General features: G+C 43.2%; 1 protein-coding gene across 2 annotated transcripts; it reads right to left on the reverse strand.

Annotated features, from left to right (window-relative positions):
- Nucleotides 1-21,388: 21,388 nt before the first annotated feature.
- On the reverse strand, nt 21,389-28,442 carry ip6k2 (inositol hexaphosphate kinase 2). Of its 2 annotated transcripts, NM_001140432.1 has the most exon segments (5): nt 21,389-23,454; nt 23,565-23,796; nt 27,637-27,645; nt 27,647-27,668; nt 27,670-28,201. In NM_001140432.1, coding segments are annotated over 5 exon segments (1,386 nt in total). In that variant the 5' UTR covers nt 27,856-28,201; the 3' UTR covers nt 21,389-22,517.
- Nucleotides 28,443-72,089: the final 43,647 nt, after the last annotated feature.

Consider the following 72,089-nt stretch of genomic DNA (forward strand, 5'->3'; position numbering starts at 1 on the left):
AAAGTCACAGTTAGTGACTTTAAATAACATATTTGTAATATATTTGTAACATATTTGTAATATTATACTCATCTGATGATTTTGAGCCCTGTCCTATCATTCCCTTTGTATTAAGACTTTTTTGGCATTGAATATTTTTATTAAAGCCCCAATCAGCATATCTGCCCTTAATTGCCACTTACCCAATTAGATATGGAGGTTAAACGTAGGAGTGTAGGGCTGTGGCGGTCATGAAATTTTGTCAGCCGGTGATTGTCAAGCAAATAACTGCCGGTCTCAAGGTAATTGACCGTTAATTAGCATAAACACATTTAGCATCTCCTGGCTTCCACGCATTGCCTACAAGCCACTGATGCAGACCTTTGGAACATCTACATTTTAATATAACCTACACCATCACAATAAACCATTCTTTATTTTAGACAGGTCTAAAGAAACATGATATAAAGAAAATGTCGTCTATTTCAGAACAACAGAATACTCTGCAATATGGCTGTGGGCTACACTTGTTCATTTAGCAGTCAAGATTTGCTTAGAATTCCATGGTATTCTTTTGTTTTATTTCATAGTATGAAGAATACAATTGAACATAGCTGAATAAAATAGAAAGGATATTTTCTCCAAACGATTTGAGGGAGTCCACCCATGCAGCTATTCTGTGTTGAGCGGTTAACAAAGAAACAGGTACTCCTATATGCTAAATGTAGAGTTATTTATGTAACTTTAGTTGTGATACAAATGCTGGCCTATATGTTTTGATTTTTAATACATTCTAAGGCTGCATGATGTGACTCTAATGATGATTTGAAAAAAGTTGCATGAAAGGCATGAGCTCTGCTTTGTTTTTTGAGCAGGCTGTACACACTTCATCAGTCTCTCATTCACAATTTGACAAGCACTTGATAATGCCTTGAAGTTTCCGGCTGCATTCCATTTGTGTGGCCATAATGCCCCCTAAAGAAATCCATGCCTTTTGCGGCCAGTGGCCGTTGTGCCTTTGAATATAATAATTATAATTCCCTTCTCTTGGCTGCATGTGGAAGCACCTCTCACTCACATGGCTCTCAGTCACGTGATCGGGTCTTTCTCACGGGCTACAAGTGAAGACAGACACATTGGGGATGCAACAGCGTGCGTCCTTTTCCAATTCCGAGGCACATATTGAAGATATTGGAAGAACTGTTCACATTTACTTTTCATTAGCCAACAAGATGAGGAGGCCTAACGAACAGCAAAAGCACTAGCCTATGTCAATCTACTATCCCCCATAGTACAAAGTTGATCTACTCCTATTCTGTGCGAGAAATAAATATTCCAAACATAGTCTGGGACAGTTGTGGGATGTGATGGATCCCAAATGAATACAACCACTAGCATCAAAAAAACTGTTTTAAGCAATGAGTCTGACGCAACAAATGAGAACGTTTAGCTTAAAATGTTGATAAACTACTAGGCTATTTCTTCATATTATAAGCGCAGCAATGCACACACGGCAGTAGGCTATAAGCATGTATGTTCCATTAGCAGGAAAACACCATTCTCGAAAGTGACCACAAATGCGATTATGCATGTAATGCTTTTATTATAAAGGTGCATTTTTATGGTGAAAATGATCTTCTGCAAGCTTGAAACTCCTGCGCTGCTTATGTATGCCAGTTAGGCTCTACACCCCTTGTAAAGAGGATTAATGTGCTTAATTTTAAGAAGTTATTTGGCCACTTTAGTTGTGATACAAACCTTATCAAAACATATAGGCCTATGGGCTAGGGTACATGAGGTGTGTGACTTTGATTTGAAAGAGTCGCAAAAAAAAGCATGCGCTGTTTGCATTAAACTGGGCATCATTCACAAGCTAATATTGTCGCCCATCACACTATTCTTGATTTAATCTTGTCTTTACATATACTAAATACTATTTGTGTGAAATTTGTTTTGATTTAGAATGGACCATTATCATGCACCTATCAATACATGTCATCGATGCACTTAAATAGTGAATGGAGGATGCTTTTCCATGGTTAATTTTCATGCCAGCCAGGTAGGCTATAGTTTTAAAGTGAAGCAATGTGCCTAATATTAGGAAAGTTGAGAAATAAATATAGTAGGCCTAGTCTATAGAAAGCTGATGGGATCCTCGTCTTTTTAATAGAGGCCATCACTCTGTTTCCTCATGCAATTGCAGAGCCTAAAGAAATGTTGCGCAACATCAGATCATGGGCTGTCATGAAGTGTTTGATTAGATTTCCGATTACATTTGCATTGATGTCAGAGTGATTAGAGCGACAATAGAGTGCAGGGTACCAGGCAGTTAGCAAGTTTGGTAGGCTACTAATGACTATCCGCAGCATCAGAGCTTGGAGAATCCTAATTACCGTGACTAAACGGTCATGTCGAATTTGACTGCCATCATGACTCGTCACCTCAATACGGTCCCCATAACAGCCCGAGTTACACATTCAGTGAATGAATAAGAAGGGCTTCCTGTGTTTTGTGAATAGAGGTGAGATTACATTGGCCAGAGCCTGAGCTGTACAGTAATGACAAAGCTCTTGTTTGGCGTGTTTGTCAAATCAGTCTGTGGTTATGTAAGGCCAGTGCTGTACATGTAGTGTTTACAAACTTTAGAAAGATTGATGTAAAAATGTGTGTATATGAGAAAGAGAGGAAGAAACAGAGAAACAAAAAAGGACAATAATATAAAGTGTGATGGTGTGTTTATAGTGGATCCAGTGTGTTATATTTGCTATAGAGGTATTGTTCAAGGTCATTATAGTTTTGTGTCTTAATATTCATTTAAAGATTTTTATTAGAAATTCTGTTTAGTTTCAATTCGTTTTCATTTTCACTTTACTAGTTTTTATTTAATTTAAGTTTAGTACTATTTTGCAGGCCAAATCGTTTGGGCGCTACATAGGTGTCCGTGAGAAGACGGATTTTCAGGATGTCTCATGGTCTGACAAGCATCCTGTAGCTCTGCCACCTTTCACCAGAAGGGCTACATCAGCAGATGAGGTGGATTGAGATGCATCCAATAATAATAAAAAACAGATGGATTTTGATGGGGATTTTTGTATTATGCTATTAGAATTCCTGGTAGGAGGTTAAAGGTAGACTCAGGGAGATGACTTAGATGCACGAAGTAAACAGTAGTAGTGAGTAAATGTCTGCAACAACCAGGAGCATTGAAGGGCAAAGCTACATTTCTCCACTGTTTTGGTCCCCTAGCTACCATGTTGTACCAGCGTGAAGCACAACCGTGCACTCTGTCTGAGAGCAAGCTCGTCTGAATAGACGTGTTCGAGCAGATCCCTTTTGTCAAGTCTCAAAGTGTGTTGCACTCTGGGAATACATGACTGCATGAACTTTACAAAATGATGTGATCAAAGGTCATCAAGTTTTGACTGCAGTGGACTGCAAGTTTCCACAGTTGCTCCTTTTATTTAATTTGTATTTTACCAGGTAAGTTGACTGAGAACACATTCTCATTTCAAATCAAAGTTGATTTGTCACGTGTGCCGAATACAACAGCTGTAGACCTTACAGGTAAATGCTTACTTACAAGCCCTAACCAACAGCGCAATTTTTAAGTAAAAAATAGGTATTAGGTAAACAATAGATAAGTAAAGAAATAAAAAAACTGTAAAATGACAGTGAAAATAGTAGCGAGGCTATATACAGGTGGTACCGGTACAGAGTCAATATGCGGGTGCATCGGTTAGTCGGGCTAATTGAGGTAATATGTACATGTAGGTATAGTTAATGTGACTATGCATAGATAATAAACAGAGTAACAGCAGCGTAAATCAACCGACCTGGGTAATAGTTACAGGCGAGAGGAAGGGGGATGAATGAGCCAAATTGGAAGCTGGGGATGATTAGGTGGCCATGATGGTATGAGGGCCAGATGGGGAATTTAGCCAGGACACCGGGGTTAATACTCCTACTCTTACGATAAGTGCCATGGGATCTTTAGTGACCACAGAGAGTCAGGACACCCGTTTAACGACCCGTCCCATACTGACTTCATTCTGCAGCCATTGCCTGCATTGTGGGCGGCTCTATTGTCAACCACTGATTGATTGTACAATGTGTACATACATAATATTATATTATGATTTCCATTTGTGAGTGCGTGATATGGGGGTTAGATACATGTTTATTTCGAGTCTACCTTTAAATTGAAAGTCAATCTCAATGTGACCCGCTAGACTCAGAAGCTTGAAAACACCATCAGAAAATAAAGCTTGTAAACCCCATTCTATTTTTTTTCTTAATGCTACAGCGTACATTCTAGACGATTCTGTGCTTCCAACAATTCTGAGCTTCCAACTGGCAACAGTTTGGGGAAGGCCCTTTCCTGTTTCAGCATGACAATGCCTCCGTGCACAAAGCAAGGTCCATACAGAAATGGTTTGTTTAGATCTGTGTGGGAGATTTTGACCGGCCTGCACAGAGCCCTGACCTCAACCCCATCGAACACCTTTGGGATGAACTGAAACGCCGACTGCGAGCCAGGCCTAATCGCCCAACATCAGTGCCCGACCTCACTAATGCTCTTGTGACTGAATGGAAGCAAGTCCCCGCAGAAATTATCCAGCATCTAGTGGAACACCTTCCCAAAAGAGTGGAGGCTGTTATAGCAGCGAAGGGGGGACCAACTCAATATTAATACCCATGATTTTGGAATGAGATGTTCGACGAGCAGGTGTCCACATACTTTTGGTCATGTAGTGTACCAATTCAGCCCTGATCTCTGGTATTGTCTGTCAATGATTGGAGTGTCCTCCTACTAACCTTACTACTTGTTATACTGGTGTTGTATCATGGGTTTTAATGGTCAGGTGTGATGAATCTCAAAACACAGTGTATAAAATAAAAATATGTACAAGGTTTTGAATTTTCAATATATAACACCTGTCATATCAGCTATTCCATTCTAAATCTATGACTGCAGCAGAGGGGCAAAGTCATAAGACCTAATATTGTTGTGGGCCATGGGCAATAGGGGCAGAGGGCAGTGTGTACAGCTCCAGAACAGGTGTCATGTAGCCCACATTCACACAGAGTGACCAATAGACGGCCAGATCTCAGCTGATCTCCAGGGCCCATTGGACCGGAGGTTGTGTAGCGGTATTATTAAAGCCTTGATCGAAGTGGTTTGTTTAACAGGCTGTGATATAATTCTAAGGTAAAATAAGCACCTGTTCAGATACAGCACAGTGCTCACGTCTTACTCTCCAACACAACACTTTTGGTTGTCTCTCAGCTATAGGTACCTCTATGGGTCACACTGATTACATCAACAACCCTGATGTAGGCAGACCTGTGCTGTATATGGTGCTTTCAATGTGATGTGATTTGTTTCACGTGTGCATGGCCTTTGTACTCTGTGAGTCACATCTTGCCAGTGTTTAAGGTCACTCTGCTGAATGTCCTGTTCCAACAGCTCGTCTCAAAACGTTCACAGTTTACGACAAGCACAGCACGGCCTTGGTTTATTAAAGCGGGCGCTCCTCTTTCTCACACATTCATACTTGTGTGAACACAAGCACACAAACAAAGTACAATGCTGATGGTACAAGTCTAGACGATAAAGGGCGGCCTGAGGTGAATGACATCAGCCCAGACAACAATCTCCAGAACCTTGGATGCCTTCACCTACAATAAACCCAAGTCTCCGGCACTCAACAGATCATGTCCCATTGTGTATTTCATTAACTACTTATCAACCAATACTAAATGACTGAGGCCTTCCTAGTCTGTTGAAAGATAAAGGTTAGTTGTGGTTAATCATTTAAAGCAAGGAGCAAGAGGTTAAATCATGTACCATGTTAAATACTGAGACTTACACTAGCAGCTTTAGCCAAATCCCCCATATCACTTGGTGCCAGGTCTTAATAAGCATCATTATTAATGTTATCAGTAGCCAACATCATGAAAGGCCTAATACAATTATCATTCTCAGTAGAGCCTCATAAAGCTCTTAAAACCTGGTGGACTGCAGGTGAGATTGTGACAAGTCGACGTTTCTAGCCAAACTGGAGACTATTATACAGTAGTTAGACCAAGAGGCAGCTTACCGGGGACAGACCAACTGTCAGACCTAGTGTTGCTCTTGTAGTATGATCAAGGGCAAGACTATCATCTGTCTAGAAAAGCTATGAGAAAATAAATGTCACGGGATGACGCTGGAGAGGCGAAGCAGGTACAGGGAGTCAAACATTTTAATAGGGAACGGACATAGAACCAGACAGGAACAGCGTCAGCACACGGGTAACACAGACAAATTACAATTAATGCAGTAGCGGGGAACAGAGCTGGGGAACTGACAAATACATGGGAGGTAATAAACGTGATTGAGCGAGTCCAGGTGAGTCCAATATCGCTGATGCAAGTGACGAGGGAAGGCAGGTGTGCGTAATTGATGATGACAGGAGTGCGTGATGCAGGGCAGCCTGGCGCCCTCGAGCGCCAGGGGCAAAGAGCAGGAGCAGGCGTGACTATAATACGCAAGAGAAGAAGGATGGCATGAGATCAAGATCAGATTTGTGGGCAGTGGATTTTAAGTTCCGCTGCGTCTGAAGTGAAATCACATCTCTTTCCTGAAAATGCTAAAATATTTGGTTCTCTGGAACACACCAACCCCTCTCTGCCTTAGGGCCGCAACACTGTTACAAATACTGGTGCTGTTGTTACAAAACTCATTCAGTTACCATGGCAACCTGATAATTCCCAAAATGTGGGAAGGTGAGGCACACACCGACAGACAGACAGACAGACAGACAGACAGACAGACAGACAGACAGACAGACAGACAGACAGACAGACAGACAGACAGACAGACAGACAGACAGACAGACAGACAGACAGACAGACAGACAGACAGACAGAGACAGATTAAAATGTTACAGGATTAAAAATCTCCAATACACATCATGTCAGTCAGTCATCAAAGCCAGAGCTCATGTGACGAGCAGGGATTGCAGATGTATGAAATATATTTTTTAGATATGCAAGAAACAGATTATCGTCTCTAGTGCTGATTTACTGAACAAAAATATAAGTGCAACATGCAACAATTTTAATGGTTTTACTGCGTTACATTTCATAAGGAAATCAGTCAATTTAAATAAATTCGCTAGGCCCTAATCTATGGACTTCACATGACTGGGCAGCAGAGCTGGTCCTGACCTCCCTGGGGCCCTAAGCAAAAATCTGCTAAGGGGCACTCCTACTTGACCTGTGAGCCATGTAAACCATTTGCTATTGCCACACAGTCACACCTGACACCCCAGTGCTCCCACTACAATCCTCCCTCCTTTAAAACAGTTTGCTCCATCTGTTGGTCTAAGAATAAGTGGACCTATATAGAACAGAATGAGGTATAAACAAACAATATTTATTGAATATAATATTTTCTATAGAATCTTAAGATAAGTTAATATAACATTAACATAAATAAGAAATTGTAGAAAATAATAAAATATAACACTGAGCTTTGTCTATACAATGTAAACATAAGCCTATAGGCTGTGGCTGTGGCTGCAGCTATATGTCTTAAATAGTAAAATAAAACCTATACAGCTGTGTGATTAGCTTTGTCTATACAATGTAAACACAAGCCTATAGGCTATGACCGCAACTGTACAATTGAAGTCAGAAGTTTACATACAATTAGGTAGGAGTCATTAAAACTCGTTTTTCAACCACTCCACACATTTCTTGTTAACTAACTATAGTTTTGGCAAGTCGGTTAGGACATCTACTTTGTGCATGACACAAATAATTTTTCCAACAATTGTTTACAGACAGATTATGTCACTGTATCACAATTCCAGTGGATCAGAAGTTTACAAACACTAAGTTTGACTGTGCCTTTAAACAGCTTGGAAAATGCCAGATAATGATGCCATGGCTTTAGAAGCTTCTGATAGGCTAGTTGACATCATTTGAGTCAATTGGAGGTGTACCTGTGGATATATTTCAAGGCCTACCTTCAAACTCAGTGCCTCTTTGCTTGACATCATGGGAAAATCAAAAGAAATCAGCCAAGACCTCAGAAAAAAAATTGTAGACATCCACAAGTCTGGTTCATTCTTGGGAGCAATTTCCAAATGCTTGAAGGTACCACGTTCATCTGTACAAACAATAGTATGCAAGTATAAACACCATGGGACCACGCAGCCATCATACCGCTCAGGAAGGAGACGCGTTCTGTCTCCTAGAGATGAACCTACTTTGGTGTGAAAAGTGCAAATCAATCCCAGAACAACAGCAAAGGACCTTGTGAAGATGCTGGAGGAAACAGATACAAAAATATCTATACCCACAGTAAAACGAGTCATATATCGACATAACCTGAAAGGCCGCTCAGCAAGGAAGAAGCCACTGTTCCAAAACTGCCATAAAAAAGCCAGACTACGGTTTGAAACTGCACATGGGGACAAAGATTGTACTTTTTGGAGAAATGTCCTCTGGTCTGATGAAACAAAAATTGTTTGGCCATAATGACCATCGTTATGTTTGGAGGAAAAAGGGGGAGGCTTGCAAGCCGAAGAACACCATCCCAACCGTGAAGCAAGGGGGTGGCAGCATCATGTTCTGGGGGTGCTTTGCTGCAGGAGGGACTGGTGCACTTCACAAAATAGATGGCATCATGAGGGAGGACAATTATGTGGATATATTGAAGCAACATCTCAAGCTGTCAGGAAGTTAAAGCTTGGTCGCAAATGGGTCTTCCAAATGGACAATGACCCCAAGCATACTTCCAAAGTTGTGGCAAAATGGCTTAAGGACAACAAAGTCAAGGTATTGGAGTGGCCATCACAAAGCCCTGACCTCAAACCAATAGAAAATGTGTGGGCAGAACTGAAAAAGGGTGTGCGAGCAAGGAGGCCTACAAACCTGACTCAGTTACACCAGCTCTGTCAGGAAGAATGGGCCAAAATTCACCCAATCTATTGTGGGAAGCTTGTGGAAGGCTACCCGAAACGGGTCAAATTACATAATTTAAAGGCAATGCTACCAAATACTAATAATTGAGTGTATGTAAACTTCTGACCCACTGGGAATGTGATGAAAGAAATAAATGCTGAATTAAATCACTCCCTCTACTATTATTCTGACATTTCACATTCTTAAAATAAAGTGGTGATCCTAACTGGCCTAAAACAGGGAATTTTTACATGGATTAAATGTCAGGAATTGTGAAAACTGAGTTTAAATGTAGTTGGCTAAGGTGTACTTAAACTTCCGACTTCAACTGTATGTCTCAAAATAGTAAAATAAAACTTATACATCTGTGTGATTAACTTTGGTTCCCTCTACAGCCTGGGCATTTTCAGCATCAGCATTTTTTTATTTTTTTTATTTCACCTTTATTTAACCAGGTAGGCTAGTTGAGAACAAGTTCTCATTTGCAACTGCGACCTGGCCAAGATAAAGCATAGCAGTTAGAAACATACAACACAGAGTTATACAACACAGAGTTACACATGGAATGAACAAAACATACAGTCAATAATTCAGTAGAAAAAAAGAAAACAAAAAGTCTATATACAGTGAGTGCAAATTAGGTAAAATAAGGGAATTAAGGCAATAAATAGGCCATGGTGGCAAAGTAATTACAATATGGCAATTAAACAGTGGAATGGTAGATGTGCAGAAGATGGATGTGCAAGTAGAGTAGCATGGCCACCAGTCTATCTGGACTGTCTGAAGAAATGGAGAAAGTATGTCACATAGTTAATTAAACAGTCATTTACACAAATGCACTTCTGCAATACAATCTTACATGTTACTAAGTGTGTGAATATTTTAATGTTTGAATTAAAATCTTACCATCAAAATATTCCTCTTCTGCACTTTCTTGAGGCAAAATCATCAATGATGTCATCATAGGACATGTGCTTCCCCACATCATGATTTATGGTCATGATGGCCAGACCACTCAAACGTTCCTGTGACATGGAAGACCTGAGGTAGCTTTTGATGAGCTTTAATTTTGAAAAGCTCCTCTCTGCCGATGCTACTGTTACTGGTAGTGTGACTGCAATTCTTAGGGCTATCCAAAGGTTAAGATAGAGTTCCTCCAGGTTTTTCTCACAGAGAAAGGAAAGCAGCTCAAAGGCAGTCATCTTTTCTGTTGGCAGATTAGGTAAATTCTGAATCTCGTGTGCCAGATCGATTCCACTGATGTCACAGTCATCTCTGAAGGTTAGAGTGTTTCCAACTTCCATACAGTGAGCCTTTAACAATTCACTGGACATCTGAGAGGCAGTGCTGAAGTTCAACAGCACTCTGTATTTGGTTTTCACCTGGTTGAGTGTTTCAAATCTCTCCTCCATGGATGTCACAGCAGAGTCGACCACAATGTTGAAGTAGTTGACTTCAAGATTTTTCAGTGCATCAGTCACTGGTTCATCAGGAGCCTCGTAGCTGAAATGCTTCTTGCTGTTTCTCAGGTACTTCTCTCTCAGAACAGTCTCCACATTCATTTCTTCACAAATGCTTTTGGCTGTTGTCTGGGCCTCAGAGAATCCAGTTTCCCGGTATATAATGAGGGAGACCTTTGCATTTTAGATTAAATTCACTGCGATATCCAACTGCATTGAGGCGGATTGGAGGAGCTTGTTCACCTTGTTTGTCATTGTCAGTATCTCACACCATACGATACAGCAAATCAAGAAGCGGTAGGACCCAACTTCCTCTGCATGTGCTTGTGCCTCCACTTTGGCCACAGGATCGTTGATCGTTTGTCTGACTTCCAGTAATGCCTCCTGATCCTCAGAAGCCTGATACCTGATTGCATGAACACTTTGGAGCCTACTCTCTCATCTTGTGTCACTCCATGACTTCACGGTTATGTTCACGTGTTTCTTCAAAACACTCCATCTTTGTGTGCCAGCTGAAAATAAGGTGAAGAGCTTTTGCACATGCCCAAAAAACCCAACTGCATCTTTTGAAGATTTGGCAGCATCTGCAATGACAAGGTTTAGAGTATGTGCTCCACATGGGACGAACACAGCTCTGGGATTTTTTTGGAGCAGTCTGGCTTGTACTCCTTGGTGCTTGCCCTTCATGTTTGCCCATTATCATAAGCTTGCCCTCTGCAATCGTCAAATGGAATCTTCAGCTCGTTCAGCATATCTAAGATGACAGTGGACCGATTCAATCCTGTTGTAACCTCAACATTCACAAAACCGAGGAAGTGCTCCTTGATCTCTGACTTTCCCTTAAAAGCCACGCTTCTCATAATAATGGACATTTGCTCCTGGTGACTAATGTCAGGTGTACAGTCTAAAATAATGGAGAAGTACTTTGAGTCTCTTACTTGAGTCACTATTCCTTCCAGAATCTTGTCACTCACAATCTGTATCAGCTTATTCTGTGTGCGCTTCCCAAGGTAATGAGGATGTGTATCTCCATCTTTAATTTAGCTGAGATGATGTTCCATAACGGGGTCAAATTTTGCCAGTAATTCAACCTCTTTTAGGAAGTTTCCATTATCTGGTTGGAAGAGTTTGTCTGATGAACCCCTGAATGCTAGGTTTCTTTCAGCCAGAGACTGGGTGATACTTATTAAACGTGTAAGGACATCCCACCATCTCTTTCTTTCAGCCTCCAAAATTGTCATTTGTATCTGGTCAAGAGTCTGTCCCCGACTTAGGCACAGATCAAGTTCTCTCCACTTAATCATATTGTTTGTGTGTTCAGGACTACCCTCATGGTGTTTCAGAATGGCGTTGATATTTGACCAGTCATTTACGCCTTCCTTTATTGTTTTGTAGTCTTTTGTAGAAAAGAGCTTACAGCAAAAACAATGCACAGCGTTGTTTTTGATTGAGTATGAAAGCCAGCTCCTGGTAATCTTTTCCCCAACTGACAGCTGTCTCTGTATCGAGCATGAATGGAAATGTCTTCTAGACTTGTCTTTAGGGTAAGAAAATCCAGTCCTGGTTTGAATGGACCTCTGCACTAACTCAGTCCTCATAAAGTCTGTTAAGACTGGGGGCCAATCTGCTGGGTAACTTGGTGGAGCAGCAACTGTTCTATTTGGGTCTGAGCTGCTTGTATCTGATGCTGGCTGTACACCTCTGGTTGTATTAGTACTGGCTGAGGCTGGATGTGGCTCAACTGAGTCTGTGCTTGTACTGGCTGATGATCCAGCATCTCCTCTATTCATTTTATCAGCTGCATCAGGCCCATTCAAACTGGCTGCCCCAGATTTCCTTTTATACATTTTCAAATATAAAATACTATTTATACTATGGCTTGGCTGAATACTTGATGGTTATTATTTACTGAAAGATCATCCATATTGATGATCCACATCCATATTGCCCAGTATGCCCAGCTAATCAACATTTTAAATTAAATACATAAATCAATAGTCAATGTCAATCCATTGCTTTCCATCTTGCATTAGTCCAGAGTTGTAACTAAACCTTAACCGAGAGACTAGATAATCATTGTCTTGTTTTAAAATTATGTGCGCCTATGAGGAGTGCCATCACGCCCATATATTGTCTGGACTGGTCCCCACAGAGGTTGCTGCTGGAAAGCGTGAGTTTCATTTCGTGCATGCGCATATGAACGCATGTTCACGCGCGACGCTGTTATCTTTTCCGAGCTGCAGTTTCTAAACAACATTGTATTTCACTCTCACTTTTGTCAGGCACAAAGTCACAGAACACAGCCCTGGAAGTGGCTGGCAGGCAAGCAAGCAAGATACAGACAGACCAAGAGATGCACTGCCCAGCTAGGTTAGCAAGACAGACAGACTAGAGAGACAGGCACTCCAAGCTAGCACATCAACTTAACGTTACTGTTATTTGCTGACGTCAAACTTAGAGGCGAGAGAACACAAGTTTGCCTGATTGCTGTTCGCACAATTCACTCTCATGGTGTTTTTATTTATTTTCGTGACCAGAAGGATAGTTCCGCTTCATCCTCTCATTGAAGTTGTAAACACTGACACCTGCTTTGACACGAGGGGGAGGCGGGGCCCTTGCGTAATTTGCGTAGTGAGCTTATAGGGCAGGGGTGCAGCCACAGGGAAGCCAGGCCCAGCCAATCAGAATGAGTTTTTCCCACACAAAAGGGCTTTATTACAGACAGAAATACTCCTCAGTTTCATCAGCTGTCTGGGTGGCTGGTCTCAGACGATCCCGCAGGTGAAGAAGCCGGATGTGGAGGTTCTGGGCTGGCGTGGTTACACGTGGTCTGTGGTTGTAAGGCCAGTTGGATGTACTGCCAAATTCTCTAAAACAACATTGAAGACGGCTTATGATAGAGAAATGAACATTAAGATTATCTTAGCAAAGGATAAATGCTCACTAACAGGGATGTAAAAGAAATTGTGTACAAGATTTGAGAGAAAAAAGCTTTTTGTGCGTATTTCAGCTCATGAATCATGGGACCAACACTTGCGTTTAAATTTTTGTTCAGTATATATTCATATTTATTATACTTTTAATCCCTCCCTGTCCATCGCTAATTACTCTCTCCATATGTTCTCTTGATAAAACACAGTGTCCTCAGATCACAGTTGCAGAGTGGGCTGAGTCAAATGCCCCACACAGTCACCCGCACTTATACACCCATATCCCTCCGCCCCCACACATAGCACAAAAGTACACACCAAAATCCCAGTCAGTATGAGAGAGAAAGCCAAAGAGAGTTTCTGGAGAGGTTTGTGAAAGGGCCTATACTTACAGAGCACCTTAATCAGTAGCTGGGATGAAGGCCAAAGGTCATTAGATTGACTAAATGACTGCTTGAGGTACAAAGAGGCAGAGCATTGCAGGGCTTTGAACTGCAAGCCTGGATGACTGATAAGTGATTAACGAGGGTCAAGTTCAGTTTGATGTGGACCTTGATAAAGATAATGAATTACACAATTTCCATAAAGAGGGAGGGTATGTGATCAATGCCTTTCTCATGATTTTATATCGGTTTATAACTGATGTTGGTTTTGGTCCAATATCCATCACAATGTATGCTCGGGTGATGAGTTGTTAGTTTGATGCTTGGTATTGAAGATGAATGTAAGGTGTTTACAGTAAGCAGATTTGTTTCTTGTTGAGGCATTGACTCGTCAGTTCTAGCTGATATCAGTTATCAGGCCTACAGCAAGATGGATTGTTATTGAAACTGTCCTTGAATGCAATGTGGTTTCATTACTCTAAGTTATGACAGGGCTGACAATTTGATTAACACCTTACACGGCGAGTGTCCTGCAGGAAATCTGCTGTACAATAATGGATGAGTTTCTGACTCATTCTGTAGCACCCCCCTTCCAATCCTTGACTTTGAGTCTTACTGTTAGCAGATACGAGTGCACGGCTTGGTACAATAAATCAATCAAATGTATTTATAACGCCCTTTTTACATCAGCAGATGCCACAAAGTGCTTATACAGAAACCCAGCCTAAAACCCCAAACAGCAAGCAATGCAGATGTAGAAGAAGAGTGGCTAGGAAACCCCCCCTAGAAAGGCAGGAACCTACAGTAGGAAGAAACCTAGAGAGGAACCAGACTCTGAGGCGTGGCCAGTCCTCTTCTGGCTGTGCCGGAGTATAAGAGTACATGGCCATTAAGGCCAGATTGTTCTTCAAGATGTTCAAACATTCATAGATGACCAGCAGGGTCAAATAATGCAGTACCATAAAGGACCTAGCATCAGTGGATCATGGGTGAATCAATGGATGGTGCACACACATTGTCTATGTATGTAGGTCATCTGACTGCAGGCCATGAGTGCGTAAGTTGCTCAGCTCAAACCGGTTGAGACCGGACTGTGGTGGAAGTAGGGGTGGGGGTGGGCAGGAGTCAGATGACTTTCCCCCAGGCGCCGTGTGCCCTCCATGGGGCATCATCGAGCCGCTCTCCACAGCCTAGGCCTCCATCAGCCCAGTAAACATCACACCCGCAAATCAGATTTCACAGACGTCATCGGCCCATCTAAACCTCAATATTCTCTCTCTGAGTCTCTAAGTGTGCACATTCACTAGATATTCAACATGGACCTCGATCTGCCCCTTGATGGTGGATGAAATCTACTCTCTCTCTCACCCTCTATCATTCAACTTTACTACCTCCACTATCTCTCCCTCTAAAGACCTCATATTGAGCCCATCATCAGCCTCTCAGTCAAGTACAAAGAATATCTGGTGTCTCTAAACCACTTTTGCAAGCTGTCACTGCTCAGTTTTCAGCTCCACTACTAATAAAGACCTCTAAGCCTATCTATATATACTGTTACTTCCCTCCTTTCAAATATCTCACACATTCAACTAACCTTATCCTATTTATCCATTGCTAATAATATGTATCTGTTGCCACCCACCTAGTCTTTGTATAAGCCCCCTGAGCACACCATGTCATTTCAACGTAGATAATTGTGTAATAATTGGGTAAGACGTTGATCAATGAGATTACAACCTATACAGTATTCACCACATCAAAAAGACAGCCAAAAATTGGTTGAATTTCCAATGTGTTATCACTATACTTTCAACCATCTAAAAGCACCACCAAATTCCAATGGAAAAACAATGTCTGATGTTTGGTTTAGTTGTCACCCAATCACTGTGCTTTCAACCATTTAAAATCACAGCAAAGTTCAAATGGGAATACAATGTCAGATATTTTGTTTATTTATACAACAGATTAATGTGTTATAACTGTGCTCCATCTAATGACCTGGATTGCAGCTGAGATTACATTAAAAGTACACGGTGTAAGTGATCAACGCCGTTTGAGATTCTGCACAGATTATTATCTCCACAGACCTGCGATGACCTTTGCATGCTATCTTGAACATGCATGTTTTATATGATTACATTTATAATTACAGTAACCTCAAAATGTGGCCATGGATGTGTTACTAATTTTAAGGTTGAATTTTACATTAGTTTGTAAGATATCCTTAACTTTAGGCTATTTACTGTATTACAAAAGTAATAATGAAATGTGTTAGTTTGACAATGAAACCATTTAAAGGAGATATATCTACTGCATGGATAGTTCCATCTGAGCCACTGGCTTATTTTTGGTTGAGTTGGTGACGTGAATCCAACATATCATTTGGATTAGGCTATTTATTGTATTTCAAAAGTGATATTGAATTGTGTTTGGTTGTCAATACAACCAAATATCAACGTTTGAAGGATGGAAGGTTCGATCTGTGCCACTGACTTAGTTTGGCTTTAATTCCAGTTTGTCTACAAATTAATCATTTATATGTTGTATTCACATCTCCATCTCAACCAAAAATCTAAGCCAAAGAATAGGACTAAATCAAATCAATCTTTAAATGCACTTTGAATAAAGTTTAACTTAGATTTTTGGTTGAGATGGAGAAGTGAATCCAACAGATACGTTATTTTAATGTAGCGTGAAACCCTAGGTCTATTATTATGTCCATTTTTTGTTGAATTCTGTGTTGAATTGAAAAAATAGCTGTTGATGAATTGCAAAATACTATATAGGCCTAAATAGATTGATGATATACTGTATGATTGATAAAGTATGGTCACATTTAATTTACTCTGCTAAACCTACCCTTTGGAATGACTTTGATGGCAACTGTGAATATATTTAGTTTTTAAGTAAAGAACACTTCACTCTCCATCATTCTCATGATAGCATTTGGTTAGCATGATGACATAATCCTGGGGTTGAATTGTCACCCTCAAAAAAAGTGCCTTTTTTCAAATCCAATATATTTTCCACATAGATTCCACCAGTGGCATTTCTCTGTGTTTCATGATTTTCCTACAATTTGCAAGAGGCTGAATGTATCTCACAGGAGAAAGCATCCGAGCGAGCAAAACAGCACCCCTCTGTCTCTCTACGTCTATCTGATGCTGACTGGTCCAAACGAGTATGATATTGTTGCCGCCCGTAGCATTGAATGCAAGGGAAGCCAGCGAGCATTATAAAACATTTTCAAATCAGCGTTGAGCTAAACTGAGCAAGCTTAACTGTGAATGGTCCTGGCACACCCAAAAAAAGTGTAAAGGGAAGCCAGCTTAGATTTTGTCGTCACTCCTATCAAATCCCATTGAGAGCACACGTCAAGAAAAACTTGTATTGTTACATCTCATTGTGTTGTTGTCCTCCAGTTGCTAGCTAGCTAAAATTGGCCCTTTTCTATTTAGCCATGGATGGAGATAGGGATTTGGACTTGAGGTTTTACTTAATTCTCCGTACTGGCCAATTATTATAACGCCGATTCTGATCCAATCATACATTCACACATTGTGCCCCTGGCCTGAGAGGATGGGACTTCAATATGTAGCTAGATGTAGAAAGTTAATGTTAACTAGCTAACGTTGCCCATAAATGAAAGTTATGCTAGCGAGCAAGCAAGCATTTTAGCCCAGTAGCCTATAGGACAACAAAAAATAAAAGCGTGTACTGTATGACAGACTGATAGACCGTTTCGTCAACATGAAAGAGAGGAGGATGACTGGCGTTTCTCTACAAGTAGGGTGAGTCTACATGTTTTTCTACTTGCACGAACATGCATGCATGCACACACACACACACACACACACACACACACACACACACACACACACACACACACACACACACACACACACACACACACACACACACACACACACACACACACACACACACACACACACACACACACACACACACACACACAGAGAAATCAGAACCATGGACAGCCACATCATATTTAGCTTACATTGATTGGACTAAATTGTTTTTGGTATATTTTAGTTGTCACTGTATTAGACTAAGCAGAGGTGATTTGATGATGTTGAAATGTTGAAGTGGTGCTGGAATAGTGGAGGCAGCTTCTGTTTTCTTTGCGACTTGTGGTAACACTCTCTGGTTCTAAATCAATAGTTGTTTAGTGGTCCTAAAATGTCGTAACAATTAACTTGCTTGACCATGCTGTAGGTGATGTAACTGTCTGTTGCTGTACATGCAATATGCTTTGTGGACTTCACTGGACAGAGGCTGCTATCTGGTTTTGTAATAAACAAAGGTGTAGTTGAATTTATTCTGCCTCTATGTCTTCTTATTGTCTCGGTCTCTAGGCCTATATATCACGGTCACAAGGCATATGAATTGACAGGTTATAGAGAAAACAACGCAATTATCACAACACATAGGTTGTAATATGGCTTTTTTTGGGGTGGAGGGCTTGGCTTCCCCCGTGATTTTACGCATGCCCCGCTACTGAATTCCACATCACAATACATTGACAAACTACGTTTATTCAACCAGTTTGTGCAGTGGGAATCTATCTTGTTTCACAGGCCTTTCAGTGGTGACCCCACCCATCCCTCTTGTTTATATGAGCAAGCAGCAGGCTGAGCCATGCCTGTAATGTGAAGCAGCATTCCTCACATACTTTCCACATCATCAAGCCTTCTGTGGTTTTACCCTACCCAGCTCAGTATTTCCAATCCCGGAAAGCGGATTTTGATATGGAATAAAGGTTCTGTGCCAGTCGGAAATAACGGCTCCCAATACAAGGGTCAGAGACAACATGTAAGCCCAAGACGTTTCTTAGGGAGATTCCCATGGCAACTACCTGCATCAGCCAACATCACACCACTCCCTGGTTGTACCAGCCAACTGCTTTACACAATGCCAAATGTTTTCCACTCTTGTTTTCCAGGATTGGTGAGAATAATCGAGCTTGGGTGGGCCCTAATGCGAAGATCATAAACGTGCTAGAACACTCGAGGGAGTCACAGACGTCTCAGCCGGGCAGAAAATGAACAAACCAAAACACATAAACTGCGTAATAGGATAAACTCTTAAAGAGTGTGATGCATGTAATGAAACGTGTCGTTCTTATTTTCCCTGTTGGCACTCTTAGACCCCAAGACTAGTGTATTGATAGGTAAAGGGACATTCACTATCAGATTACTATGAGGTGACTCCATCATCCACACCTGTATAGAAGTGACAGATTTTCCCACAGGTTGGCTTATTTAATCTGACTTACTGCAGATGTGGTGTGCCATGGTGACAACAGTATTTCAGTGGTCAATTTAACAGCCCTTTCACTTTAATTTACCGTCTTTCATCCCACCAACCAATGTTGCCTCTAAACTGTGCTGCTGCGCAGCGCCCCGATATTCTGCTAAGAGCAGAATATCAACCCATGGAGAGAAGCACCAGATTGAATTTCACTCAACTTTCTAGAGCTTTCCCTGTTACTCAGCCCGTACTCCCAAAATGTAACTGAAGGTTCTCCAAAGCTTTTTATTGTCATTCTTTATGTCATTTCTTCTTTTAGTTTAGTTACATGATTTCTCAATTTGCCGTACATTTGCCAATCGGTTGCGCAGCCAGACTTATTTGCCATTTATTTTGCCTCATCCCTCTCAACCATACAATTGTTCAATTCCTCATCAATCCACGAGGATTTAACTATTTTTACAGTCATGTTCTTAATGGGTGCATGCTTATTATTGACTGAGATAAAGCAATTTCATAAATGTGTCAAGTGCAACGTCTGTTTGCTCCTTCTTACACACCATGGACCAACAAATATTCTTTACATCAACAACATAGGAATCACTACAAAACGTCTTGTATGACCTCTTATAGACTATTTTAGGCCCAGCCTTTGGAACTTAGTTTTTTCCTAGATGTGACTACTATGTTGTGATCATTACAGCTGATGGATCTGGATAGTGCTTTCAAGAACATTTCTGCAGCATTAGTAAAGACGTGATCAATCCATGTTGATGATTTTATTCCTGTGCTGTTTTAACTTCCCTGGTAGGTTGACTGATAATCTGAACCAGGTTGTAGGCACTGGTCAATGTTTGAAGCTTTTTCATGAGTGGACAGCTTGATGAAAGCCAGTCAATTTTTAAATCCCCCAGAAAATATACCTCCCTGTTGATAGCACATACATTATCAAGCATTTCACACATTATCCAGATAGTGACTTTTAGCACTTGGTGGCCTATAGCAGCTTCCCACCAGAATGGGCTTTAGACGAGGCAGATGAACCTGTAGCTATATTACTTCAACAGTATTTAACATGAGATTCTCTCTAATCTTTACAGGAATGTGGTTCTGAATATAAACAGCAACAACTCCACCACTGGCATATCTGTATTTTCTGTAAATGTTATAACCTTTTATTGCTACCACAGTATCATCAAAGTTATTGTCTGAGTGATTTTCAGAGATAGTCAGAATATGAACATCATCTGTAACTAGCAAGTTATTAATTTCATGAACCTTGTTTCTTAAGCTACATATGTTAACATGGGCTATTTTGAGCACTTTTCTGGGATGCTTGCTTGTTTTCATTTCTTTACTGGGAAGCTTAGCAGAAGTATATATTCTCATGTTATTTATGTTAGTGCAGGGTGAGCATAATGCTAAAGCATTGATAAGTCATTGTCTCAACGCAGGCTTATAATGGCAATGGTCTGTTTGCATATAGGCCTACTGCAGCTTTGATTGGTTATGCCGGTCTCTGCAGCGTATGGCTGAGTCGTGTTGCATTGAAAGTGGCGAGTATTACGTTGATTCGATCACAAATGCCACAGTAAAGGGAAACGTTGATAATGTTAACAGGGAAAACTGTAGAAAGTTGAGTGAAGTTCAATCTTGTGCTTCTTTCTGTGGGCTGATATTTCCTCTGCGCTTGCCAGGTAGTCCCATGGAGCTGCGTGGCAGTCTCAGGGCTACTGTGCACCGTTGAGGGAACATTGGTTGTGAGTAGATGCGCTTGCTCAGAGATCAAAGCAAGAGCTTCATGTTGCCACTTATGCACATTTTGTTCATATCCTTTGCTAGTTGGTGAGATTAGCCCAGATATAGATCATTTGTAGTCAGCAATCGGGGAGTGATTGCTTCCTACAAGAGCACAAAACATTTGTATTTCTAGCCATCATTGAAAAGCAAGTCAGGTAAAGATTTTTTTTTTGTCAAAGTGGCAGTGTTGTATTTTGAGACAGTTTACTCAAGCCTACGTAGCCAATATGCAGAGGGTATCATAATTTGTCTGATTCTCTGTAATAATGGAAAGAGAATAATAATGCATTTTATTTAGTGAAGTGGTTTCTTTAATCAAACAAAAAAATATTTTTAGTCACTAGAAGTGGATAAACAGGTTAATGTCATGCTCAAATAGCCACAGTAGCCTACTTGGCCACTGTTAAAACTGTAACTTAAGGTGGGTACAGCCTCAGTGTTCACAGTAAACACATCCTGGAAGTTGCACAGAATTTTCACAATGTTCAAGTTTGCGCTCAGCAGACCTGAAAATTAGAGGGAACATTGCCACTGACCCCCCTTATTTCCCACCACCCTGTGCCCCCACCCATCCCTTTCCTAGAAGTACTATGGACTCAATGACAGAAAATTGCTTTTACCACAAGAAATGTCTTTATTTTTCTTCCAACATACTAGTGACACACAGGTCTTGCAAAAAACAATACTCACTAGTCATTATCAGAACAGTAATATGGAATGTTGTCATCATTGCTCCATTTTGTTTACATTTTTCTTTGTTTATTTTTAAGAAATATGACAAATAAATAAAGTCTATAGTCTTTGTATTTATTGTCCTTATCAATATATTATTGTGTTCAGTCACCATTTCCGGAATGAAGAGGAGCAAATCAGACAAAAACAAAGAAAATGACAAAGTAATGTTATTCCCTTATAAACACACTTTAAATGTCTTTGATTTAGGGACTAAACAGTACGGGGGGGGTGGTATTGTTGACAAAAGGTAGAAATCCATTCTTCACCCAAATCTTATTCTCCTTCCATGCATCGTTATTTTTGTAAATCCAGACGGCCAAAAGTATAACAAAAGTCTGTTTTCTGCAGACCCCAGCAACAACACCAGAAGAAATACAAAAATCGGCCATAGGAGAGAGTGAGGAGTTGCCAGCTGACCGAGTGACCGGCCTAGCCCTGTTCAGTCTGTACAGAAGCAACCTCCACTCGTGTGTGCTGTGCTGTTGGGGGAACAGCAGTCCAAACGCCATCCACAAACACTTCACATCACCATACAGTTTAAAAGCATAAAGTACAACCTCCAGAACTACACTTCAGCTTTTGGTCCCCCTCTCTAAAGAAAACAGTCTAACAGAGGAGCAGAGGAAAGGAGGACAGGAGGAAAGGAGGACAGGATGCTACATGAGTCCCTGAGCCTGTTAATATACCAGAGTCTCAGACACAATCACTCCCACTACATAGAAAATAAAGAAAGGAAGAAAGTGAGGAAGAACAGTCACAGAGACAAGTTGCAAACGAGTGCACAAGCAGTCCTGTCCCGTGTTGGTTTGGGGGGTGCAGGACCGACCCCAGCACCAACCCAGAAGCTCCCTGTTTCTCCACTACAGTAGGTGGGGGGGTCAGACCCCCGGCTGTGTGGTGGCCATTAGGACCAGGCCAGTGGCGGAGGAGGGCAGACCAGGGCTACAGCTCAGTGCTGTTATTCCCAGGTTGGATTAGAGTTTTCCAGAGTGGAGGCTCAGCCTTTAGTCGGCGCTGTGCTCCTCCAGCTGGGAGATGATAGTGATGAGGTTCTGCAGGCCGAAGATGTAGCCGCTGTCCTGACCCTCATGCACCACACTGTCCTCCCCGTAATGGCGGCACGTCGTGTGGGCAAAATCTATCATCCTCACATCCACCGCCGGGCTGCTGGCCTCCCCTCCTCCACCGCGGGATGAGCGACCAGCGCTTCCCTTACTGCTGCCGTTACTGCTCCCACCAGCACTGCTGCCAGCTGGCGATCCACGGGGGAACCCAAATGCACCTTCTTTCTCTTCCTCCTCTTCCTCATCTGAGGGCTCGTCATCGTCACCCTCCTCTCCTCCGCGGTGGCGGGGTCGGGTGGGGGCGCAGGTGCGGGGGGGCTCCCCATCATAGATGATGAGGAGGGAGGAGGAGTAGAAGCGGTAAGACTCGCAGGACTCCAGGGTTTCCTGCATCTCCCTGAGCTTCCACAGCACCGGGGAGAGCAGCTCATGCCGCAGACGCTGTCCATCGTGGAAGAACTGGAACAGGGCCTCCTTGAAGCCCGGCAGGCTCAGCTTACGCCCATGGTACTTGTTCATGAACATCAGCTGGCCTGAGTCTGACTGGTACACCTGCATGCCACAAAGGCGGACACCGATGGAGGCGGAGGTGCTCTGTTGACATTTGCGAATCTGATTGGCCTTCTTCTCCTCTGATGCGTCGTCACCATGCTGCCGCGTGCCCATCTTCAGGTCCAGCACGCACGGCACCGCGTGACGCCACGTCAGGTTCTCCAACAGGATGAATTTGTATTGGTTGCGGTGTTTGGAGTTGTCCTTCATCCTCTGGAGGTGCTGCTGGTGGCATTTCAGACTCCAGGGGTTGTGTTTAATCTGCTTCGAATCCAGGCTGTAGCAGAGAACCTCAGCCTGCTGCTGCACCTCCGCACCGTTATAACTACACAGAGCGGGATAAGAGGTTAGATATCTACCCCTCACCATTCATCTTTGCGGCATGTTGGTGTTTGGATATATAGTATGTGTATGGATGTAAGTGTACGAGCTCACCTTTTGCTCTTGTTCTCTTTAGTGCCCTGTCTGGCCCGGTCTTTGCTGTAGTTGTCGTTCTCCAGCAGTAGGGACGATGTCTTCTTGTTACCCCATTTGATCATCTTGCTCTTGGGCTCGCAATCGGCTGAGGGGTCCTTGTTTTCCAGGTTCTCTGGTTCATTGTGGAGGGGGTAGGCAATGAGGCATAAGTTTCCCTCTTCATCTTCCTCAAAGCTGACTGACACCACACCTGAGAGAGAGAGAGAGAGAGAGAGAGAGAGAGAGAGAGAGAGATGGAGGGAAGGGTGAGAGAGAAGGACAGGAAGGTGGTTAGTACCCGGCATTGGATTTTTATTTTAAAATGCTATGATGAAGCCAAGACCTCCCCGTAACTGGGTTGTCATAGGCATCTCTTACCCACTAGGTCCTGCTTCCAGCCAAATACACTCTGTAAAGAGGGATGCAAACAAACACAAGCATTCCTATGGAGGGAGCAGAGAGAGAGAGCAGGTTGGGGGGGGCAAGGACGCAGCAAAGACATCAATGAGTGGCAACAAAAACAGTGTCTAAGTACTACAAATGTATATGTTAAATAAAAAAAATGTAATAAAAATGTGAGAATGAACCCAAGAAGCAAAGAGATACACAAACATCACAGGAGGCTGGAATGTATTACACTCAGTCCAAACTTTATTAACTACCAAACCCACCAACAACCACAAATCAATTGATACGCATACAGTGCTACTACATTTCAAGGCAACCCAATAGAAATCACAGCAAAGATACACTGTATAAACTCAAATACAACCATGACAATACACCAGAAATGAAGACATTCACCCAACAGTGTGATATTCTATTATTTGATAGAGATCCAAAAGTTCCATCAAGTAAGGCACTTTGCGTTACCTGCCTCTCGGACGAGTCCTTTCAGGTCTGACTTGCCTTTTTATATAGTTCAATTGAAGGCAATAATCCAAACACACTAACAAATGAAAAACAGAGTGGTGGTGGGGGGTGGGGGGTGGACAGAGTGGTGTGGAGGAGGGTGGGTGTCTCCGGAACACATTCATAGAAAACTGTATACACACTTTCTTAGTCCTGGTATAATTTGGGTTAGGGTTCCCCAAACATGAACGCACTCCCTACCTCTATCCCAGTTTCCCAAACTCGGTCCTGGAGCCACCCATGAGTGCATGTGTTGGTTTTTGCCCTAGCATTACACAGCTGATTAAAATAATCAAAGCTTGATGATGAACTGGCTATTTGAATCAGCTGTGCAGTGCTAGGGCAAAAACCAAAAAGTGTACCGGGGGGGGGATTGGCACAAGACAGAATTTGGGAAACCCTGCTCTACCCAATAAACCCCCACGTGTACTGCAGCTCTCACCGCTGACTGGTGGTTTCAAGACAGGAAGAGTAAAAGATCACAACTGCAGGAGCTGACATCAACCAGAGAGAGGGAGGGATGGAAGGATTGGAAGATGGAGCAAGATGGGGAGAGGGAGTGAGATGAATATACATCGTCCAATTGGATATAAACATGAAAATATGACAGCACAAAACAAGAAAATCCCAGCCTTTCCGTAATATTTACACAACAAAACATCCTTGGTTGACACTGGAGAAAAGGTTCTCTGAAACATAAAGACAGATCCTTCATTAGGGCCTATGTGTATGAGATGACACTAGGGGGGTTGGCTAGTGACATGAAGGACAATGGAACCCAGCGCTTATCCCTCCTCTGCAGCGCCTGCCCTGAGTGATGTCATGCATAGTGATGTCACTACCCTGCAACAGTTAACCCTCTACTGCCCAGGCCTGTTCCAACTGTCAGAGCTGTACTGTCATCGGGCATGTGAGGATGAGTATGTGAGTACCTGTGACTAATGTACTTTGTGAGTATGTGAAAGTGACTATATATGGGCGGCCTAAATGAGTTTGTAAGAGCGTGAGAATGGGTGTGTGTGTGTGTAAGAGTGTTTTGAGCAGAAGTGAACATGTGTGTTTGATGTGGAATATTTCTCAGTGTCAACAGATGTCTGCGCTCTTCTATCTACATCTTCCTCTCCAAATCCCACTGGTCTTTTTATAGTGCCACGATACATTGCTGCAGAGTCAGATACCATACTAGCGCCTCAACTCTGTCACATAACCGGAGTAGGAGTGACGCCATAGAAAGTGTGTGTGTGTGTGGTAAGTGTTTATGCCTCTCTGTGCGTGCAAGTGTCAGGAGGCAACGAGTGCAGCTTCATGGTAAATTAAAAACTAAACAGAATGTGATATTCCACCCAAGGTGTGTGTGTGTGTGTGTATTTATTTTCCATGACAGTCATCTCTTCCACTTTGTCTAATGCAAAATGCCCTGTCCTTTGATAAAGGGGTCACACCTAGCCGCCAGGTTATAAAGAGCCTGCCATACCCCTCTCCAGTCTCCACCATTACGTTACCTGACACTGCAGAGTAGTGATGTGCATTCCGAGTCTTTTCAGTGAGCCGTCTCATTTGGCTCCGTTCACGTAAAAGAGACGTCTCATTTGATTCTGACGGCACCTAGTTCAAAACACTTCAAAATTGAACTTCAACCACTGAAAAAAATGCTAATCTCCAATTTAAAGCCCAAAAGGTAGGCTACAATTTTTGTGGACCAGATTGATGCTCTTTCCCCATTATGTATTGTTTCTGCAGTGACGATTCACCCTCTTTAGAGAATTATTTTGTAAGTTAACTGCAGAAAAACTCGTTTTGAAGTCAAAAGGGCAGTAGTAGTAGGCTCCTGAGTGGCGCAGTGGTCTAAGGCACTGCATCTCAGTGCTAGAGGCATCACTACAGGCCCTGGTTCGATTCCAGGCTGTATCACAACCGGCCGTGATTGTGCACAGCCCTATGGGACTCCCAATCGGCCCAGCGTCGTCCGGGGTTAGGATCTGGCTGGGGTAGGCCGTCATTGTAAATAAGAATTTTTCCTAACTGACTTGCCTAGTTAAATAAAGGTTAAATTATTATTTTTTATGCAAATCAGGGAGACAAATGAACAGCTCTTTCACTGATGCGATTCGGGTTCACCAAAAAGATCATTTCAAAAATAGCCGTTCGCAGAATGACCTCTCACTACTGCATAGCCCTGACGCATCATGGAGTCACATACTGTCTGTCCCCCACCCTCACTTAAGCGCCAACATAAAACAAATCCCTTTGTGCCGTGGTACTGCCATCTTCAGTGACCTGCTGTAATCCTAAATGCAGCCAATAATACAAAACACACCAGCCAACCATATCAGTAGAGGACCAGGGAGAATAAATTTGAGAGATGGAGGTAGAGATGGAGGTAGAGAAACAGACAGAAGAAGGCAGCCTGGTCTCATAGACTAAACGTAACATAGTAAATGTAAATCCGGGACACTCAAATTAGTATGACGTTACATTTGGTCTGGTTGCATAAGACAGATGGTTATTTAAGGCAAAATTAACCCAATGGTTTCAGAGGTTAAATCTCATCAACTTTAGCATTTGAGCTAATTAGCAACTGTTCAACTACTTAATACTTTTTAGCTACTTTGCAACTACTTAGCATATTAGCTAATCCTTCGCCAACACTTTTAGCTAACCCTTCCCCTAACCCTTTAATCTAACTCCTAAACTTAACCTCCATACTAGCTAATGTTAGCCAGCTAGCTAACATTAGCCATCTGGCCAGAATTTGTAACATATCAAACGTTTCCAAATTCTCAACATATAGTATGTCTTACAAATTCGTAGCATGTAATACATTTAGAAAATCCGTAACATATTGTATGTTTTGATAATTCGTAACATTATAGTACATTTTACAAATTCGTAACACATCATAGGAAATGGGTGATGGACATCCACAAATTAATACACGAAACGTAACACATCATACTAATGGAGTATCTCAGATTTCGTACAGAATAATACAAAATGATCTGATACCAGGTTGAAGGAGGAATATGGGGAGATTAATACTGGGCAGTAGCAATAGCGCACAAATACACAGCATAATGGATGTTATTCCAATGACAGTGTTAGATTGTGGGTTTAGGGTGGGGTAAGGGAATAAACTTACCTCTGTACTGGGGGGGTGAACTTCCTCATCTCGGGGGGGCAGGCTCTTGTAGAACTGATGTTCTCGGGGGATGAGGGGCTTGCAGATGGTCTGGTCGCCGAAACGTAGCACGCAGGAGTGGCCCCCCACCTGGTGCACAAAAGGCTCAAGCATCACCCCTTTCCCGGGATAGGGGGGTGTCCCGTCTGCCTGCATGAGGGCTTCTAGAGCAGGACTCATCCTCACTCCGCATCGGACAGCTAAACTGGAGGGGCCCACGATGAGGCTGCCCGGGCTCCCTATGCTCTGGCTGTACCGCTCTGTTTCACTGGGGGGCGCTAGTGGACGCCTGCTAGGACAGCAGAGACCACAGTGGGGAAAACAAAGGGCATAGCAGGAAGGAGAAGAAAAGAGAAAAATCCTTTAGTTCCCTGTTCTTTCCTGGTCCAAAAGCAGAGTAGTATAGTCCAGGCTTGGATTAAGGTAATCTCCCTGAGTACACAGTGCTACTAAATTGTTGTTTTAGACAGCTCCGGGGCTGTAGGTTGTGTGTGAGAGCAAGCGTGGGTTGTTCCTGACTGTCTGTCGATGATACTGAACTGACGTCTGTACTGAACTCAGAGCAAGAAAAGGATCAAAACATTTTCCTCAGCGCCTCCTCCTACCCCGCTTCAGCCTATCAGAGTCCAGCAGCTGTTGTTGGGCGGGAACTAAGCACTGAGGAAGGAACAGGAACAAGCAAACAAAGAGGAACGAGAGACAAGCGAAAGTGGGGGAGGGGAGAAAAGCAAGCATAGAGAACAGACAGAGACAAAACATATCTACAGTATCTACAGTAGCACAGGAAGTTGGTGGCACCTTAATTGCAGAGAACAGGCACGTGTTAATGACTGGAGCAGAATTAGTTGAATGGCATCAAATACATGGTTTCCAGGTGTTTGATGCCATTACATTTGCTCTGTTCCGGTCATTATTATGAGCCTTTTGCCCATCAGCAGCTTCCTGTGATATTTAGAGGGGGAGGAATACATTTGTTGATATCTGTTGAATTAGTAACTGCTTCTGCAAAATTCTACTTTGCATTCTGATGCCAATGCAGAAGATCATTTGAATCTGGGGGATAGAGGAACACAGAGGGAAAGTCAAAACATTTTCCCTTTCTATTAGCCTGTTTGGCTTGTTATTCTTATCAGCTGATACAGAGCAGGGAGAAGGAAAAATAAACTGAGATGATCGGAGATATGAACTGATGGTGAGGAGAAGGGCTCTGCGTTGTCTTGGCCTAAATTGGCTTGTAGGAGCGCTAGTCTGAATATAAAACAAAAAGAATGGTTCCCCCTCTCACCAAAAACCATTACATACCAGTGGTGTAGTTTTAACTGAGTTATTTTTTATGGCAATTTCCTCAAAGTTTGTACTGACAGATGTAGCCGATTGAGTAGCCTATCATTATATAATATGCATAAAATGCATCCCCCAAATTCTCTAAAACGACGTTGGAGCCAGCTTATGGTAGAGAAATTAACATTCAATTCTCTGGAAACAGCTCTGTTGGACATTCCTGCAGTCAGCATGCCAATTGCACGCTCCCTAAAAACTTGAGACCTCTGTGGCATTGTGTTGTGTGACAAAACTGCACATTTTAGAGTGGCCTTTTATTGTCCCCCGCACAAGGTGCACCTGTGTAATGATCATGCTGTTTAATCAGCTTCTTGATATGCCACACCTGTCAGGTGGATGGATTATCTTGGCAAAGAAGAAATGCTCACTAACAGGGATGTAAACAAAATTGGCACATCATTTTAGAGAAATAAGCTTTGTGTGTGGATGGAACATTTCTGGGATCTTTTATTTCAACTTGTGAAAACATGGGACCAACACTTTACATGTTACATTTATATTTTTGTTCAGTAATTCAGACCAAGTCCAAATTATGTCTAGAACAGCTCAAATAAGCAAAGAGAAACAACAGTCCATCATTACTCTAAGAAATGGTCAGACAACCCGGAAAATGTCAAGAACTTTGAAAGTTTCTTCAAATGCAGTCGCAAAAACCATAAAGCGTTATGATGAAACTGGCTCTCATGAGGACCGCCACAGGAAAGGAAGACCAAGAGTTACCTCTGCTGCAGAGAATAAGTTCATTAGAGTTGCCTTCCTCAGAAATTGCAGCCCCAGTAAATGCTTCAGAGTTCAAGTAACAGACACATCTCAACATCAACTGTTCAGAGGAGACTGCGTGAATCAAGCCTTCATGGTTGAATTGCTGCAAAGAAACCACTAATAAAGGACACAAATAAGAAGAAGAGACTTGCTTGTGCCAAGAAACACGAGCAATGAACATTAGACCGGTGGAAATCTGCCCTTTGATCTGATGGAGAGGTCGACCGATTATGATTTTTCAACGCCGATACCGAATATTGGAGGACCCAAAAAAACGATACTTATTAAATCGGCCGATTTTTTTTTAAAATTTATTTGTAATAATGAGAATTACAACAATACTGAATGAACACTTATTTGAACTTAATTTAATACATCAATAAAATCAATTTAGCCTCAAATAAATAATGAAATATGCTCAATTTGGTTTAAATAATGCAAAAACAAAGTGTTGGAGAAGAATGTAAAAGTGCAATATGTGCCATGTAAGAAAGCTAACGTTTAAATTCCTTGTTCAGAACATGAGAACATATGAAAGCTGGTAGTTCCTTTTAACATGAGTCTTCAATATTCCCAGGTAATAAGTTTTAGGTTGTAGTTATTATAGGAATTATAGGACTATTTCTCTCTATATGATTTGTATTTCATATACCTTTGACTATTGGATGTTCTTATAGGCACTTTAGTATTGCCAGTGTAACAGTATAGCTTCCGTCCCTCTCCTTGCTCCTACCTGGGCTCGAACCAGGAACACATCGACAACAGCCACCCTCGAAGCAGCGTTACCCATGCAGAGCAAGGGGAACAACTACTCCAAGTCTCAGAGCGAGTGACGTTTGAAATGCTATTAGCGCGCACCCCGCTAACTAGCTAGCCATTTCACATCGGTTACACCAGCCTAATCTCGGGAGTTGATAGGCTTGAAGTCATAAACAGCGCAATGGTTGAAGCATTGCGAAGAGCTGCTGGCAAAACGCACAAAATGCTGTTTGAATGAATGCTTACGATCCTGCTGGTGCCTACCACCGCTCAGTCAGACTGCTCTATCAAATCATAGACTTAATTATAACAAAATAACAGACAGAAATATGAGCCTTAGGTCATTAATATGGTCGAATCCGGAAACAATCATCTCGAAAACAAAACGTTTATTCTTTCAGTGAAATACAGAACCATTCTGTATTTTATCTAACGGGTGGCATCCATAAGTCTAAATATTCCTGTTACATTGCACAACCTTCAATGTTATGTCATAATTACGTAAAATTATGGCAAATTAGTTCGCAATGAGCCAGGTGGCCTAAACTGTTGCATATACCCTGACTCTGCGTGCACTGAACGCAAGAGAAGTGACAATTTCAGCTGGTTAATATTGCCTGCTAACCTGGATTTCTTTTAGCTAAATATGCAGGTTTAAAAATATATACTTCTGTGTATTGATTTTAAGAAAGGAATTGATGTTTATGGTTAGGTACAGTCGTGCAACGATTGTGCTTTCTTCGCAAATGCGCTTTTGTTAAATCATCCCCCGTTTGGCGAAGTTGGCTGTCTTTGTTAGGAAGAAATAGTCTTCACACAGTTCGCAACGAGCCAGGCGGCCCAAACTGCTGCATATACCCTGACTCTGTTGCAAGAGAAGTGACACAATTTTCCTAGTTAAAAGAAATTCATGTTAACAGGCAATATTAACTAAATATGCAGGTTTAAAAATATATACTTGTGTATTGATTTTAAGAAAGGTATTGATGTTTATGGTTAGGTACACGTTGGAGCAACCACGTTGGAGCAACGAATGCGCACCGCATCGTTTATATGTAACGCAGGACACGCTAGACAAACTAGTAATATCATCAACCATGTGTAGTCAACTAGTGATTTTGATTGATTGATTGTTTTTTTATAAGATAAGTTTAATGCTAGCTAGTAACTTACCTTGGCTTCTTACTCCATTCGCGTAACATGCAGGCTCCTCGTGGAGTGCAATGTAAGGCAGGTGGTTAGAGCGTTGGACTAGTTAACCGTAAGGTTGCAAGATTGAATCCCCGAGCTGACAAGGTAAAAATCTGTCGTTCTGCCCCTGAACAAGGCCGTTAACCCAACGTTCCTAGGCCGTCATTGAAAATAAGAATGTGTTCTTAACTGACTTGCCTAGTTAAATAAAGGTGTACAAAAAATGTTGAAATCGGCCATAATTAATCGGCCATTCCAATTAATCGGTCGACCTCTAATCTGTCCAAATTTTAGATGTTCGGTTCCAACCGCTGTGTCTTTGTGAGACGCAGAGAAGGTGAACGGTTGATCTCCGCATGTGTGGTTCCCACCGTGAAGCATGGAGGTGTGATGTTTGGGGGTGCTTTGCTGGTGACACGGTGATTTATTTAGAATTCAAGACACACAACCAATATGGCTACCACAGCATTCTGCAGAGATACGCCATCCCATCTGTTTGCACTTAGTAGGAATATCATTTGTTTTTCAACAGGACACACCTACAGACTGTGTAAGGACTATTTGACCAAGAAGGAGAGTGATGAATTGCTGCATCAGATGACCTGGCCTCCACAATCACCCGACTTCAACCCAATTGAGATGGTTTGGGATGAGTTGGACTGCAGAGTTAAGGAAAAGTAGCCAACAAGTGCTCAGCATATGAGCGAACTCCTTCAAGACTGTTGGAAAAGCATTCCAGGTGAAGCTGGTTAAGAGAATGCCAAGAGTGTGCAAAGCTGTAATCAATGCAAATGGTGGCTACTTTGAAGAATTAAAAAATTGTTTAACACTTTTTTGGTTACTACATTATTCTATGTGTTATAACATAGTTTGTCTTCACTATTCTGCTACAATGTACAATGTAAGAAAAACCCTTGAATGAGTAGGTGTGTCCAAACTTTTGACTGGTACTGTTTAACTGACTTCACAGGTTATGTGATTAGGGATGTACAACGTATACAGTCGTGGAACAAAACCGTTTGTATTTTGTATGGGAAAACACTTATCCCACAAGTCCTTTGTGAGCTAACTAGACAGCTACTTAACGTTAGCTCACCGTTCGTGTAGTCATTTTCCCATATGGCCACATGCTAGCTAATGTTAGCCCACCAGGGCACGGATATTTAGCTAACTTTGCTAGCTAGTCCAACATGGCAGGAATATTTAACGTTAGCGCTAATCGCCAATGTTAGGCAGATTCGCTAGTATGTCACCGTCAGTCAGGAAAGTCCAACTACACCATGATGAGAAGGTGCAACGTTAGCTAGCTAACATTAGCTAATGTAGTCAACTAGCCAGCCAAGGTGCCTAACTAGCCCACCAGTCGATATTTACCTAACTAGCTATATCCCTACCCTGGTGGGCTAAAGTTAGCTAGCATGTCACCATGTGAAAAAGTGTGACTACACCAACCGTGAGCCAAAGTTAACTAGCTGGCTAGCTCACACAATAATTAATAAAAGGGGACGACAATCATTGTGCTAGCCTGTGCTGATTTTCTTTGTTACTTGTAAGGTAACGTGGGTTTTATACATAACTACTGTAGATTATTATTTAGATAATTTTCAAAAACATCTAGGTAACCACAGATCTTTGACTAACTAAAATAGCTTGTTAGCTGCTAGCAAACAGGGATTGCCTTATCCCCAGCGATGGCTCTCGCTTACAGAGGTTGGAAAACTATCAAACGCACGTGTGCTTATCAGAATAGTGGTTACAATCCGGTACATAGCACAGAACCATCCTTTCTTCTGATCAACAGAGACCTAGGTTAGCTAAAGGCCAGGGTAATTAAAAGTATAAACGCTAAAGTAATTAGCTAGGTAATTTGGAAAATGCTAAACATGAATGAATACACATGAAATAATAATTATTTACACAATAAACTAAAACTAGTTTCTACTTGTCGATAAATTTGCATGGAGAAATGTGCTTTGATGGATGACGTCAAAGCTTGTGACAAGATGTGTAGTTCTGTATAATAGCCACATTAGCGGCTAATTAGCGTTTCATTTTGGGGTGATGATTACAGGCGAATATATTGATAAAAGTTACCTTGTCTGGGAGATTTATGCTGTTATCAAAACGTTACTCCAGGGTAAGCCTACACGAAACACAGACCTTATATGAAATAGTTCTAAAATCCTGACGGAAAAATGAATTGTGAAAATACAATTGAAACCATTTCCGGGTTTTACCGCAAGGTTTAATGGGTATTATGACTCATACTGTGGAACTCAATTCTCAGATTGAAAAAGGTGAGGGCTCGTTGCTCCTCCGCGCTCCGGCAGAACTACACCCATTTTACAGACAGACAGTACACAGATCCATAACGCCAAACAAATGGTGCAGCAGGCATTACCAAAGTGTCAGAGAGAGTGAGACAGAGACAGAGAGAGGCTAACAGAGAGCTGCATTAACAATCATATTAAGCAACTTCACATAGCCTTCCAAGAAGAACAACAAAATTGTTAATAGATAAACAATCAGGTCACAAGCAGTTTTATAGACCTTCATAAATACACCTCCAGATACACACAAACATCTGTCCTGTACAGATGTAAATAGGGTGATATTCCCGGAGAGAGTTACGTAAATTACAATTTATAGTCTAAATGGGTTACGTGTTGACTGTAGGCCCAATCTGCTATGAGGCTAGCTGGGATGAGAAATTACAGAACAGGATGGGATGGGAGGCCAAGGTTAGCATGGAGGAGCAGGCAGGGACTAATCACACATACACACGCTAATCCCCAATGTTCAATTTCCCAACAGGGATTAGGGATGGGAATAATGGATCCTACAGCGCTAGCCATGACCAGGTCTTAGTTCTAATGCAGAGAGAAGGAGAGCTGAGGGTGGGGGCAAATTGGGATACATGGTGTATTCTAGCCCAGGACAACCCCTCCTGTCTGGCCCTGACCCGTGAGGGACTCCCTACCGAGGGGGACAAAGGGTGAAGGTTTAGGAGTTCTGAGTGAATATGTGCTCTTTGTGTGAATATGTGTGAGTATGAATGTAAGGGTGAGTGAGTGTGTGTGTGTGTGTGTGTGTGTGTGTGTGTGTGTGTGTGTGTGTGTGTGTGTGTGTGTGTGTGTGTGTGTGTGTGTGTGTGTGTGTGTGTGCAGGCTCCCGGTGCCTCTGATCCCAGGACCTACACTACATCGGAGACATCGGTCTCACTCTAATCCACCTAATTTAACCAAACATCAAGTGCACTGGACTGTATGTTAGTGTACTGGTATGTGTGTGAGTGTGCATAAGCGCTTGTGTTTTGGTGTGTGTGTGTGTGTGTGTGTGTGTGTGTGTGTGTGTGTGTGTGTGTGTGTGTGTGTGTGCATGAATGAATAGGTGAGTTTCTGGCCAAGTCACCAGGCAGGCAGGGCTGATGGAAGAGTCACTGTTATGTGAGGTTGGCCCGGGTTACTCCCCCATCACACGGGCCTGTGCCCAGGGACAATGGACCCCGTCAGCGCTACACTGCAGGCAAGGCCTTCAGCCCATTTTTGAAACACATTACTGGGCCAGACAGGCTCTAACCTCCTCCACCATCCGCTGGGCACAGAGCAATGGTCTAACAGGGTCTAACAGACGCAAACTTCTGTCCTGTAGGCACAGAGGGGTAGCCAGAAAAATACCAACAATCAGGCATCTATGAGAAAACTGTTGCCACTGCCATTTCAACAGCATTGTTTTTCTTCACCACTACCGTTATATCCAGCTGCTGATCATGGTATATCGCACATGACACACATCTCCAATAGCACATTTTACAGGGAGGGGGATGGACCCAAAGGAGGGCTGGAACTAGCGAGAGAGAGAGAGAGAGCTAAGGAGGTTCAGTAGCACCTAGATCTTCTGCTCAGATTCTGTCTGACTTTGGCCCTGACGGTAAATCTTAGTAAGACAAAAATAATGGTGTTCTAAAAAAGCTCCAGTTGCCAAGACAACAAATACAAATTCTATCTAGACACCGTTACCCTAGAGCACACAACTAAATATATCTACCATAGCCTAAACATCAACACCACAGGTAACTTCCACAAGGCTATGAACACTCTAAGAGACAGGGCTTTCTATGCCATCAAAAGGCACATAAAACTTGACATCCCAATTAGGATCTAGCTAAAAATATTTCAGTTAGTTGTAGAACCCATTGCTCTCTATGGTTGTGAGGTCTGGGGTCTACTCACCAACCAAGAATTCACAAAATGGGACAAGCACCCAATTAAGACTTTACCCTTTAAATATCAAAATCCAGAAAAGAGCTGTTAAATTTTACAACCACCTAAAAGGAAGCAATCTCCACACATTCAATCACAAAACCCTCACCTACAGAGAGATGAACCTAGAGAAGAGTCCTCTCAGCCAGCTGGTACTGGGGCTCTGTTCACAAACACAAACAGACCCCACAGAACCCCAGGACAGCAACACAATCAGACCCAACCAAATTATGAGAAAAGAAAAAGATAACTGGAAAGAATCAACTAAAAACCAGAGCAAACTGGAACGCTATCTAGCCCTAAACAGAGAATACACAGTAGCAGAATACCTAAACACTTTTGTGACAGGCCCAAAATTAAGAAAATCCTTGACTTTAATGTATGGCTCATCATCGTCAGGTAGCATCAGGCTGGAATGTTCATGCTGATCAAAGCTCTAATCAAATCCAGACATAATGTATTGATATGCTTTAGAATTACACTTCTGGTTTGGGTGTGAAATACCAGGTTGAACATTTGTAAAATACCGGGAAAATCTTCAACCCTAGCACTGAGCTTATGAGCATGCTCTACTAATCACTGTCTCTCTCTCCGGCTCTCTCTCCCACTTTCTCTCCCTCTCCCTCATGCACATCGGTCTGTGTTTCTACTTCTCTCAACTGTCTGCAGCATGGAAAAACTGGGCCAAACAGACGTCATTCACTATGTATGACACATGTACGTACAATAGATACAAGCACAAACAGTTAAACTTCAAGGCAATCTGGTTTGACTGAGCTGAACATGGTTTACCAAACTAGCTCTGTAGAGTAATTACTGACTCTGAATCACATTCCTGGCTGGAGCGGGGTTTCTGTGTGTAAGGCAAAGTGTGTGTCCATCTGTGTGTACCAGTGGAGGCTGCTGAGGGTAGGATAGTTTATAGTAATGACTGGAATGGAGTCAATGGATTGGTATGGTATCAACCACATGGAAACCACGTTTAACACCATTCCATTGACTCCACTGCAGCCATTATTATGCACCATCCTCCCCACAGCAGCCTCCACTGGTGTGTACAGTATGTTAAGGTGTGACAGTCTGTGTGAGTGTGCCTATACTGGTGTCTGTGCATGTGTGTGTGTGTGTGTGCTCATGGCCTACAGTCATTCCTGTTCTTTAGTGTGTGTGTTGGTGTGTGTAGGGGTGTATGGGTGTAGTATGAGACAAGAGGAGTGGGAGAGGTAGTAGAGGTCAGGTGTGTGATTGATGGTTGATCTGTCACATGCCATGACATCTGCGTGGCTCTTCTTGAATGACCCTGATGCCCTACTTTCCCCTCACTCAGGGGGTCCCCTCTTCTACCACACACACACACACACACACACACACACACACACACACACACACACACACACACACACACACACACACACACACACACACACACACACACACACACAAATAGGGGAACGTGCTTGTGTGTGAGCCCAGGTCAAGGAGAAAGAGAGAGCCCAGATTCATACACATACAAACACACCCATACTGCTGCAGTAAATAGAAATGTGTTGATGGTGACAGTCACACAATACTGATCAGGTGTGGTCAAAGACGACTGTGTTTACCCCCATCTTACCCCTCCCTCTCTCCCTCGCTCCTTCTCTGTGATGGAAAGTAGAGCTCATATTAAGACTATGTTGTTGTTGTCCTCATATAGGGTTTCATCAGACAGATTCCCATCACTGGTGAATGCCATCACTAACTAACAATAACAGTCATAACACACGTACCACGATAAATAATACAAAAAGAGGTATCAGCACATGGCTGTTCCACTTTCAACAATGCAAAACATGCATACCTGGAGACTAACCAAACCCAATCATGCGACTGGTAGCTATCTTCATGTCATACTTAAGAGGGATGATGAGACATTGACCTCATGGTTACCTGGTAGAATTTCCTCATGCAGGTTTGTGTCCAAACAAAGGCATGGGCCTAAAAGCCTGCTTACAGAAAACACTGGAGCAGACTACTCCTACGTGCAGAGTGACCTAAACCTACTCCTCTGTTGTTGTTCTCTCCTCAGGGTTTACTAAGGTACCTTTATTATGACGGCTGATAAGGACTTGTTTTTGTCCTGAGAGGCCGGGGGAGAATGTGGGTTGTGCCGTAGTCTATAGTCTATACACGTATCATGTGTAATAATACAATAGGAGTACAGGTCACATACAAGCACAAATACAATCACAGTCCGGGGGGGGCAGATAGCTGAGTAGTGGTGGATATTCAGCAGCCTAATGGTCTGGGGGTAGAAGCTATTGGATAGTTTTAGCCATGATTCTTCTGCACTGCCCGCATCTGAGTGATGGAAGCGGGGAGAACAGGCCATGGTTTGGGTGACTGAGGTCCATGATGATCTTCTTGGCCTTCCTGTGACATCTGGTGTTGTAGGTGTCCTGAAGGACAGGTAGTGAGCCCCCAATGGTGCGTTCGGCTGAGTGTACCACCCTCTGTATTGCTTTACGGTCAGAGGCGGTGGAGTTGCCATACCAGGTTGTGATGTAGCCCGACAGTATGCTCTTGATGGTGCTCCTGTAGAACACTGCAAGGGCCCTCGGGGACAGGCCTCACTGTCGTACCTTTTTCACCATGGTGTCCCTGTGGTTTGACCATTTCAGCTCCTCTGAGATGTGTACGCCGAGGAACTTCAAGTTTTTCACCTTCTCCACAGCGACCCTGTTGATGAGGATGGGGTGTGCCCAGCCTGGTTCCTCCTGAAGTCTATAAACAGCTCCTTTGTTTTGCTGACGTTGAGGGAGAGGTTGTTTACCCGGCACCACACCGTCAGAGTGCCTACCTCTCTGTAGGCCGTCTCGCTGTTGTTGGTAATCAGGCTTACTACTGTCGTGTCATCAGCGAACTTGATGATGGATTTGGATCTGTGTGAGGCCACACAGTCGTAGGTATACAGGGAGTACAGAAGGGGACTGAGGACGCACCCTTGTGGGGCCCCAGTGTTGTCATAGTTATGAGGGATGATGAGACATTGACCTCATGGTTACCTGGTAGAATTTCCTCATGCAGGTTTGTGTCCAAACAAAGGCATGGGCCTAAAAGCCTGCTTACAGAAAACACTGGAGCAGACTACTCCTACGTGCAGAGTGACCTAAACCTACTCCTCTGTTGTTGTTCTCTCCTCAGGGTTTACTAAGGTACCTTTATTATGACGGCTGATAAGGACTTGTTTTTGTCCTGAGAGGCCGGGGGAGAATGTGGGTTGTGCCATAGTCTATACATGGCAGGAAACACATACATAGACATACACCATGCCTAATGGTCAGAGGAGAACGAGGGCCAGCCCAATAAACTCAGCACTTCCTCTGGGTTACAGGCAGCAAGAGACTTATAAATACAACCATTTACACACACACATGCACGCACGCCCACGCACACACACAGACACACACACAGGCAGGTGACTTTATAGACCTGGCCAAGTGCACTCCCAAAATCATTGACACATTTGTTATGCAACCAATAGAACACCTCTCCAGTCTCTAAGAGGCTGACTGCCACGAACCGGCTCAACGTTCGTAACAAAAGGGAGACAACGTGGAGACAAGGAATAACAAAATATATATTTATTAACTAAAGTAACCTATATACAAATAAACCATAGTGTGTCTTCATGGAGAGAGTCTCCCCAATGAATGTGGAAGATGAATGTGGAAGATGTGCCTTTATCCTGGGACACACCCGGGCCCATGGCCTATATATAAACCCCCAGGAGCCCCTGTCCACTTGACACACCTTCACTCACCTATGCCTTGCCAAGTCCACCTAAGCCCCCCCCCCCCCAAATTACACGTGATGATTACAATACAACCTGCATCCTTATTGATGGACACCCCAGCTGGGATGTGGGGCAGGGAGGTGGTGATCAGTGTGTGTGTGTGTGTGTTTTACACAAGGTTACACAATCAGGAACCCAGCTTTACAAGGAGTGGACACAAACACACTCACACCCCACCCTTCGCACCAACACAGTTACACAAATGCACACCTCGAGTCCTGTTCCCCACCTACCTGCCCCACATCCCAGTTGGTCAGGCTTCTCCATCCATATCCTAATGTGTCAAAGATAATGACGTATTCACAAAGCTCTCAGTTACAGGTGGGCAGAGAGAGAGAAAAGGGGGGCCGTCTGTCTGGGAGGGGCTGACCATACATCATCCTAAAAGGGGGTACAAGGGGATGTTCCTTCCAACACTAATTCATCTCCAACACCACTACCCTCCATAGGAACTTCTATCCATAGCCCTGTATCCAAGAGGTACTGCAGGGGGTCCGCAATATATATATACAAAAATTAAAAGTGGATACATACCTACAGTAGAAAAGTGGGGAATATCTTATTTGATGTGAACTTTATTTCTCAACTCCTAATATTGAGCTAATTACACTCACTGGAGTATCTGACATAGCACCCACAAGTACCAGTCATGACAAGTGAAGCTGGCTGCTGGCAAGCTTTCTTGACTTGGAAATACATTTTTTTCCAACACATGGCTAAACTTTGTTTAACCAGCTCAACAGCTACTATTAGCGAACGTGTTTGAAGTAGGGCTGGCACAATTATCGTATAATAATCGTCATAATCGTCTTAAAACATTCATTTTAGGAGAAGGAGGGGATTCAACTTTATATTCAAGTAGATATAGTTCACCCAATAGCAGTTTTTCATTTTTACATGAAGTGGGTAAAGTTGATAATCATTTTATGAGCAGAAAGGCACGGTTGGGAGCAGAAGCTTCATTTCTAAAAGTTCTAAGTGGTCAAAACCATTCATTTTTAAGACAGGGGTTTCACCGAAGCTGTGTTGTATTCATTAGGTATGTCATAGTTGTATTCATTAGGTATGTCATAGTTCTATTCATTAGGTATGACATAATAGTATTCATTAGGTATGTCATAGTTGTATTCATTAGGTATGTCATAGTTGTATTCATTCGATATGTCATAGTTGTATTCATTCGGTATGTCATAGTTGTATTCATTAGGTTTGTCATAGTTGTATTCATTAGGTATGTCATAGTTGTATTCATTAGGTATGACATAGTTGTATTCATTAGGTATGACATAGTTGTATTCATTAGGTATGACATAGTTATGTTCATTCGGTATGTCATAGTTGTATTCATTAGGTATGACATAGTTGTATTCATTAGGTATGACATAGTTGTATTCATTAGGTTTGTCATAGTTGTATTCATTAGGTATGTCATAGTTGTATTCATTAGGTATGACATAGTTGTATTCATTAGGTATGACATAGTTGTATTCATTAGGTATGACATAGTTGTATTCATTAGGTATGACATAGTTGTGTTCATTAGGTATGACATAGTTGTATTCATTAGGTATGACATAGTTGTATTCATTAGGTATGACATAGTTGTATTCATTAGGTATGACATAGTTGTATTCATTAGGTATGACATAGTTATGTTCATTCGGTATGTCATAGTCGTATTCATTAGGTATGACATAGTCGTATTCATTAGGTATGTCATAGTTGTATTCATTAGGTATGTCATAGTTGTATTCATTAGGTTTGTCATAGTTGTATTCATTAGGTATGTCATAGTTGTATTCATTAGGTATGACATAGTTGTATTCATTAGGTATGACATAGTTATGTTCATTCGGTATGTCATAGTTGTATTCATTAGGTATGACATAGTTGTATTCATTAGGTATGACATAGTTGTATTCATTAGGTATGTCATAGTTATGTTCATTCGGTATGTCATAGTTGTATTCATTAGGTATGACATAGTTGTATTCATTAGGTATGACATAGTTGTATTCATTAGGTATGACATAGTTGTATTCATTCGGTATGACATAGTTGTATTCATTAGGTATGACATAGTTGTATTCATTAGGTATGACATAGTTGTATTCATTAGGTATGACATAGTTATGTTCATTCGGTATGTCATAATTGTATTCATTAGGTACAGTGGCTTGTGAAAGTATTCACCCCCTTGGCATTTTTCCTATTTTGTTTCCTTACAACCTGGAATTAAAATAGATTTTTGGGTGGTTTGTATCATTTGATTTACACAACATTCCTACTTTGAAGATGCAAAATATTTTATATTGTGAAACAAACAAGACAAAAAAAACAGAAAACTTGAGCGTGCATAACTAGTGTACGGCTTAAAGTGGTCCTATGGACAGATACTCCAATCTCCGCTGTGGAGCTTTGCAGCTCCTTCAGGGTTATCTTTGGTCTCTTTGTTGCCTCTCTGATTAATACCCTCCTTGCCTGGTCCATGAGTTTTGGTGGGCGGCCCTCTCTTGGCAGGTTTGTTGTGGTGCCATATTCTTTCCATTTTTTAATAATGGATTTAATGGTGCTCTGTGGGATGTTCAAAGTTTCTGATATTTTTTTATAACCCAACCCTGATCTGTACTTCCCCACAACTTTATCCCTGACCTGTTTGGAGAGCTCCTTGGTCTTCATAGTGCCGCTTGCTTGGTGGTGCCCCTTGCTTAGTGGTGTTGAAGACTCTGGGACCTTTCAGGACAGGTGTATATATACTGAGATCATGTGACAGATCATGTGACACTTAGATTGCACACAGGTGGACTTTATTTAACAAATTATTTGACTTCTGAAGGTAATTTGTTGCACCAGATCTTATTTAGGGGTTCCATAGCAAAGGGGATGAATAAATATGCACACACCACTTTTCCGTTTTAAATTTTTTAGAATTCTTTTAAACAAGTTATTTTTTTCATTTCACTTCACCAGTTTGGACTGTTTTGTGTATGTCCATTACATGAAATCCAAATAAAAAAACATTTAATTACAAGTTGTAATTCAACAAAATAAGAAAAATGCCAAGGGGGTGAATACTTTTGCAAGGCACTGTATGTCATAATTGAATTAATTAGGTATGTCATAGTTGTATTCATTAGGTATGTCATAACTGTATTCATTAGGTGTGTCTTTCAAAGATGCATTATGATGCATTACAAGCTAAAACATTGTTTTTACAAAAATGACAATTATGACAATAACTGGGTCCATTTGTATGACAGTTAATTGTTAACCAAAATTCCATAATCGTCACAGCCCTAGTTCGGAGTTACATTTTCTAGCTAATAGGCTGCTAGTTTACACTTCTTCCAATTATAATGTGGGGAGGTCAGAATAAATGACTTCTGTTTCCTGTATATCTGCCTGATCTCTGTCCTACCGTTGCCTACAGTATATATCTCCTTCTCATCTTCTTATAGCCCTACATGTCAGCTGTGTTCTATCTCAGTAAGAAGGATCAACTGTTTGTGGAACCCTCCAGTCTGTCTCAGTAGAGAGGGGGGAGTTCTCCTGTACTGGCCAGAGCTGTATTTGTATTTATTATGGATCCCCATTAGTTCCTGCCAGCAGCTACTCTCCCTGGGGTCCAAACACATTAAGGCACTTACATCACACAGTTGGACTGGGTAGAAGCTGTGTGGGGTGAGAGCCACAGACGTGCCTCCCAGCCTACACACAGTCCAACTAGCTCTCAACACCTCCACTACTTAGCCCTCTCACACACACAGATGCAGAGAGACACACAGATGCACAGGAAGTTGTGTGAACAATAAAAAACAGACACATTCTCTACCCAAACAGGTAAAGACAGAGGGAATTATAATAAGGTACTACACTCAGAGTTCACATTAACACCCACAGACAGACAGACAGACAGACAGACACAATATTTCAAACAGGGATGGATCCAAAGCGTCTCTCCTCGCTCATTGCTATGCAGACCCATTGGTGGACCTAGCTGTAAATGAACTGGACCTTCTGTTCCCTCACTCACACTGGGCCCAGTCGGAACCACTCAGTCTTTCTCTCCTCTTTCATTCTGCAAGTAAGGACAGAACACTCAACACATTAGCTTTGTGGTTAAGGGTGGTGTGACATGCATTTTTGTACCCTGTTAATCAACCAATTTACTTTCTAAATGACATTATTGTAATGGAGATGCAGGAGTCAGGAAGCAGCTGTAGTAATAATAATAATGAACATGGAGCGATGCAAAACAAGAGAAGTGCCTGGACATGAAAACAGAACCAATAATGCCTGATGAGGGAGGCTACAGAGTGCTGAATAAAGGGGAAGTAATCAAGGTGGTGATGAAGTCCAGGTGTGCATGATGATGGGGCGCAGGTGTGCGTAATGATGGTTGCCCGGACAGGTGGTTAGTAATCTGGCACGGTCGAGCACCAGAGCAGGAGTAGACGTGACGTGACAGTACACGGGGCCAATGATACGGGAGGAAGGAATGGTGGGCTGGAGGGCACTCTCAACAGACGTGGAACCACAAGATAAGGGAAAGCAGGTCTTCCGACATCCGGGTGCCCATGCAGTGATTTTCATCCTCGACCAGGAGATGGTGGGGTCATGAGATTGGAGCCACGGGAGGCCAAGGATGACTTTGTGTACAGGAGCCCAGGTGATGAGGAAGAGACAACACCTGAGGGACAGCCAACCCGTGAAATGGAAACCAGGAAGGGTTTGACGGAAAACGATGATGAAGGAATACTCACACCTACCATGGGAGCAGGAGGATCATGGGGCAGACCCTCTGCCCCAGTGGACTTCAGGTTGGGACGCACCGGACACCACTGGAGCCGGTGCCCCGCCTGGCCACAATAGGGACACAATTATTTATAGTGTGGTTGTTGTTGTGGGTTTTATAAACAGTAATGAGAAGAATGCAACACAATGTCTTCCCACAGCACAACACTCTTTCTTTTCACTTTTACTTCTAATAAATGCAACAGTTGGACAATGGATGAAGATACTCCAAACTTTTAGAGTTTTAATAATCCATCAGATATTGACTGAATTATAGCACATAAAACATTTCAAGGATTTTGGTAGGAATTCAGATATTGAATTTGTCAAATTTGACTTTGTCTTTTTCTTAGAACGCACTCATATATACATTTTCTTATTGTAGCAGGTATTTTTGTTAAAATAAAGAAAATTATACATGCCTAATTTGCATAAATACACTGGGTGAATTTGCATATACAGTATGCAGATCTAGCAACTATATTTGTCTTAGCTCGCTCTAGCAGCCCCACTAATAACCTCCTTATGACCCAGAGCGCCAGAGAGAGAGAGAGTTATGAAAACAATAGAGTTCCTACACGGCACGAGTATTACAGGATATCACATGGAGGTCATACACAATGGCTACTACTGCCAAAAACCAAAGACCCTACAGTATTAAAAAACATTCAAAGTCGAAATGCACTTACATGCACACACACAGGTGCACAAACACACACACACACACACACACACACACACACACACACACACACACACACACACACACACACACACACACACACACACACACACACAATTGACCCAGAGGCACACAAAACCCACAGAACCGGTCCAAAGAAAACAAGGGGGAAATAGAGAAACACTAGACAGAGACATTAGGGAGTTCTATGATCCAGAGGCAAATCAGTTCACACGGAAATACTCAACTGCAGTACTCGAAGGCTGAGGCTGCATTAACACACACACAGCCAGGTCCAGGACATATATCATAGTGAGCATCACAGTCCCAGGAACCTCCTGACCCTAGAATGTTCATGTTAGCATGGTGTGTGTGTCTGTGTGTGTGTGTGTGTGTGCGTACGTGCGTGACTACCATACACTGTTTGATGTGTTAAATTGGTGAACTGGATTCCCTGGAAATTGCAAGCTAGGCTGAAAAGACAGGCTACACTGCCTCCTCTTCCTAGAATCCTGATGGCTATTGTCCAATCGCAGATTGTGAACTCAGAGCTAAGCTTCAATCGTAGAGGGATATCAGGGAATGCTGTGTCTTTGTGTTTTCAGGACATGGCTTACAGACAATTCACTCAACTGCTATTCAACCAGACTGCTTTTCCATTTTACGTATGTATCAAACAGTGGCTTCTGGTAAGAGTATGTGGAGGTGCATATTTCTTCATCTTCAATTCCTAATGTACCAAAGTTGAAAACACCTTGAGCTTCTGTTCACCCAAGTGGAGTTGCTGATGCTAAAAGGCAGACCCCACTATACGCCTAGGGAATTCACTTGTGTTACTATCACAACTGTGTACATACCGCCACAAGCAAACATCAAGGCGGCACTCAGCGAACTGTACAAGAACATTAGCCAGCAAGAATCCTCTCAACGGGAAGCAGTCTTTACTGTCGCAGGAGAATTTAACAAAGCAAATTTAAAACAAATTCTTCCAAAGTATCACAGAGGTAACAACGTGCAGGATGTAAACAAACATCCATGACATGTTTGGATGTTTGAGCCTCCAGCGACGCTCCTCAGCCCTGAGCCTCCAGCGACGCTCCCCAGCCCGGAGTCTCCAGCGACGCTCCCCAGCCCGGAGTCTCCAGCGACGCTCCCCAGCCCGGAGTCTCCAGCGACGCTCCCCAGCCCGGAGTCTCCAGCGACGCTCCCCAGCCCGGAGTCTCCAGCGACGCTCCCCAGTCTGGAGTCTTCTGAACGGGAGCTACGCCCAGAGCCACCTCCGTAGTGGGAGGATTGGGGGGGGGGGTGTAGCACAGGGAAACTTGTTGACGGTGGCCACCCTCCCTTCCCTCCCTTTAAGTTTGGGGTTTTTGTGGGGTTTTTGTTTTTGAGGTGCATTCGGGGTCTGCACCTTTGGGGGGGTACTGTCACGTCCTGACCAGTAAAAGGGGTTATTTGTCATTGTAGTTTGGTCAGGGTGTGGCAGGGGGTGTTTGTTTTGGTGTTTTTGGTTTAGGTTCTATGTTTTCTATTTCTATGTTTAAATCTAGTTTTCTATTTCTATGTTAGGTTTTTGGTAGGACCTCCAATCAGAGGCAGCTGGTTGTCGTTGTCTCTAATTGGAGGCCATATTTAGTTGTGTTTGTTTCACTTGTGTTTTGTGGGTGGTTATTTTCTGTATAGCCTGGATGCCTTATGGAACTGTTTTTCGTTGTTTGTTTATTTTGTTTAAGTGTTTTCATTGAATAAATTAAGTATGAGCACTTTACCCGCTGCGCCTTGGTCCTATCCTTACGACGCCCATGACACCAATATAACACATTTACAAAATCCCATCCCTACTGACATGGAGTCTCCCAATATGCCCATTCACATGAACAAGCCATTCAGGACAGCCACTACAAAGCCAGCCTGATTACCGTAGCTCTGGTCCTTATCCCAGCATACCCGGAAGCTACAGAGATGGAGATAGAGGAACAGAACCAAACAAACAGCACGCTCATCCATAACATTGATAAGTACAATAAACGTTGCTTAAATTAAACATGAACGCTTGTCTGTATATTCTTCATACCATAAACTGTTACTGACGGGAGTCACTGTAAGTGCCTGACTTCACTAATGCTCTTGTGGCTGAATGGAAGCAAGTTCCTGCAGCCATGTTCCAACATCTAGTGGAATGCCTTCCCGGAAGAGTGGAGGCTGTTGTAGAAGCACAGGGGGACCAACTCCATATTAATGCCTATTATTTTGGAATGAGATGTTCGACGAGCAGATGTCCACATACTCATGTTGTGTATCTCTCCGTAGCATTCACCTCTGTCATCATTACAAATGCTTTGAGATGCTGGTCATGGCCCACATCAAGGCTAGCATGACAGAGACACTGGACCCACTCCAATTTGCCTTCCAACAGATCCACGGAAGATAACATTTCCATCGCTATTCACACGGCCCTAACACATCTGGACAAGAGGAACACCATATGTGAGAATGCTGTTCATTGACTACAACTCAGCATTCAGCACTATTGTTCCCTCCAAGCTTGCCACTAAGCTCAGAGCCCTGGGTCTGGACATTATCCTTTGCATCTGGATCCTGGACTTCCTGACAGGCAGACCACAGGCTGTGAGGATTGGCAACAACACTTCCTCCACACTGACTCTTAACATAGGGGCTCCCCAGGGGTGTGTCCTCAACCCTCTTCTGTACTCCCTTAGGGGCCCCCCAGGGGTGTGTCCTCAGTCCTCTGCTGTACTCCCTGTTCAGCCACGATTGCGTGGCTTTGCACGACACCAACATCAAGTTTGCTGACGACCCCACGGTTGTTCGCTTGATAACCAACAACGATGAGTCAGCCTATAGGGAGGATGTAATTGAACTGGCATTGTGGTGCGAGGACAACAACCTCTCCCTCAACATCAGCAAAACAAATTAATTGATTGACTTCAGGAAGCAAAGGAGGGAACACGCCCCGATCCACATAAAGAGGACTGCAGTAGAGTGTGTCAGCAGTTTTACATTCCTCGGTGTCCACAGACGACTTGACATGGCCCAAAAACACCACCACTCTTGTCAAGACGTTAAATCTCCATCTCTCTCTCTTTCTCTCTCTGCCTTTCTCTCTTCCCCATCTCTCTCTCTCCTTCTCCCAACCTTCTACCTCTTCTACCTCTCCCACCCCTGGCCACAGCAGTCAACTAGCTAGCTAGGTAGCTGTTGAGCTTTCAAACACATTCAGTATTTTCTTTGTAAACAATTAACTTTGCGGTTTTCAGTTGCGGCTGAACAGTTTGTTTGTGTGATTAACTCTGCCCGTAAACACGCTGGATGATTCAGAATCCATTGAAGAGCTTGAACGATTCATTGACGAGAGATACTTACGAACTCAAAGAAACATGTCGCTGGTTTCGGAGGATTCAAGCATTGTTAAGGACTACCAACACAATCAACAAAACAAACCAAAACCAGGTTGGCCAATAGGTATCAACGATGGAACCAAACCATCCCCTAGTAAGAGGGCGCGTGTGGCGAGTGGGGAGAGGTTTACTGATATGGATGTTGACTTGTTAAAATCCATCAATGAAAGGCTTGCCAAACTTGATATCTTGGATATATTACGAGAGGACATCAATGCATTATGTGCTAGTCTAGAATTCAGCCAAGATCAGATTGATGATCTAAGGAAAGAGGACACGGAGCTGAAAGGTACTGTAGACTCTATTCATAGCAAGGTGGAGGTGGTGCAAAGGGAGAACAAACAACTTAAAGAAACGTTGCTTGATGTAGGGACAATCTAATATTTTCAGGGATACCGGAGAATGACAACAGCAGAGGCTGTGAGGACACAGTCCGAGACTTTGTCAACTCAACTACAACTGCCCACTGATGTTGTGCGTAATGTCACTTTCTCCAGAGTCCATAGAATAGGTAAGGCCTCTGGAAATAGGCCATGGCCTATTATTGCATGTTTTGACAGATGTAAGCAAAAGGAAATGACGAAGAACATGGGCAGAGAACTCAGAAACACTGATTTTGGAATGAATGATCACTTCCCCACCGAGATCAATGAAAGGAGAAAAAAAAATATATATCCCATCATGAAGGAAAAGCGTTAAGAGCTTACTTGGTACATCTATCTGTCATAAACCGTCTCTAATGTGTAGGAGGGGTGAAGTCAGGCGCAGGAGACAGAACTACGTGAAACACACATTTAATGGAATAAGTCCAGAAATCCAAGGCAGGATACAAAACTCAAAACAATAGGAATAAAATCCAAAATGAGTTGGGACGCAGCCCAGCAGACCCTCATGCCTAAAATGCAGCATAATCAAATCCCCAACCTACGTAGCACGAAACAAAATGAATCCCGCACAACCCCAAACCAAAAACCCAAAACAGGTGCTAACCTAAACAGACATCACCAAACGAAACAGAAAAGGGGATCGGTGGCAGCTAGTAGGCCGCCAACGACAACCGCCGAGCGCCGCTCGAACGGGGAGAGGCGCCACCTTCTATGGACGTTGTGACACTATCTCATCATGCCCATCTAGTGTGGAGGTTGACGGGAGAATAATAACAAAACCAGTTGATATTGCCAATCATTTTGCAGATTTTTTTACAAAGAACATTTATTTACTGAGCAACAATGTAAACATACATTCTTCCAAACAAGCTATTGTCCAATGGATTGATGATCATATTATGAGCAACAAGACCTGCTCTTTTAGTCTGCAAACGGTGTCAGTGGAGGAGGTATTAAACCTATTGAAGTCATTACCTGATGGTAAATCTACAGGTTATGGTCTTATGGACAATTTTTTGCATCGCTGTGCTGCTCCCCAGATTGCAGTTCCACTGAGATACATATTTAATTGGTCATTGGAAAAGGGGATGTTTGCAAATGTATGGAAGCATGCGAAACTGTGTCCTATTCCGAAAGACTTCAAAGAACCCATTACTCCTGCCAATAGTCGACCAATTAGTCTACTCCCTACACTCAGTAAGATATTGGAAGGTATTGTGAGTAGACAAATATGGGAGTACATGGAAAAGAATGATCTGATTACAGCCAATCAGCATGCTTATCGCAAAAACCATTCCACTACCATTGCATTGGTTGACATGACTGACAAGTGGCTCAATGCTATGGATAATGGCAAGTTTGTGGGTGTACTATTTTTAGATTTCAGTGCAGCATTTGATTTAGTGGATCATTAAATAAATTTGACAAAATTAATGCTTTATGGTTTTAAGGAGGTAACATTGAATTGGGTACAGTCATATCTAACTGACAGGAAACAGTCCACCTATATCAATGGTTCATTTTCTTCCCCTCGTGTTAAACTGTGGAACACCGCAGGGCAGCTGTCTTGAGCCACTTCTATATTTAATATATACCAACGACCTTCCCTATGCCTTAGCTGAAACTCAAGCTACTATATTTGCAGATGATACTACAATTTATGCAGCAAGACAATCGGTTCAACAGGTACAGCAAGCTTTACAAGGAGATTTGGAGAATATCAGGGAGTGGGTTTGCCAGAACAAACTTGTTTTAAATGCCAAGAAAACCAAAGTTATGTTGGTCTGTTCCACTAGGAAAAGACCAAAACAGCATGGGATACAATTAAGTATGGGAGGAGTACACATTGAAGAAGTGGCAGAAACCAAACTATTGGGAGTGCAGCTAGACAACTGCTTATCATGGTCGTCTCAAAAAACTAATCTATGTAAAAAAAAATATTAAAACAGCATGCATAATCAGAAGGATAGCTAAATATTTACCAGGAAAAATTCTTAAGCAAATAACACAAGCATTAATTGAGAGTCAGGTGGACTACTGTTCTGTGGTCTGGGGAAATGCATCAGCAAGTGAAGTTAGGAGGCTGCAGATTGCACAGAACAAAGCAGCAAGGATTGTTTTAAGGTGGAGATATGGTTCTTCTGTTGCAGTCATGCGCAATGTTCTTGGTTGGTCATCAATCGACAAGATAATTGAAAAAAACATGCTTATTTTATTTCATAATATACATCATTTAAAACGGCCAAGTTCTATTCACAAGGGTATTCAGTTGGTAAGAGACAGACATTCCGTAAATACTAGGAATAGATTGTCCACTATCTATGCGTTATCCAGACAGAAAAGAGAAATAGGCAAAATAACATTTCAATTTAGAGCAATAAAGAAATTGAATAAATTAACTGAGCAAACTAGAAACCTTTCAATATATACATTTAATCATTATTTTAAAGCGATTTAAATATAATACATAGAAATGTTGTGGGACTACAGTAGATGAAGAATCAATATTTTATAGATTGAGTATTTATTGGGTCATTATGTTAGTATATTATGTATGTTTGTAATAGTGTGCTATATGTGAAAATGTGTTCGTATTATAAATTGTATTTTGGTGTTTAAGGACATTACATTTACTTTTACATTTAGTCATTTAGCAGACGCTCTTATCCAGAGCGACTTACAAATTGGTGCATTCACCTTATGATATCCAGTGGAACCACTTTACAATAGTGCATCTAAATCTTTTAGGAAGGATTACTTTATCCTATCCTAGGTATTCCTTAAAGAGGTGGGGTTTCAGGTGTCTCCAGAAGGTGGTGATTGACTCCGCTGTCCTGGCGTCGTGAGGGAGCTTGTTCCACCATAGGGGTGCCAGAGCAGCGAACAGTTTTGACTGGGCTGAGCGGGAACTGTGCTTCCTCAGAGGTAGGGGGGCCAGCAGGCCAGCGGTGGATGAGCGCAGTGCCCTCGTTTGGGTGTAGGGACTGATCAGAGCCTGAAGGTACGGAGGTGCCGTTCCCCTCACGGCTCCGTAGGCAAGCACCATGGTCTTGTAGCAGATGCGAGCTTCAACTGGAAGCCAGTGGAGAGAGCGGAGGAGCGGGGTGACATGAGAGAACTTGGGAAGGTTGAACACCAGATGGGCTGCGGCATTCTGGATGAGTTGTAGGGGTTTAATGGCACAGGCAGGGAGCCCAGCCAACAGCGAGTTGCAGTAATCCAGACGGGAGATGACAAGTGCCTGGATTAGGACCTGCGCCACTTCCTGTGTGAGGCAGGGTCGTACTCTGCGAATGTTGTAGAGCATGAACCTACAGGATCGGGTCACCGCCTTGATGTTAGTGGAGAACGACAGGGTGTTGTCCAGGGTCACGCCAAGGTTCTTAGCACTCTGGGAGGAGGACACAATGGAGTTGTCAACCGTGATGGCGAGATCATGGAACGGGTAGTCCTTCCCCGGGAGGAAAAGGAGCTCCGTCTTGCCGAGGTTCAGCTTGAGGTGGTGATCCGTCATCCACACTGATATGTCTGCCAGACATGCAGAGATGCGATTCGCCACCTGGTTATCAGAAGGGGGAAAGGAGAAGATTAATTGAGTGTCGTCTGCATAGCAATGATAGGAGAGACCATGTGAGGATATGACAGAGCCAAGTGACTTGGTGTATAGCGAGAATAGGAGAGGGCCTAGAACAGAGCCCTGGGGGACACCAGTGGTGAGAGCACGTGGTGCGGAGACAGATTCTCACCACGCCACCTGGTAGGAGCGACCTGTCAGGTAGGACGCAATCCAAGCGTGGGCCGCGCCGGAGATGCCCAACTCGGAGAGGGTGGAGAGGAGGATCTGGTGGTTCACAGTATCAAAGGCAGCAGATAGGTCTAGAAGGATGAGAGCAGAGGAGAGAGAGTTAGCTTTAGCAGTGCGGAGAGCCTCCGTGACACAGAGAAGAGCAGTTTCAGTTGAGTGACCAGTCTTGAAACCTGACTGATTTGGATCAAGAAGGTCATTCTGAGAGATAGCAAGAGAGCTGGCCAAGGACGGCACGTTCAAGAGTTTTGGAGAGAAAAGAAAGAAGGGATACTGGTCTGTAGTTGTTGACATCGGAGGGATCGAGTGTAGGTTTTTTCAGAAGGGGTGCAACTCTCGCTCTCTTGAAGATAGAAGGGACGTAGCCAGCGGTCAAGGATGAGTTGATGAGCGAGGTGAGGTAAGGGAGAAGGTCTCCGGAAATGGTCTGGAGAAGAGAGGAGGGGATAGGGTCAAGCGGGCAGGTTGTTGGGCGGCCGGCCGTTACAAGACGCGAGATTTCATCTGGAGAGAGAGGGGAGAAAGAGGTCAAAGCACAGGGTAGGGCAGTGTGAGCAGGATCAGCGGTGTCGTTTGACTTAAACGAGGATCGGATGTCGTCAACCTTCTTTTCAAAATGGTTGACGAAGTCATCCGCAGAGAGGGAGGAGGGGGGGGAGGGGGAGGGGGAGGAGGATTCAGGAGGGAGGAGAAGGTGGCAAAGAGCTTCCTAGGGTTAGAGGCAGATGCTTGGAATTTAGAGTGGTAGAAAGTGGCTTTAGCAGCAGAAACAGAAGAGGAAAATGTAGAGAGGAGGGAGTGAAAGGATGCCAGGTCCGCAGGGAGGCGAGTTTTCCTCCATTTCCGCTCGGCTGCCCGGAGCCCTGTTCTGTGAGCTCGCAATGAGTCGTCGGGCCACGGAGCAGGAGGGGAGGACCGAGCCAGCCTGGAGGATAGGGGACATAGAGAGTCAAAGGATGCAGAAAGGGAGGAGAGGAGGGTTGAGGAGGCAGAATCAGGAGATAGGTTGGAGAAGGTTTGAGCAGAGGGAAGAGATGATAGGATGGAAGAGGAGAGAGTAGCGGGAGAGAGAGAGCGAAGGTTGCGACAGCGCAATACCATCCGAGTAGGGGCAGAGTGAGAAGTGTTGGAGGAGAGCGAGAGGGAAAAGGATACAAGGTAGTGGTCGGAGACTTGGAGGGGAGTTGCAAGGAGATTAGTGGAAGAACAGCATCTAGTAAAGATGAGGTCAAGCGTATTGCCTGCCTTGTGAGTAGGGGGGGGAAGGTGAGAGGGTGAGGTCAAAAGAGGAGAGGAGTGGAAAGAAGGAGGCAGAGAGGAATGAGTCAAAGGTAGACGTGGGGAGGTTAAAGTCACCCAGAACTGTGAGAGGTGAGCCATCCTCAGGAAAGGAACTTATCAAGGCGTCAAGCTCATTGATGAACTCTCCAAGGGAACCTGGAGGGCGATAAATGATAAGGATGTTAAGCTTGAAAGGGCTGGTAACTGTGACAGCATGGAATCCAAAGGAGGCGATAGACAGATGGGTCAGGGGAGAAAGAGAGAAAGTCCACTTGGGAGAGATGAGGATTCCAGTGCCACCACCCCGCTGGCCAGATGCTCTCGGTGTATGCGAGAGCACGTGGGCAGACGAGGAGAGAGCAGTAGGAGTAGCAGTGTTATCTGTGGTAATCCATGTTTCCGTCAGCGCCAAGAAGTCGAGGGACTGGAGGGTAGCATAGGCTGAGATGAACTCTGCCTTGTTGGCCGCAGACCGGCAGTTCCAGAGGCTGCCGGAGACCTGGAACTCCACGTGGGTCGTGCACGCTGGGACCACCAGGTTAGAGTGGCAGCGGCCACGCGGTGTAAAGCGTTTGTATGGCCTGTGCAGAGGGAAGAGAACAGGGATAGACAGACACATAGTTGACAGGCTACAGAAGAGGCTACGCTAATGCAAAGGAGATTGGAATGACAAGTGGACTACACGTCTTGAATGTTCAGAAAGTTAAGCTTACGTTGCAAAAACCTTAGACTAAAATGACTAAAATGATACAGTACTGCTGGCTGGTGAAGTAGGCTAGCTAGCAGTGGCTGCGTTGTTGACTTTGTTTGAAAGTGTAGCTGGCTAGGTAACCTCGATAATTACTCTAAACTACACAATTATCAAACTATGACAAAGACAACTATGTAGCTAGCTAACACTACACTAATCAAATAGTTCCGTTGTAATGTATTAGTTTATACAGTGCTGCTAGTCGGTAGAAGTTGGCTAGCTAGCAGTGTTGACTAAGTTTTGTAGAACGGCGTCACGGAGGACGAAAATAGCTGGCTAGCTAACCTCGATAATTACTCTAAACTACACAATTATCTTAGATACAAAGACAGCAAAGACAACTATGTAGCTAGCTAACACTACACTAATCAAATCGTTCCGTTGTAATGTATTAGTTTCTACAGTGCTGCTAGTCGGTAGAAGTTGGCTAGTTAGCAGTGTTGACTAAGTTTCGGAGAACGGCGTCACGGGGGACGAAAATAGCTGGCTAGCTAACCTCGATAATTACTCTAAACTACACAATTATCTTAGATACAAAGACAACAATGACAACTATGTAGCTAGCTAACACTACACTAATCAAATCGTTCCGTTGTAATGTATTAGTTTCTACAGTGCTGCTAGTCGGTAGAAGTTGGCTAGCTAGCAGTGTTGACTAAGTTTTGGGGAACGGCGTCACGGAGGACGAAAATAGCTGGCTAGCTAACCTCGATAATTACTCTAAATTACACAATTATCTTTGATACAAAGACAGCTATGTAGCTAGCTAAAAAATAGCTCAGATCAAACAAATCAAACCGTTGTAATGTAATGAAATGTAAAAGAGATCCAAATAAAATAAAATCAAATCAAGATGGCTCCACAGCACCTCAAGATGGCTCCACAGCGCCTCTACTTCCTGATGCGGCTGATAAAATTCGGCATGTCGTCCTGGGTCCTCTCCAAATACTACTGCTACACCTTCGAGAGCGTCCTAACCGGTTGCATCAAGCCTGGCACAGGAATTGCTCCATCCACAACCGCAAGGCCCTCCAGCATGTGGTGAAGATGGCCCAGTACATCACTGGGGCTATGTTCCCACCCATCCAGGACATCTATTTGAAACAGTGCCTGAGGAAGTCCCGCTGCATCATCAAGGACCACACACACCCCAGCCACGAGCTGTTCACTCCCTTGCATGAGGTCTGACACCAACAGGCTCAGAGAGAATTTCTATCTACAAGCCATCATACTGCTGAACACTTAATGAAATAATGTAATGAAATGTAAAAGAGATCCAAATAAAATAAAATAAAATCAAGATGGCTCCACAGCGCCTCAAGATGGCTCCACAGCGCCTCTACTTCCTGATGCGGCTGATAAAATTCGGCATGTCGTCCTGGGTCCTCTTCAAATACTACTGCTACACCGTCGAGAGCGTCCTAACCGGTTGCATCAAGCCTGGTACAGGAATTGCTCCATCCACAACCGCAAGGCCCTCCAGCGTGTGGTGAAGATGGCCCAGTACATCACTGGGGCTATGTTCCCACCCATCCAGGACATCTATTTGAAACAGTGCCTGAGGAAGTCCCGCTGCATCATCAAGGACCACACACACCCAGCCACGAGCTGTTCACTCCCTTGCATGAGGTCTGACACCAACAGGCTCAGAGAGAATTTCTATCTACAAGCCATCATACTGCTGAACACTTGAACTTGACGGACCACCTGTACTGGCTCTCCACACCTTAGCGCACATATACACACACACACCCACACAGAAACACACACACACCCACACACACACACACTAACCCTATCCCACACCCCTACCCTTACCCTATCCCTAACCTTAACCCTAACCCAAAAACCTAACCTTAACCCTAACCCTAAACCTAACCCTAGCTCCTAACCCTAACCCTAAAACTAACCCTAGCTCCTAACTCTAACCCTAAACCTAATTCTAACCCTAACACTAATTCTAACCTTATCTCAACAGTCCCTAGAAGTAGCATTTGACCTTGTGGGGACCAACAAAATGTCCCCAGTTGGTCAAATTTTGTTTGTTTACTATTCTTGTGGGGACTTCATGCTACACACTGCTGCATACCAGACTCTGCACAATTTAAACACTTGCCCCCCAACCCCCCTTTCCTCAATACACGTGTAAATATTGGACTATAAATTGTGCCTTTCTGTATTATACTTTAATAAAATGTTTATTCTATTCTACTGAGCCATTTACTTTATGTTCGTAATCTTATCTTTTATTATTGTTGTTGCATTGCCAAGAATGAACCTGCAAGTAATCATTCGTTGGACGGTGTATGCCATATGTATCCTGTGCATGTTACTCATAAAAATGTCAACTTTGTCACTGGTGAAAAGTGCAAGTCAGTTTCAGTTTGGGTGCAAAGGTCAAGAGCACAGAATGTCCTGATTCTGTATTCTGTGCTTTCGATTCCACACTCATTCTTTGACTTTCTCTTCCTCTTACAAACACACACTCTTCTGTTCTGCCTCCAGGAAAATGGAGTCAACATATGTCAAAGTCACAGTCAGTGCTAGAGCTCCTCCCTGTAGTTGGCTGGAGAGAAGCATATGGAGCATGCTGTTGTGTTTAGCTGTGAATGAGTGAGTGTGTGTGTGTTGACTGCTGGACAATTACTTTTCAAGCTGCTTTATTCGACATACCTGGTAGAGAGTATGTGTAGCAGCACATGGGTGGCTGTGTCCCTGGGGCCTGGTGGTGACATTGAGCACGCCTCACACACACGGACTGAACTACTACTGACAATCAACCATGAACCGTACTGAATACTACACAAATACACCCCTCACTCTCACTATGCTACATCGTGTTACACAGTATACCGAAACTTCTGTACTTGAAACTAAAACATGAAAAACGGTTTGATAATAGAATTTTCTCAAGGATCAAGCCAGCCGATGTCCCTGTTATTATAGAACACCCTGCCTGCTCCACTTACTCACTGGTAGGCTGCACTGGAGTCTGGGCTGCATCATGTTAGTTCCCCACTTATGCTGCACTGGGAGTCTGGGCTGCATCATGTTAGCTCCCCACTCATGCTGCACAGAAATTAATAAATCTTCTTAGGGATAGGGTCTAGTTTCCTGAATTTCCGCCTGACTGACGTACCCAAAGTAAACTTCGTGTTACTCAGGCCCAGAAGCCAGGATATGCATATAATTGGTAGCATTGGATAGAAAACACTCTGAAGTTTCTAAAACTGTTAAAATAATGTCTGAGACTATAACAGAATTGATATGGCAGGCAAAATTCCGAAGTTTCTTTTTTTTTAGGTCCCAGTCTCTTATTATGGAAAACTATTGTTTCTATGGAAATCCGTCTCCCAGATTGCAATTCCTATGGATTCCACTAGATGTCAACAGTCTTTATTCAAGGTTTCAGGCTTCTTTTTTGAAAAACGAACAAGTATTTGGAGGTTTGGTTAGGAGAACACCTGAACAATATCAGTCTTTCAGCGCGCGAGGGAGCGGGCGCATTCTTATGAATTTTTCTTTCCTATTGAACATACTACTTTCCGTATGAAATATAGCTTATTTACATTTTAGAGTACCTGAGGATTAAATAGAAACGTTGTTTGACTTGTTTGGACGAAGTTTAGCGGTAGCTTTTTGGACTCCTTTGTCTGCATGTTGAACAAGTGGATTACTGAAATCGATGGCGCCAACTAATCTGACTTTTTGGGATATAAAGAAGGATTTTATCTAACAAAACGACCATTTATGTTGTAGCTGGGATCTTCAAAAAGATATTCAAAAGTAAGTGATTTATTTAATCACTATTTGTGATTTTGTGAAGCCTGTGCTGGTTGAAAAATATGTTGATGTGGGGCGCCGTCTTCAGACAATCGTATGGTATGCTTTCGCCGTAAAGCCTTTTTGAAATCTGACAACGCAATTAGATTAACAAAAAGTTAAGCTTTTAAATGATATAAGACACTTGTATGTTCATGAATGTTTAATATTACGATTATTTATTTGAATTGTGCGCCCTCCAATTTCACCGGATGTTGTCGGCTTGTGTCCCGTATCTTTGTAGGCTAACTTTTCTTGCCAGCTGACAGCTGAAGTTAATATCAATTCACAACCCTATTACTTTGTTAGTGATAATATGCAAACCATAACTCAAAATATACTGATTTCAAAGCTGATTGCCACCAAGAACTTAATTCATTCACTTGAAGTTGAATGCATTCAGTTGTACAATGGACTAAGTATCCCCCTTCACCTATAAAATATACAGTCGTACTTTGAACTGACTGCACTCCAACAGGCTTCCCCCTTCTTGCCATGTGAATGACATCAATACTGGTTAAAGAGACAGCGCACATGTTTGTAGACTAAGCTACTTTGACGCAAATGTTATTGATTAGTACAATAAAATAAGTCCCAAATGGAAGGGAAACATATTGTTTGTAATCTGTAGCAAGCTCATGAAATCAGACAAAACAAGCTCAGTTATTGTCACGTCCTGACCATAGTAAGATGTTATTTTCTATGGTAGAGTAGGTCAGGGCATGACAGGGGGTGTTTTGTGTTTACTATGTTTTCTATATCTATGTTTAGTTCTAGTTTTCTATTTCTATGTTTTTGGGGGGGGGGGGGCTGATCTTCAATTAGATGTCCTCGTTGTCTCTAATTGGAGATCATACTTAAGTAGGTGTTTTTTCCACCTGTGTTTGTGGGTAGTTGTTTTGTGTTTTAACTGACAGAACTGTGCGCTTTCGTTTCCATTGTTTATTATTTTGTTTAAGTGTTCTGATTTAAATAAATAATCATGAACACGTGCCACGCTGCATCTTGGTCCCCTCATTGCAACAGTCATTACAGAACTACCCACCACCAAAGGACCAAGCAGCGTGGTCAGGAGGACTGGACCTGGGAGGAAATCCTGGATGGGGCAGGACCCTGGACAAGGCCTGGGGAGTATCGCCATCCGCAAGAGGCGATAGAGGCAGCGAAAGCGGAATGATGATACTATGAGGAACAAGCACAGCAACAACGGAAGCCCGAGAGGCACTTTTTGGGGCGGGGCACACAGGGAGATTGGGGAAGTCAGGTTGGAGACCTGAGCCAACTCCCCGTGCTTACCGTGGGGAGCGAGTGACGAGGCAAGCACCGTGTTATGCGGTGATGTGCACTGTGTCGCCAGTACGCACTCACAGGCCGGTGCGATCTGTGCCCGCGATCTGTGCCCGCACCCTGCAGTTGTCGAGCTGGGTTGAGCATCCAGCAAAGACGGGTTGTGCCAGCCATACGCTCCAGACCTCCAGTGCACAGCCCAGTTCGTCCTGTGCCAGCGCTCCGCCCTTGCCGGGCTACAGAGGTTATCCAGCCAGGACGGGTTGTGCCAGCCATAAGCTCCAGACCTCCAGTGCGCCTCCACGGCCCAGTATACCCTGTGCCTGCTCCGTGCACCTGGCCTCCAGCGACGTTCCCTAGTCCAGAACTCTCAGCGACTTTCTCTAGTCCGGTGAGACCTATTCCAGCTCCACGAAAGAAGCCTCCAGTGATGATCTATGGTCCGAAGCCTCCAGTGATGATCCATGGCACGAAGCCTCCAGTGATGATCCATGGCCCGGAGCCTGTAGGGATGATCCATGGCACAAAACCTCCAGAGATAATCCATGGCCCGGAGTCTGTAGGGATAATCCATGGCAAGAAGCCTGTAGGGATGATCCATGGCCTGGAGCCTGTAGAGATGATCCATGGCACGAAGCCTCCAGTGATAATCCATGGCCCGGAGCCTCCAGTGATGATCCATGGCACAAAGCCTCCAGTGATGATCCATGGCGTGGAACCTGTAGTGATGATCCATGGCACGGAGCCTGCAGCGACGGTCCCCACTCCAGAACCTACTGAGATGGCCTGCAGCCCAGAACCTCCTGAGACGGCCTGCAGCCCAGAACCTCCTGAGACGGCCTGCAGCCCAGAACCTCCAGCGACGGCCTGCAGCCCAGAACCTCCAGCGGCGGCCTGCAGCCCAGAACCTCCAGCGGCGGCCTGCAGCCCAGAACCTCCAGCGGCGGCCTGCAGCCCAGAACCTCCAGCGATGATCTACAGTCCGGTTCCTTCGACGACGATTCACGGTCCGGTGGTACTAAATTAGAGGGATCAGCAGGTGGAGTGGGGGTTACGCCCCGAACCGGAGCCGCCTCCTCTGCTGGAGGATAAGGTTATGCGGACTGCACTAGAGCCGCCATAAACAGGAGTTACCCACCCTACCCTCCCTTTTTTTGTTTTTGTTTTAGTTTTTTTAGGAGCAGTCGGAGTCTGCACCTTTGGGGGTGGGTACTGTCACGTCCTGACCATAGTAAGATATTTTTTTCAATGGTAGAGTAGGTCATGGCGTGACAGGGGGTGTTTTGTGTTTTTCTATGTTTTCTATATCTATGTTTAGTTCTAGTTTTCTGTTTCTATGTTGTTGTTTTTTGGGATGATCTCCAATTAGAGGCAGCTGGTCCTCATTGTCTCTAATTGGAGATCATACTTAAGTAGCGTTTTTTTCCACCTGTGTTTGTGGGTAGTTGTTTTCTGTTTTACCTGACAGAACTGTGCGCTTTCGTTTCCATTGTTTATTATTTTGTTTAAGTGTTCTGATTTAAATAAATAATCATGAACACGTGCCACGCTGCATCTTGGTCCCCTCATTGCGACAGTCATTACAGTTATTCAATGCATGCACACACTACTACTGAATATACATTCACCTGTATTGTGGATAGGCCTAGGCTACATCTTGATTTACCCAGTTTATCAATAGAGATGTATCACTCAAATACCTGATTACTATTATGTTGTTATGTAGTAAAACAACGTCAAATTGATTGTATGATTGATTAATTAATGCACACAAAATCAAATGTAATTATGCCCAACAACTTGAACGATTGAGCTATATTTATCTGTCTGGCTCAAGTGCCATACTGTATCTTAGGCTAATATGCCTACTTTTTTTGCCGTGGTATCGTTTTAGTATTGTTTTGTTATCGAGTATCGTGATGATATCGAGTATTGTGATACTAAACCTTGTATCGAAGTCAAAATTCTGGTATTGTGATAACACTAATGCTACTCCCCTACACCTCCAAACCAGTTAGCTAATTCTTTAACATGTCATCCCTATGGGATCCTTGTTACGTGGCTTGTTCCACTAATTCATTCTCATACACACCGCTCCGGTTTCTCACAAGAGGCCTTATTACCATCTTCCACTCTCCAGGCATGAAACAGTAGCTATCGTGACCTGGCCAGAGGATGGATCATGGAAAATATCAGCTATGGTCAACTGTGGTTGCTACATACTGTAAGTCAAATCCTGCTCAGATAGCAATGTGTAATGTTATTCACCTCGAGTCCTTGGGCGCGTTCGAGTGCACACACTACTTGTAGGCACAAATCGGTGACCAACGCCTTTCAAAGTGTGTTGCATTATGGGGATACAAATTGTCTGACTTGTGCCTACAAACTTTACAAAAATCATGTGATCTAACGTCATGAAGTTTTGACTGCAGTCGACTGCAAGTTTCTGCAGTTGCTCTTCACCAACTTAATCCTGCAGCCATCGTCTGCATTGTGGGAAGCACTATTGTCAACCAATCATTAGGCATTTATTTGTTTGACTCACGCGAATGTGACTAAAGACATGACTGAAACAGGTACCAACTTTGCTGTGATTCATGTATACAGTGGATGATATATACAAATTAATGTGATGATTGAGGCTCTCTCTCACTAATTGTACAATGTTTGTGAGTGTGTGATATGGGGGTTGGAGACATTATAAAGAAAATATTTTATAAACAATGGCAACACTGCCATGTTGATATGAGCCTTGTTGATGGAAAAAATAATTAGTGTCCGACTTTCAGCTGTCACAGATGCACCTTCCCTGACTTCACATCCTTAACCATCATCTACAGTCAGTTGCTTTAGCCTTACCACTCAAACACGGCCCTTTTCTGGTCTGCCCCATTGACCTTGGCAACGCATTGTGATTTTTCCATCTTTCGTGACCCAGCCAGATCCGGCCCATGTGTAGCTTGGCCTAGCCCTGGCCTGACCTCAATCCCATCCCACTATGGGTCAACCAGAGTGCATCTGCTTTTAATAATGTTTCAGACTCACTCCAACCCGCATTGGAATTTTGCGTGACAAAAGTAAATCCATATGCAGAGTGTGAAAAGCACAAAATACGACAACATTGAGTTTAGTGTCACACTCTGTCTCTCTGTCCAGCCAATATGGATACACTCACTGGATCCTCACTTATAGGGCTGAGGATCCACTTATAGGGCTGGTATACCGTATTTGACTGTATACCAGTATTGATGCACGGACCGGTTTTGGATTTTACTTTACCTTCTATAACGGTATTTAAATGTTTGGTTTGTGAAATGTGATACGTTTTTATAGTTTACTCCATTTGCTACTTGCAAGTCTCTCTCTCTCCCAGTCCTCCTGCATGCCCCTTTCCACACCAGGCCCTGCCCCATGTCACTCAAGAGAGCATGCTGTTGCTCGACCAAGGAGACAAGAGTACTTCCCTTGTCGTTCACTCTACAGTCTGCCTGGTCAGATGCAACAAGATGTTGATGACACCGATGTTTATTTCATAGCATTCTATAATTACACTATTAGTTTGTATAGCTATCTTAATGTTAGTTTGTAGTTTCTTAGCAAGTGTGGCTAAAATAACATTGTGTTAGCCGCTAATGCTAATTGCTAGTTAGCTAGCTAGCTAGCTAAATTCAATCAAAGTCAGAGCAAATGTAGCTAGCCTGATACCAGTGCTAGTGTAGGCCTAGATCAGCATGTTGTTTGTGCAGCAGTATTTTCTAAATCAGAGAGGAATAGGCAAAGCATGAATATGTTAGCTAGAGAGTTAGCTAGCTAGCTAACTACCCCATACTGAAAAATAATATATATATAAAAAATTGAATTATATTTAATATTTTGGAAAATGTATTTATCAAATATATACATAAGTAGAAAATATATACAGTAGCAGTCAAAAGTTTGGACACACCTACTCATTCAAGGGTTTTTCTTTATTTTTACGATGTTCTACATTGTAGAATAATAGTGAAGACATCAACACTATGAAATAACACACATGGAATCTTGTAGTAATCAAAAAAGTGTTAAACATATCAAAATCTATTTTATATGTGAGATTCTTCAAAGTAGCCACCCTTTGCCTTGATGACAGCTTTTCACACTCTTGGAATTCTACAAATCAACTTCAAGAGGTAGTCACCTGGAATGCATTTCAATTAACAGGTGTGCCTTGTTAAAAGTTAAATAGGGGAATTTCTTTCATTCTTAATGAGCTTGAGCCAATCAGTTGGTTTGTGACAAGATATGGGTGGTATACAGAAGATAGCCCTATTTGGTGAAAGACCAAGTCCATTTTCTGGCAAAAACCACTCAAATAAGCAAAGAGAAATGACAGTCTATCATCACTTTAAGACATGAAGGTCAGTCAATGCAAAAACTTTCAAGAACTTTGAAAGTTTCTTCAAGTGCAGTCGCAAAACTATCAACATACAGCTGGCTGGTTATATGCTCCACCAGCAGGATAGAACAGCGGCGTCTGGTAAGACAAGGGGCGGCGGACTATGTATTTTTGTAAATAACAGCTGGTGCATGATATCTAACAAAGGCTCGAGCTATTGCTTGCCTGAGGTAGAGTATCTCATGATAAACTGTAGACCACACTACCTACCTAGAGAGATTTCATCTGTATTTTTTGTTGCTTTTTACACACCACCACAGTCAGAGGCTGGCACTAAGATAGCATTGAATGAGCTATATTCTGCCATAAGCAAACAAGAAAACGGTCACTCAGAGGCGGCGCTCCTAGTAGCCGGGGACTTTAATGCAGAGAAACTTAAATGTGTTTTACCAAATTTCTATCAGGATGTTAAATGTGCAACCAGAGGAAAAGAAACTCTGGACCACCTTTACACATGGAGATGCATACAAAGCTCTCCCTCGCCCTCCATTTGTCAAATCTGACCATAATTCTATCCTCCTGATTCCTGCTTACAAGCAAAAATTAAAGCAGGAAGCACCAGTGACTAGATCAATAAAAAGTGGTCAGATGAAGCAGATGCTAAGCTACAGGACTGTTTTGCTAGCACAGACTGGAATATTTTCCTCCGATGGCATTGAGGAGTACACCACATCAGTGATCGGCTTCATCAATATGTGCATCGATGACGTTGTCCCCACAGTGACTGTACGTACATACCCCAAACCAGAAGCCATTGATTACAGGCAATATCCGCACAGAGCTAAAGGCTAGAGCTGCCGCTTTCAAGAAGCGAGACTCTAACCCGGAAGCTTATAAGAAATTTTGCTATGCCCTCCGATGAACCATCAAACAGGCAAAGCGCCAATACAGGACTAATATCGAATAGTACTACACCGGCTTTGACGCTCGTCGGATGTGGCAGGGCTTGCAAACCATTACAGACTATGAAGGGAAGCACAGCCGAGAGCTACCCAGTGACACGAGCCTACCAGACAAGCTAAACTACTCTTATGCTCGCTTCGAGGCAAATAACACTGAAACATGCAGGAGAGCACCAGATGTTCTGGAAGAGTGTGTGCTCACGCTCTCCGCAGCCGATGTGAGTAAGACCTTTAAACAGGTCAACATTCACAAGGCCGCAGGGCCGGACAGATTACCAGGACGTCACCTGCGAGCATGTTCTGACCAACTGGCAAGTGTCTTCACTGACATATTTAACCTCTCCCTGTCCGAGTCTGTAATACCAACAAGTTTTAAGCAGACCACCATAGTGCCTGTGCCGAAGAACACTAAGGTAACCTGCCTAAATGACTACCGACCTGTAGCACTCAAGTTTATTGCCATGAAGTGCTTCGAAAGGCTGGTCATGGCTCACATCAACACCATTATCCCAGAAACCCTAGACCCACTCCAGTTTGCATACCGCCCCAACAGATCCACAGATGATGCAATCTCTATTGCACTCCACACTGCCCTTTCCCACCTGGACAAAAGGAACACCTATGTGAGAATGCTATTCACTGACTACAACTCAGTGTTCAACACCATAGCGCCCTCAAAGCTCATCAATAAGCTAAGGACTCTGGGACCAAACACCTCCCTCTGCAACTGGGTTCTGGACTTCCTGAAGCCCCCAGGTGGTAAGGGTAGGTGACAACACATCCACCATGCTGACCCTCAACACAGGGGCCCCTCAAGGGTGCATGCTCAGTCCCCTCCTGTACTCCCTGTTCACTCATGACTGAACGGCCAGGCACGATTACACAACGACGAGACAGCCTATAGGGAGGAGGTCAGAGACCTGGCCGGCTGGTGCCAGGACAACAACCTCTCCCTCAACGGGATCAAGACAAAGGAGATGATTGTGGACTACAGGATAAAGAGGACCGAGCACGCCCCCATTCTCATTGATTGGGCTGCAGTGGAGCAGGTTGAGAGCTTCAAGTTCCTTGGTGTCCACAGCACCAACAAACTAACATGGTCCAAGCACACCAAGACAGTCGTAAAGAGGGCACGACAAAACCTATTCCCCCTCAGGAGACTGAAAAGATGTGCTCAAAAGGTTCTAGAGCTGCATCATCGAGAGCATCCTGACTGGTTGCATCACTGCCTGGTATGGCAACTGCTCAGCCTCCGACCACTTGGCACTACAGAGGGTAGTGCGAACGGCCCAGTACATCACTGGGGCCAAGCTTCCTGCCATCCAGGACCTCTATACCAGGCAGTCTGAAGAAGGTCCTAAAAATTGTAAAATACTCCAGCCACCCTGGTCACAGACTATTCTCTCTGCTACCGCATGGCAAGCAGTATCGGAGCGCCAAGTCTAGGTCCAAGAGGCTTCTAAACAGCTTCTACCTCCAAGCCAAAAGACTCCTGAACACCTAATCAAATGGTTACCCAGACTATTTGCAATGCACCCCCTTTTTACACCGCTGCTACTCTCTGTTGTTATCATCTATGCATAGTTACTTCAATAACTCTACCTACATGTGCATATTACCTCAACTAACCAGTGCCCCCGCACATTGACTCTGTACCGGTACACCCCTGTATATAGTCTCGCTATTTCATTGCTGCTTTGTCACAACTTCCTCCGAAGTCGGTCCCTCTCCTTGTTCGGGCGACGTTCGGCGGTCGACATCACCAGTTTTCTAGCCATCGCCGATCCAATTTAAATTTTCCATTTGTTTTGTCTTGTCTTCCCACACACCTGGTTTCAATCCCATCAATTACATGTTGTGTATTTAACCCTCTGTTCCCCACATGTTCTTGTCCGGTATTGTTTGTATGTAAGTGCTCTCATATGTATATACTGTACGCCATACCATCTACTGCATCTTGCCATCTTGATGAAATGTATCATTAGCCACTTTAAACAATGCCATTTCATATAATGTTTTCATACCCTACATTACTCATCTCATATGCATATGTGTACTGGTGCGCGTCGGGTTTTGTACCCATGTCGATTATTTCTTTATGCCGTTGGTTTTGAAATGAAACTGCTCCGGCTATTTACCTAGTTCTGCTCTCCTGCGTCTGACTTCACTGCCACCCCTTACATGCTCTTTCGTTACTTACTTTTATTTCTTATTCTTATCCGTATTTTTTTAAACTGCATTGTTGGATTGTTGGTTAGGGGCTCGTAAGTAAGCATTTCACTGTAAAGACTCTTGTATGTGACTAATAAAATGGGATTTGAATGGAAAAACCATCAAGCGATATGATGAAACTGGCTCTCATGAGGACCGCCACAGGAACGGAAGACCCAGAGTTACCTGAGCTGCAAAGGATAAGTTCGTTAGAGTTACCAGCCTCAGAAATTGCAGCCCAAATAAATGCCTCACAGAGTTCAAGTAACAGACACATCTCAACATCAACTATTCAGAGGAGTCTACGTGAATCAGGCCTTTGTGGTCAAATTTCTGCAAAGAAACCACTACTAAAGGACACCAATAATAAGAAGAGACTTGCTTGGGCCAAGAAACACGAGCAATGGATGAGTTGAAATTTGAGATTTTGGTTCCAAACACCATGTCTTTGTGAGACACAGAGTAGGTGAACGGATGATCTCCGCATGTGTGGTTCCCACCGTGAAGCATGGAGGAGGAGGTGTGATGGTGTGGGTGTGCTTTTCTGGTGACACTGTCATTTATTTATTTAGAATTCAAGGCACACTTAAAATCAAATCAAAATCAAATTTATTTGTCACATACACATGGTTAGCAGGTGTTAATGCGAGTGTAGCGAAATGCTTGTGCTTCTAGTTCCGACCATGCAGCAATACCTAACAATTTCACAACAACTACCTTATACACATTAGTGTAAAGGAATGAATTAGAATATGTACATAAAAATATATAAATGAGTGATGGCCGAACGGCATAGGCAAGATTCAGTAGATGGTATAGAGTACAGTATATACACATATGAGATGAGTAATGTAGGGTATGAAAACATTATATGAAATGGCATTGTTTAAAGTGGCTAATGATACATTACATCAAGATGGCAAGATGCAGTAGATGGTATAGCGTACAGTATATACATATGAGATGAGTAATGTAGGGTACGTAAACATTATATAATATAAAGTGGCTAGTGATAAATTGATTACATACATTTTTCCATTATTAAGGTGGCTGGAGTTGAGTAAGTATGTTGGTAGCGGCCACTCAATGTTAGTGATGGCTGTTTAATAGACTGATGGCCTTGAGATAGAAGCTGTTTTTCAGTCTCTCGGTTCCCGCTTTGATGCACCTGTACTGACCTCGCCTTCTGGATGATAGCGGGGTGAACAGGCAGTGGCTCGGGTGGTTGTTGTCCTTGATGATCTTTTTGGCCTTCCTGTGACATCGGGTGGTGTAGGTGTCCTGGAGGGCAGGTAGTTTGCACCCGGTGATGCGTTGTGCAGACCTCACTACCCTCTGGAGAGCCTTCCGGTTATGGGCGGAGCAGCTGCCGTACCAGGCGGTGATACAGCCCGACAGGATGCTCTCGACTGTGCATCTGTAAAAGTTTGTGAGTGTTATTGGTGACAAGCCAAATTTCTTCAGCCTCCTGAGGTTTAAGAGGCGCTGCTGCGCCTTCTTCACCACGCTGTCTGTGTGGGTGGACCATTTCAGTTTGTCCGTGATGTGTACATCGAGGAACGTAAAACTCTCCACCCTCTCCACTACTGTCCCATCAATGTAGATAGGGGGCTGCTCCCTCTGCTGTTTCCTGAAGTCTACCTCCAGGCTGTGTAAGGGCTATTTGAACAAGAAGGAGAGTGATGGAGTGCTGCATCAGATGACCTGATGATATAAAAATAAATTAGGTGTTTATTTTGAAAAAGACACTTGAATGTAGAAAATATCTTTAAATATATAAAAAGATATATGAAAATATATTTTTACAGAGCTGTCAATCACAATTTGAAATGTACACAAGCACTGCTCCCAACCCCGTCTCCAAATGACAGAGCAATCGTTACAATTTAAGGTAAGAATTTTTTTGAAAATTAAAGTTGAGTAGAGTTCAGTTGAGTTTATGTTATGTATGTATTAGATATAATTTTATTGCCAAAACAATTGTTAAATGTTCTTGGCTAGCCAAGCAATGTGTTGCTTGTTTGCTAACTTAGCTACGTTTACTGAGAGTTGAGTGTCTCTGATAGAACTGGCAATCTAGCTAGCTAGATTATTTATAGCAAATGTATTTAAATGTATTTATATTTTTCCCTCCTGATGCTCCTTCTGTTCTAGAGCCTCAGCTGCCTATAGACAGACCCCAGTCAATAGAAGTAGTATTTTGTAATATTTAGCTAGATTTTTCCCAATACATTTAAATGTGTTCATGAACATTAGCCCCTTATTTATTCTTAATCTTGTGTGGAATTGTTTCACTATCTCTCTTTCTCTGCGTTATCCACAGGGTAACTGTCAAATTGTGAGTCTGAAAATGGACACTGGAGGTGAAGAAATCTGCATCAATTTGATGTTCAAAGACATTCTTTTCAAATACAGATGTTAAGTGCACAGAGGTAATTTGTACATTACATTTCGTGTTTCAGATGTAAATAACCTTCCAGTGACTCCCCTGCCACAATTCAACAATGGACCAAGTTATCTGAGCAAAAATAACACTCTTTTAGTTCAGTCATGAGTCATTCCTTCAAACTTCTCAAAGTATACCATAGCATGTTATTGTGATTTAGCGCTGAACTTTGTGTTTGTGTGTGTGTGAGAGAGAGAGGAGTCCTATGCCGGGAAGCCAGTAAACAACATCAATAATATTTCTTTATTTTATTTGGCAAACAAAGTGAGTGAATTCTCTAGCCAATCAATGACTTCAGTTGACTGATAAAGCAGTGAGCATGTGAAGTGAAAGTTTATAACAGCAGACAGACACTGCAGTCAATACAGTGTAGCTCCCTCTGAACTTCAGAAATGACTAAAGGCAGGCAGCACACAGTTGATTTTGAATGGTAGTAAAGCTGAGTTCAGACCTGCAGGCTGTAGAGTGAGATAAGTGAAGCGCCATGCCTCCCAGGGTATGGAAGGAGAGGGGAAGCAGGGTGAAGACAAGGGATTTGTGAGACTTCTCAAGAACTTTTCGTCAGCTTTTCTCAGACCTCCCAACTTGTTCCTCAGACCGATGTCACAATCCTGACATTCCTCTGCTCTGAATAATGTCATCGCCAAGGCAAACCTTTGACGGACAGGAAAGCCGACCTGCCGACTCGGCAGACCCCCTTATGGAAGGCATGCGAGTATATGAGTAAACTGGAGGGTAAAAATATCTGTGCAACTAAATATAGCTAGCCGGCCCTTTACGCAACACTTGATATAAATCTGAATGGAAGAGTGCACTGAAGTGCTGGTGTGTGTGGCAATGTGTGCTACAGGCCAAGGCTAGGTCAGCAAGACAACGTTCAGCAACTTCTGCCCTAACAACCTGAGCAAGACTGCAATTTACATGTTAAATTCTCTCCTCCAAAAGAGAGAGTGTGTGTCTGCAATGCAGTGTGCCAATCAGAAATGCAGTGTGTTGTGTGAGTGACTGTGTGTGTGTGTGTGTGTGTGTGTGTTTAATTGCTCTTGTGTATGGCCTGCAGATGAATGTCATTGCAATGTGCATGTCTGTCCCACTTGTCCGGAGTGTATCGATGTGACTGGTGATGAGTTTAGTCTGTGTGCTGGTGTCCACCCCTCACTGATAGGGTACTTGTGTGAGTGGTTGATTGTTATAGCGGTAATTAATTTTTGTGCATTTTTTGTGTATTTTTGTGAAATTGCTTTATTGTGTATGTATTACTGTCTACTAATGTCAGTGACACGTGTTTTGCACAGTGGGCTTATGCAGAGGGTGGTAGTTTGAAATACCTTCTGTAGCTAGTATGTGTCAGTGTTGTTCTGTCTATAGGTGAGTCTACCTGCTTAAATACTCACCTGCTGAGGTCTCAGATACATGAGATTTAAACCACATCACACAGTGTTTGTATGTGTTTATGGGTGTTTTCGAAGAATGTGTGTCTGTGTGTCAGTGAGCCACTTTGTAAATATGCATGATGGGGATTTGTGAGTGGGTGCAGGGATGTGTGGTGTGGTCCCATGCAGTGGTAGTGGGGTACTGCAGTGTTTCGCTGGTCCTCTGTGCACAGGAAGAGGTGTGCATGTGTTTCTGCAGAGCTCAGTGAGAGAAAACAGCACCCTGCCTGCAGCCCAAAAACTACGCTCCTCCCTTTCTCTCTTTCTTTCTATTCCTCCCCAGTTCTCTATCAAACATTCACTCTTTTTCTCCCTCTGCTTCCTCTCCCTCCTTGTATCCATCTGATTTTCTCACATTGTCACACAGACTTCATGTCTCATCTGTCATCCATCCAGATCCTGCAGTCATTCTCTCCTTTTCTCCATCCCTCCTTTTCTCTTCATAGTATCATGTGACACATTCAGCTGCTCATCTTCTATATTACTATTCCTTTCGTTTTCTCCTCCATTATCTCTTTATTCGTTGAGTTTCTTTTTAGTTTCCCCTTACACTTGTACACACACTCACACACCGTACACCTTACACTCACACACACCAAACCCCATCAGT

This window comes from Salmo salar, chromosome ssa22, assembly GCF_905237065.1.
Source record: "Salmo salar chromosome ssa22, Ssal_v3.1, whole genome shotgun sequence".
Classification (NCBI taxonomy): domain Eukaryota; kingdom Metazoa; phylum Chordata; class Actinopteri; order Salmoniformes; family Salmonidae; genus Salmo; species Salmo salar.

What these genes read in the sequence shown, in the direction of transcription:
- ip6k2 (XM_045705006.1), bottom strand. Translation starts at nt 27,665, where the DNA reads ATGAGGAAGTTCACCCCCCCAGTACAGAG. An exon ending in TTCACCCCCCCAGTACAGAG is followed by an intron (nt 24,029 to 27,636) that starts GTAAGTTTATTC and finishes CTCCCTCCATAG; the next exon opens with GAATGCTTGTGTTTGTTTGC. An exon ending in CTGGAAGCAGGACCTAGTGG is followed by an intron (nt 23,797 to 23,963) that starts GTAAGAGATGCC and finishes TCTCTCTCTCAG; the next exon opens with GTGTGGTGTCAGTCAGCTTT.